This window comes from Pinus tabuliformis, chromosome 1_2 (genome assembly GCF_031772625.1).
Source record: "Pinus tabuliformis cultivar Carrire ecotype Pingquan chromosome 1_2, CPIR1, whole genome shotgun sequence".
Classification (NCBI taxonomy): domain Eukaryota; kingdom Viridiplantae; phylum Streptophyta; class Pinopsida; order Pinales; family Pinaceae; genus Pinus; species Pinus tabuliformis.
In genome coordinates this window covers 300,276,936-300,349,024 of record NC_142298.1, presented here as the reverse complement: position 1 = coordinate 300,349,024, position 72,089 = coordinate 300,276,936, and the positions used below count along the sequence as shown (strand labels likewise).

Genomic DNA, 72,089 nt, shown 5'->3' with positions numbered 1-72,089 from the left:
GCGCTTCACCTCTAACTCTCACACCTTGTGTTGAGATCAAGTGCGAAGTGCGATGGTGAAAATGCCATCCTCCATCGTATGTTTATATGCTTGTGTGCGTGGAGGTCGCGACCTCGGCCGACCTTTCCACCTATCTGTCCAACCGCCGCATCCAAGCCATCGTTCAATGTCTTTGGAGGTCGGCCCGCCCATGGCGCGGGACCACCCCTCAATCCATCCGTTGTTTGCCATTGCTCTCGGTCGGCTCATGGTGTGACGAGTTCCCCAACTCGCCCTATGAAACATGGTATGCCAACATCGCCTATATAACCTATATTTCGTCCTTGGTCGCTCCACGCTCAGTTTTCATGACTTAGTCGCATCGCGTAGCGGGTGGAGCGCATGCCCGGTCGCCTGTCGACTGCAGGGCGTTACATCCTCCCCCACTCGAAATCATTGTCGCCCTCGACAATCCCGACTGCCTCAGTATCTTTCGTTCATACTTCACAATCTTCTTCTTCCATTTCCAAAGCGAGTCCTCCGATTCCCAGCTTTCTTCCTCCGGTGCATTCTTCCATCTGACAAGATACTCTCGTTTCATGTGATAACCAATCCCTGTAGTTCTGTAGCTCAAAATCTTATCCAACTCCAGTCCTGGCTTGTCCACAATCCCGGCTGGTCCTCTCGGTGGTTCAGCTCTCTCTGGATGATCAGCATCAAGTCTACATCTCTTCAACTGACTCATGTGAAAAACTGGATGCTTCATGTGCATATGATGCAGAAGCTCCAACTCATAAGCAACTTCCCCCACTCTCTTCTTCACTCGGAATGGTCCCTCATATTGTTGTGTCAGTTTGCTCGCAGTCCCCTTGGCTGGCTGAAACTGCTCCCCAGTAATCCTGAGAAACACCATATCTCCCACACTGAAGTGTGCATCTCGTCTTCCTCGATCAACCCATTTCTTCATTCTCCTTGCAGCTTCGTGCAAGCGCAACCGTGCCAACTCCAAGGTCTCATCCCAAGCCTTCATGAACTTCTTCGCATGAGGACTCCTCAAAAAACCTCCTGTCACTACAGTATGCGGTGCAACCGGCATCTGCCCATTCACCAACTCAAATGGACTGTACCCTGTCGCAGAACTCTTTTGAATATTGTAACTGAACTGAGCAATATCCAAGAGTTCAGGCCAATTCTTCTGATCAGCCGTCACATAATGTCTCAAGTAATCCTCCAGCAATGCGTTGATCCTCTCGGTCTGCCCATCTGTCTATGGATGGTAACTCGAACTCATCAACAACTCTGTCCCGACTAACTTGAACAATGTGGTCCAAAATCTGCCTGTAAAACGTGAATCTCTATCTGACACGATGCTTAATGGCATCCCCCAATACTTCACTATGTTCTTAAAGAACAACTCCGTAATCCGCTCGGCTCCACAAGGCATCTTTGTAGGAACAAAGACAACATACTTGGAAAAACGATCAACCATGACCATAATCCCATTATACCCCTAAACCTGTGGCAACTGAGTAATGAAGTCCATCGAGACACTCATCCATGGCCTCTCAAGAATCGGTAAAGGCTGCAACAGTCCTCCTTGTCTCTAATTATCCGATTTGTCCTGCTGACAAATGATGCACGTATGTACATACTCCTCCAAATCCTCTCGCATCTTCTCCCAAAAGAATCCTCTCTCCAACAATGCCAAAGAACGATGCATCCCTAGGTGGCTACCCCATGGTGAGTCGTGGCACTCCTTCAAAAGGTGCCTCCTGAACCCAGATTACTTTGGAACATAGAGTCGGTTTCCAAAGAACAAGAACCCATATCGTAGAAAGAACTTTTGTGTCTTCCCCTCCTTTATCTGCTTCACTATATTCTGTGCCAAAGTATCAGTTTCAACACTTTCCTTGATCTTATTCTGCATCTCTTCTGACATCTGAACTCGACTCCTACTCCTAGCTGCCTGGTCTTCCCCTTCCAATGCTGCGAGTTGTCCCTTCCTGCTAAGGGCATCTGCTACCGCATTGTGCCTTCTCGGTCTATACTTGATAGTCATGTCGAATTCTGCCAAGAAGTCCTGCCAACGAGCTTGCTTCGCAGAAAGCTTCGGTTGTGATGCAAAAGAACTTGCTGCAATGTTGTCAGTCTTGACAACAAACGGCTTCCCAATTAGGTAATGCCTCCACACATGAAGACAGTGAATGATTGCAGTCATCTCCTTCTCATGGACCAGATAGCTTCGTTCTGTATCCTGCAACTTCTGACTCTCGTACACCACAGGATGCCCATCCTATATAAGAACCCCTCTTATGGCAAAATCCAAAGCATTAGTGTGTACTTCAAACGGTCGCTCGAAGTCTAGCAACTTCAGTATCGGTGCTGTAACCATCCTCTTCTTCAAGTCATCAAATGCCGCTTGACATTTGTCCATCCAACTCCATCTCTTGTCTCTCTTCAATAGGTCTGTCAGTGATGATGTTACCTTGGAGTACCCCTCTACAAACTTCCGTTGGTAGTTGGTCATGCCCAAAAACAACTTCATCTCATGGACATTCTTCGGTTCAACCCAGTCCTCGATTTCCTTCACCCTGCTCGGCTCCACCCGTATGTACCCTTGACCAACAATATGCCCAAGGAACGGAATCTCGGTTTGAGCGAACACACACTTAGACTTCTTCAAGAACAACTAATTTGGTCTCAGTGCCTTGAACACCATCGCTAGTTGCTTCTTATGATCCTCCATGTTGTCATTGTACACCACTATATCGTCCAAGTATACTACTACGAACGAATCCAAATATGGTCGTAGAACATCATTCATCAAAGTGTAAAACATAGCAGGAGCATTACACAACCCGAATGGCATAACAAGGAACTCAAAGTTACCATACCTTGTTACTATCGCGGTCTTCTTCTCGTCTCCTTCAGCTATCTGCACCTGATAATACCCATGCCTCAAGTCCAACTTGGAAAACACTCGGGCTTTCGCAAGCTTGTCAAAGTAATCAGCAGCGAATGGCAAAGGATACATGTTCCTTACCGTCTGCTTGTTCAGTGCATGGTAATCACAACACATCTGTATCTCATTCGAATCCTTCTTCCACTCGAACAATACCGAAGCTCCATAAGGGGACCTTGAAGGTCTGATGAAACCTGCATTAGCTAACTCCTTTAGCTATCGTTTCAATTCCTCCAACTCAGGTCCTGACAACCGATAAGGTGCTTTAGCCGGGGGTTGCTTTCCTGGCTCAAGCTCAATGCTATGGTCTACTGCACGCCTTGGTGGAAGCTTCTTTGGTAGCTCATCAGGCATAAAATCTGCATATTTGGTCAGCACCTCAGAAATCTCAACTGGAACAGGCGTCCCCACTCCATCACCTTCGACATCCTTGAACATCACCGCATATGTCTCCATATCTGACTCCTTCATAGCCTTCTCCAAACTCAGTGTCGAAACAAGCTGCACCTTGGCTTCCCTCCTTTGCCTATGAGTGGACAAAGTCCAAGTTTGTGATTGTCTAACCAGCACCACCTCATCACAGAAGGGGACAACAATAGCCCTATTGCCCTTCAAGAAATCCTCTCCGAGTATCATATCAAAGTCGTTCATCTCCATCGCTGTGAAGTCCAACTGACCCTTCCAGTCTTTTATCTGCACAGGCACTTCGTGTGCCAAACCCGCCACTTTAGCTCTAGAGTTCACTGCGTTGACTTCCACATTCGATGGGAAGATCATCAGTGCAACCTCTTTTTCCAACCGTGTCATCATGAAGTTATGAGTGGCCCCTGTGTCCACCAGAGCTTGAATGGTCTTGCCATGAACCATCAAGTCCATGAAACCCAGACTGTTAATCCACGATTTCTCCATAACTTTTCCCTACATACATGTTTGTTCTCTGCATTCGTCAAGCAACGACTTCACCACCTGTGAACCGGCTCCGATACCACCTGTCACGCCCCCAATTCTTTTTTCGTTAAATTGGTCGGGTGCAGCACCGCCTAAATAATTAACATTCACCATTGTTACATTATTTTACGAACTACGTCTTAACATTCATCATCAAGCATGAATAACATATTAATGTTCGGAAACCATTAATATAATAACACCATAGAAGGAGAACAACATCACATGTATAATAATCTTTTATTATATGAGAAAATTTTGTACAATGACCAGGAGTATAACTCGACCGACGTTATACCCAAGTTGGGCGCCCACCCGTGCAAGAGCGCACGGTGGTCTCACCACAACTTAACCAAAATACAATACAAGTCTTCTTTGCCGAGTTGGGCGGGTGCGCCTGTGCACGACCCACCACCCAAACAAAACCCAAAACTCGCCTTAACACTTTGGCAGGCGGGCGCCTTAGAACACCCTCCACCTGCGCCTTCGTCTACCCAACGTTTATGCCGAAGTCATCGTGCAGCCGTGCCTGGCGGGCGGGCACATAGCTCATACCTATACCGCGCTGCACCTCTAACTCTTGCACCTTGTGTTGAGATCAAGTGCGAAGTGCGATGGTGAAAGTGCCATCCTCCATCATATGTTTATATGCTTGAGTGCGTGGAGGTCACGCCCTCGGCCGACCTTTCCACCTATTTGTCCAACCGCCGCGTCCAAGCCATCGTTCAATGTCTTTGGAGGTCGGCCCGCCCATGGCGCGGGACCACCCCTCAATCCATCCGTCGTTTGCCATCGCTCTCGGTCGGCTCATGGTGTGACGAGTTCCCCAACTCGCCCTATGAAACATGGAACGCCAACATCGCCTATATAACCTATATTTCGTCCTTGGTCACTCCACGCTCGGTTTTCATGACTTAGTCGCATCGCGGAGCGGGTGGAGCGCACGCCCGGTCACTTGTCAACCGTAGGGCGTTACACATTCGGTCGAGGAGGGTCTTAGTATTGATAGAGTCTGTATTACTTCCGCATCGAACAAATATAGCACCAAAGTGTTATAGCTCTATTACTAGAAAAAAGTTCACTTGCCTCTTTAAGGGAGAACTTCCAATAGAGCAAATCCCCAACTACAAGTAACTTCACAATCCTTATTTTACATTTCTTCCTCATCCTTAGAGAGAGAAATTTCTAATTTAAATTGGTAAGATTTGCTATAAATATTAAATTTAAATTGCTTGAAACTCTCATAACTTTAGTGATAAATTAAAATTTATTAAAATATAAATTTTAAGTTATATTAAATCTAAATTAATTATAAAAAATTTTGACTTAAGTTTTTTAAATTTAACAATATATTGAATTTTATAAACCAATATAGAATTCTATAAACAATTATAGTTTCAACCATATTAAACTTTGCAATTTATAAAAATATCTTTGAATTTTTTTTAAAGTAAGTTGTTTTGCATGTAATTTCATATATAAAATTTTGGTATGAGTTCACCAATATATAATCTATAATAAATATCATTTCACAAAAATAAACATTATGATGATAACCATCTAACAAACATAAACATCATCTAAAATACACTTTCAAATTCACTAACATCATCTAATTATATACACCTCTAGCACATATAAACATCATTAGCTAGCACACAAATCTAACAAGTCATTATCATCGTGATCACATACAATAAGACAAAAGCATTGTAATCTAACATCATCACCAAACACATCCTCAAATATACATCTCATGTCAAATACTTGCTATCACATACACATTTATGTGCAAGCACATTAAATGAACATATCTAACATGACCTAACAATATACACATCAATACCAACATATAAATTAAGTACATTAAACTGAACAATATATATATATATACAAGTCAAATATCTGATACAACAGTAGTAGTGGTAGCCTAGTCTATAGTAGAAGACAATGGATGGTCAACTGCCTCAACAATCGAACTATGATGTGGAGGAGAAGGCGGATGGTCTTCTCTCCGAGGATAAACAAGAGGAAGTGGGTGATCATGAGGTGAATGATGAGGAGGTGGAGTACTACCAGAAGGACCACCTGCACCCTGATCATGATCTGAAAGGGTAGTACGTCTGAGTGAAGACTATGTATCTGGAAGATCACCACCCTGATCACCGAAAGGATAACCATGATGATCATCATGATTCAATGGGGTAGTGTTGGGTGAATACTCATGTGTATCTACTACATACCCATCCCTCCTCACTGCCATTAGCCTGGTAGGTTTGACGATGTGATGCATAAGACTCATCATATCACACGGACAATCCCTCAAGAGCTCGAGGAGCCCAGGATCTGCCCTGATGTCTCGAATTGTTGCAGGGTAGACTCCCTTCTCAACCAAAGGTCTAGAGATTTGGTCACAATACTCCATCCTAAAGTTGACAGTAGCCCTACGTGGGTGCATGCCCACGCCCATCTACATCTAAGGATCTGCCTCACTCGCCATGACCTTAGCCGTCTCTGCATTTGCATCCAGTGGTGGAGGAGGCATGTTCCCAAAGAATGTGTCAATATCTACAAAATATATAGTACATAACAATAATTAGAAAATTTCATTAAACAATTTAATAAAACAAGTTAAATAACGTGTTAGAATAAATTGTATTCTAATTAATTAATACAATAAAATGAAACTAGATTAATATAAAGAAAACACTAATATTACCTTTATCATCTACATGCTAATCCAGTTTGAAGAGGATGTTTGGACATTGTCGCCAATCCATCCTTGCGTAAAGACACGACATTAAGACAAACATGTGGTCAACCTCATTGGCCAGTAGCCCCAATGCCTCAGCGGGAATCCTGGTCGGATACTCTGGTTGGTCCCTCTTGGGCATCATCTTGCCCCACATGTGCATCTGCACCTTAGTCATCAGCCTAGGAGGGTGATGTTTAAAAGTAGGCCTCATCTTCGAAAACCTCTCAAAAAATAAACAAAAAAGCTTTGAAGAAAAAGGGAAGTTCGACCTCCCATGTATCATAACATGACATATATCTAAAGGCATACAAAACTACTGCAAAAAAATGGTAGACCATCTGATACATCGTGGCCTCTACACTAAAGAATCGACACAAAATAAAAGAGGGAAACTAATGTGTTTCCCATCACTAGTATAGTGTGCAATGGTACTCACTAATAGTGAGAGGCACCTAACCTCCTCTACACCAAAAGAAGCGATCCGTAGCTATCCACCAGACACTTGAAAATCTGTTGGATACACTACATGATCCCCAACATATCTTTGAGAGTAGGCAAGATGACTCTTTGTTGCAACACCATGTGGGACATCAGGGAACTGGGGAAAATACTCTGTTCTCCTGGATAAGCCAGTGATAAAATAAATGTCCTCCTCAGTGGGTTGATACCACTGATTAAGACTGACATGGAAAGCATATTGGTGGAATTACTACCGATGGATCAGTTGTTCCAACAACCCAGAGTGCCCCTGGTAGGGATGTAGCCTCCTCATAGTAATTAAGGAGGCCTACATTCCTCAAGAGGCCTTGGATCAATGTGGTAATAGGGTGAGGGTATAAATATCTCTCCCTCTCTTGTGCCTCCCACGGTTGGACCATATTGTATTGGTCCACCCTTTTCTCCTACTGTTGTTACTCCTCCCTTTGTTGATATCTCTAGATGATTGACATATAAAATACATAACCCTCATCATGAACATAATTTTTTTATTAAATGAAAAATGTGTTTATAAGTATGGACATATAGCTTTCAATTAAAAATAAAAATAAATCATCCTTGGTGCGCCAAAAAAAAAGAATGCACCAGATATAGTACGCCAAAAAAACACGAAAGCATCACCCACAATGCATACATTGACTTGATGCACTAGTTTCAGTACACATACATACAAACACATTTGTTATTTTTATTTTTCAACGTGGTGCGTCGACATAACATGTCACATCGGTGCGCATCGATAACAGAATGTTCAAGTTAATGAACGCACCAATCTATAATTTTTTAATATTATGCAATTAGTGCGTTTGGTAAAAATAAACACAATGGGAAGTAACTTTTACCAGATGCACCGCCTTAAAAATTATAACTTTTCCTTGTGTGTTTCAATTTACCAAACACACCAACAAAACTACGGTGTGTTAACCGAATGCAACGATTTGCGGTGCACCTTGTAAATTTACAGGCTGCATCGTAACCAATGTGAGCCTAACCTGTTGAACACACTGCACAGGAATTAAAAAAAAAATGGATTTTTTTACCTAATTTTCAATTCTACTCTGCTAAAAAATTAAATTAGAGAGAAACATATACATTTCCTAGACATTTTTTCAGCAGGGAGGCCTGATTGCGACATAAATGAAGAAAACGAATTTGACCACCATTTGAGAAAATTTGAAAGCCACGATGTGAACAACGGATGAAAGAATGGAAAGCAAGGGTAGCACAGGAACAATGAAATTCACAAAGGAAAGAGTAGCACCAGTGCTTGAGAGATCGACAACACTGAAAATGGTAAAAATGAATTTTATGGCTGGCACAGTTTTTGTATTTAACCCTATTCCGATGTGCTCGAGTAACTACACTGGGGAGTACGATTTCCTAAGCGCATCACTATTTTTTAAATTAAAAACCCTATAGCGGTGCACCTTGTTCTTTATGCATCAGGGAATTTCGATACAAGAATAACACCAGTGCTTTGTGGGAGTATAACACCAAAATGATGAAAATGAATTTTACGATCGACATTTTTTAAATTTAACCTTTGACTAGTGTTATTGATTAGTATATTCGCCAGTACTTCGGTTTCACCTAGCGCATCGCTATTTTTTAAATTTGAAACCTTATAGCGGTGCACCTTGTTCTTTACGCACTAGGGCATTTCAATATAGGAATAACACCAGTGCTTCATGGGAGTATAACACCGAAATGGTGAAAATGAATTTTACGTCCAACATTTTTTAAATTTAACCTTTGTCCGGTGCTATCGAGTAGTATACGCATTAGTGCACCTGATATAGGTAGCACACTATTGTTTTTATATTTTATAAAAAAAAACCCTACAACAATGCACCACTTTCTATTAAGCACCGAGGCATTTAGTTTAACGAATGACTCCGGTGTGTATAATATGATAAGCGCACCACTATTTTTAAGTTAAAAACCCCACAACGGTGTGTCATATTGTTTATGCGCCGACGTGTTCGTACACGGGTTTAACACCGGGCTTTGTTAGAGAATAGTACCAGATTGGGCAAAATGAATTTTACGATTGACATTTTTTTAAATTTAACCCTTTTCCGGTGCTATCAAGTAATATACGCACCAGTGTGCATTGTGTACTTATCGCACTGTTATGTTTTTATTTTTATAAAAAATTAACTCTGTCATGGTGCACCATATGCTATTAAGCATGGGTGCGTATAATTGCATAATGCACCTGTGCATTAGTGTATTATAGACACACCATTAAAAAAATCCACTAAAACATCCACCCACCCAACTCTGGTAGTGACCTCCACTACAAACAGATTTTTGGACTATTTTTATAGCGTCTTCTACAAAAACCTCTGCTAAAGGGTCTTTTCCTTGTAGTGATAGCATGTTGCTACAATAAAGAAGAAACCATTGAGAATGGTGTTATTCCAATGCAAAGGGGATTGTAACATCCCCAATCTTTACCCCCATAATAAATTTTAATGAATTATGCTAATATTTTTTTTTATTATCAACACGAATATTTAATTATAGTGTTGAGATGATCTAGAAATATTAATACTGTAAACATTACTATCCATCAACTAATAAGAAAATTCCAGCAACTAACTTAGATAGGATCACTTATAGGGACCATGATACCATGAGTGAAAAATAGTGATGGGGATAAAAAGGGGCTAACCTAAGGAACCATAGCGACCATTGCCAAATATTTTGTTACCCTAATAAAATTGTGAGAGTTATCCTTCATTTCCCTCGACTAACTTGACAAACCAATCATTTAGGTGGAAGGGCTACCTTTCAAAATTGTGGGAGAATGGGTTGAGTACTTTAAAAAAGATTGAGTGGGTAAAATCACCCCTCTAGTAGTTTCAACCTTTACTTGGGGGGAAAGCACCTTAGGAATTGTGCCCATGAAATGGAAGGTCAAGTGTATGGATGAAAGAGATCACCATTTCAATAGAAAGAGAGATAATGGTGCATGAGTGGGAAAAATAGAATGAGTGTGTGCATGCAAAGAAAAAACCATCCTTTTTGTGAGCTAACCATTTCTCGTGAAACCAAGTTAGTAAGCCCCAAATCAAGGCCCTAAATTTTCATAAGGGAGTCATTGAAGTTGTTGCATGAGGGGTTTACAATTTTGTTGCAAAGCTCAACACCCAGAAGAAGCATGAGGGAGGGGAGTAGCTCAGGAGCAACAAATGCATTCAAACATGACAAAGGAACAAGAAATTTTAGAACATGTGGAGACAAATGATTTAGGACAAGTGAAAATTGGCTCATTTGCCAAAGCTGGGAAGTGAGTATGGGTCAATGCCAAACAATATCGGGGCATTTTAAAATGAAGAATAACCCATCTAAAATGGGAGAAAACAAGAAAGAAACGGTCTAAAAAGAAAAGTATTTGAGCCCTTCGCAAAAAGCACTCAAACAAGTTTCCTCTACAAGCACATGGCAACAAGAAGTCTAGAGGAAAAGTCATTGATGATTTTGCCTTATATAGTCCCACATCCACACCTCTCACCTGGTCATCTGATCTTTATGTGAAAGAATTGTTAAGTGCAAAACAAAGGTTAGAGGTTTTAGAAGCTAAAGGGTGGGAAAGAGATCATAAAATTCATATAATAACAACTAAGAACAAGGCTTTAGCAAAAAGCAATAAAGTTTTAAAAGAACAAGTGGCATTGCTACAGGAAGCTCTCCTGATAGGGAAGACAGAATGGCAACGCATCAAGGTGGATGTGCAAAACATAAAGAAATCTGTAGTGGAAAGTACAGAGGTAGTGAATGTGAAATCATCCCAGGATAAAGGGAAAATGATTGCCCAAATAAACGATCATGAAGAGAACGCAAGAGAAGAAACGAAAGGAGATTCCACCAAAGTTTCCAAAACTTGGGATCAAGTTATTAGCAATTATTCTAATAAGGAAGGAGAAACAAATATTCAAGTTGACAACATGCAAGATAGTGAAGGCAAGGAAAGACAAAATAGGGCAACAAACATAATTATTAAAGGGGTGAAAGACTATGGGAAAAATGAATGTACTCTTGACCTTGCAAGAGACTTCTTGAAAGACAAGTTGCTATGGCAAGGAAAAATATGCCAAGCATGGAGGGTGGGTAAGTTTAACGGGGAGAGAACCAGGCCCATAAAAGTCATTATGCCTAGCTTGCGTGATAAATATATCATTCTAAGCAAGAAACATCTCTTGAGGGGTTCTCGTTTTTTCCTAGAAGAAGATTTAACTGTAAAACAACAAGAGGAAAGTAGGGAGGAAATTTTAAAGGTTAGGGCAACAGGAGATGAAGGCAAGAGAGCATGGATTTATAAAGGCAAAGTTGTGATAGCACAATTTGGACCTCCTTCCAAAAGCAAAGCAACAAGATGGTAATAAAGAAGAGGCAACAAACTCTTCAACAGGAAATCAGAAAGTAAGGTCAGTATGGGAAAGCAAGGAACAATACTCAAATGTGAGTCTTGCATGTCAAAATAAATAGCAATCAAGTCATACCCAGGTTTCCTTAAGATTAGTTTGTTGGAACTGCAGAGGTTACCCATGGAGACGAGGAACTGGGTTAGGGCCTATTGCGGAAGATAGAGCCATAATTTTCCTCATAGAAACACATGAGCATGAAGGGTGCAAGGCACCTCTGTTTGAAGGATACTGGAAGATGGCAGTGTGGAACAAGGCAGCAGGGAATGGCAAAGGGAACAGGGGTATCATTGTTTTAGTAAGGGAGAAAGAAGGTCGTCTCATTCAGTTAGAAAAAGAAGACTCAAATAACCAAATCATTTGGTTTAAAATATCAGAAAATGGAAACCACATCAGAATTGCAGCGTGCTATTTTGTGTCTCAGGTTTCAAAAATCTACAAAGGTAGAGGGCTTGACCACAAAAATCCATTTTCAGCCTTAAAAGCGGATATTGCAACATATTCGCAGCTAGGTGAAGTCCTTATAGTGGGTGATTTCAATGCTAGGACTGCAAGTGAGCAAACTAGCATTCTTTGTTGTAAAGATGATTGTGACCCTATTTGGCTTACAGAAGAAAGTAATCATCAGTGGGAAATAATTTCAGAGGACAAGGGTTGCAATCTCTTTGGTGAACAATTGCTTACTCTATGTAGGGCCTTTGATTTAGTCACTTGTAATGGCTTGAATAGATGGGCAAAGTCCGGTAATTTAACTGGCAATACTTACAATGGGGCAAGTGTGGTAGATTATGTAATTTTCTTGCATGGTTCGTGTGAGAAATGGGAGGAAGTTTTGATTGAATATTGGCTGTGGGACTTGAAATCAGATCACAAACCAATGTATTTATGTTTCTCTTGGATTGGAAAGAAACAATTAGAGTAAAAAATTCAGCATGTCCAACAAAATCTCCCACAGGGAAGAATTCTTTTGACCCCAGAAAATTGTAATACCATCAAAATAACGCTAGAGAGGCTCTTCGAGAACGAGAAAATTACAATTCACAGCCTTCATAGTCATGAATTAACACATTTAATTCAATGCGCACTTGCAAAGTGCAAAAGAGAAAAAATTAAGAAGTCTAAAACAAATTGCTTTCCGGTTAATGCTTGGTTTGACGAGGAATGCAAAAAGGCAAGGAGAATGTGGAAAGAGTCAAACAAGGATAACATAAAGATGAAAGCTTACAAGCAGTTATTAAGCAAGAAAAAGGCCGATTTCATGGTTTCAAGGAGGGAAGAACTAATCTTCCTTGGGAAAAATAATCCCAAATTATTTTGGAAGGAGCTCCAACTGAAAAAGATACAAATTGGAAATAATATTACAACTTCTAAATGTTTTGACTATGCAAGACAACTCTATGAGTAGGTTCCCAAAGTTGACCCTCCCCCCTTGGTCAACACTGATACTGATCTCTTCACGGTACAAGAGGTAGAGATGGGTATCAAGAAGTTGGGTGTTGGAAAAGAAAAAGACTTAGCTGAACTCCAAGCAGAATATCTAAAGTGGGGCTCAAAGATTCTTGCACCTCACATTACAAAAACATTCAACAACATCATACAACAAGGGCTCCCCACACATTGGACAACTAGTTTGGCAATACCTCTTTTCAAGAGCGGTCACGTCAATAATCCCTCCAATTATAGGACCATCATGATAAAACCTTTGTTTGCAAAGCTATTTGGAAGCATGTTGGAAAACAAAATTAGCAAGTGGGTAGAAGAAAGAGATAAACGTGCTAAAGGACAAGCAGGTTTTAGACCTAAACATTCCACAGTTGATCATTGTATAACTTTAAGGCACATCATTGAAAAAGTTTGGGAGAAAAAGGAAGAAGTCTTTTGTTGCTTTGTTGACTTCAGAAAAGAATTTGACTTGGTTCCTAGGGATAAGCTTTGGCACGGAATGGAGGAACTTGGGGTTCCTAAAAATTTGAGTGCAGTGGTGCATAGGCTGTATGAAGAGGTGAAAGTCAAAATTAGAACTTTAGCAAGCATTTCTGAAAGTTTTAGAAGCGATATCGGGGTCAAGCAAGGTTGCCCACTGTCTCCTACCCTTTTTGGTTTATATATTGACAAGCTTGAGGAGTGGTTAAATTTGCAAGGGGGTGATGGTATCTATTTGGGCAAGTTTGTTATAAGGCTTCTTTTGTATGCAGATGACCTTATTCTGATTGCTAAATCGACACTTGGTTTGCAAGAGCACTTACTATCCCTTGAAATTTTTTGTAGAAGTGTGGGGATGCAAGTCAATATCAGCGAAACGAAAGTAGTGGTCTTCTCTAAGAAAAGAAAACATAACCAACGTAAGTTCTACTTTCAAGGAAACATTCTGGAAGAAGTTGCGGATTACAAATACCTCGAAATTGACTTCAACAAAAATCTAAGTTGGAATGGTTGTATAAAGAAAAGAACTTTGGGGGGTTGGAAAGAATTTTATGCTTTTCAAAATAGGTGTAGAGAGGCAGAGTTATGGGATTGGAAAACCACTCAAACTCTTTTTGGGCTTCTAGTGATTCCGGTGATTCTGTATGGTTGTGAGCTATGGGCCAGTAGTACATCCGACATGCAGTGGAGACAAATTGAGAAAATTCAGAAGCGTTTGATTACAAATAAATTTAAGATTAAAAGTACAATTCCTTATGATATCTTGTTAAGTGAAACAGGGATTGCTCCTGTTGAAGCAATTGCTATGGTACGAGTCATAAGGTATTTAAAAAAAATTGAGCAAATGGAAGAGGATAGATGGCCTATGGTTGTATTTAATGATATATTGTGCAAGAGAATAAAAACTTGGATGCAACAAAATAACAAATGGTTTAGTAAATGTGGTATTGGCTTGAATGCCTGTCCCATAAACAACAAAGAGATAAAAGCTTTTGTTATGGAAAAGTTCCACAAGCGTACTTGGGATAAGGAGCTAGGAAGAAAGAAAAATTACTATATTGAAGTGTTTAATCCCACTCATAGTCATCAACCAAACGCATACATAGAGGCCAATATCTCCTGGAGAGCCAAAATTCTTATTTCTCAGTTAAGGACTAATTCTCATCAACTCCGTTGTGAAACAGGGCGTTGGAAAAGGCCAAAGGAAGTGTGGCAGGAAAGAGTATGCATTTTTTGTTCTTCCGGAAAAGTGGAAACAGAAAAACATTTCATTTTAGAATGTGAGGCCTTCAAAGACAACATGGAAAGTTATGCAGATATGCTGACAGCTAGCTCTTGGGATAATCTATTTAGCGAGGGGTTTGTCGAGAAGCCGACAACATTTATTTTGAAGCTTCACAGAAAAAGGGCCGAATACATCAAGCAGCTGAAGAAGCAATCTGTCCAATAGGTTATCTTTAGCCTCGTGGACATTAAAATAATTTCTTTCTTTCTTTCTATATCATAGTGAAGGGACTCACTCTAGTGCTATGCAAGCTATCAACATAACATTGTAGATACCCTACACTTAGTGAGGAAGGAACCCTTGTTGAACTCATACCTATGAGATGGTTTTCCATTTGACCATAAGTGTTTGAGTGCTACTGAATTCACCCTAGACACTATTAGGGTCTGGATAGGGGTCGGCTAGTTGTAGAAAGAACCGGTGCAATTGAGTCTACAATTAGGTGGAAAAGTTCTCATCCTTAACCAATTTGTTCGGAAGCTTCCCATGTTTAGATTATTTTTCTTGACTTGTTCAACCTTTTTAAAATTCCATTTAATTTAAGAAATTATATATGAAATTGGATGTATTAAGATGTGATTGTGTTGAAATATATGATGAATAAAATGCATGTAAGTCATATGCAATTATCTTTCTACAAAAGCAATGGAAATTTGTTTTCGTTCTTAGGATCTTAGTGATGTTTTCTGTGCATGTTGTCCATGACTTTAATTTTCATGTAGATCCCTCTATAAGCCCCTATTTATGGATCTTATGCTTAAAATTTGATATGATTTACCCTTAGGTGTAGCAACCCTTAGGAATTTTCAAGCTATAGCTGTCAAGTAACTTCACTCTAAAGAACAACCGTGTTATTAGACTTGAACTTACTTAAAAAGGGAACTTGTGCATGTGAATGTGTTATCTACATTTATTGGTTTATTGTATTCTTGAATTCCATGCCTATAGCCCCATAGTATGTTCATCTTAGATGGCAGTGATACCTTGCCTTTCTTTCTATTCAAAAACTATGAAAATTAGATGTGTAATGGATCTAGAATGGATCAATTAGATGGCTAAGATCATGATTTGAACCCATGAATAAAATACTTTGTGATTGTAATCTTAGAAGGGGTAGACCTAGGGGTGGTATTACATATGAGTTGTAGCATGAAGGTTACAACTCTATATAGGAATTGGTTGAAGTAGTAAAATATGTGTATTTGAAGGAGAAGTTTCTAGGGTCTTTAGATCTTGGTTAATTATCCCAATCTCCACAAAATATCTAAATGGACAAATAATTATATTCCTTTATGAGTATATACATCTAATCCTACAAATTTGGGATTCTATGTCTGAAATATTGAGGAAATACAACCACTTATTTTGAGTACGAGGCTCATAGGTTGGCCTAAAGTATTATTTCTAATATCGATTGCAGTTAATTGGATTGATAAAGTGTGATTGGGTATTAATTATAAATATGTTTCTAAGGATAACAAAGACTTGCTATTTATGCTATATTATGAGAATGTCATTTTCCCTATAATCCCTATGAATAAAATGAATTCTTGTAGACTGAGATTTTATCTTGGGAAGCATTGTATGGGTTAAATGGCATCGGGAATCCTTCTCATCATGATAGATTTTATAAAATTTGTATGCTTACCTAATGATATTTTATGTTCAAAATTCATATGGATGTATTTATGAGGTTGTTGCCAAGCCCTTCATAATTTAAATGGGTATGTTGGATGGTACATATTACTTAGTTGAGAATACATGTAAACATAACTAGATGGTCATGCCTTTTTCCATGATAAATGATTAATTATTGCTGGGTATAAGAGGACTTATAAATCCTTTGAAGCTGGAGGGTCAAATTGTAATATTAATTAGAGTGACTTGTTAATCAAATATAATACTTAAGATGGAGTTCTTGGATCTTGGAATCCCTAACATCCTAGACTAGTTTTAGAAGGGTGCACTTATATTTATTGATGCTCAAAATCCTTGGATGCATAGCCAACCTTCTTGAGAAAAAAATGGTATGAGCTTAGCCTCTTACTAGTAGTCCATTACTCTTGATCAATTTTAAGTTTAAGGATTTATATTTCTCTTGATTCTTTGTAAGAAGTCAAGGGGAGTGTTAAAGAAGCGCATTTCCACTATGGAGAACACTTAGAAAAAAATATAAGAGTTTGTAAGAGTTTTGGAGGCATTAGAGGCAATTTTGTGCATATTGCATGACATTTGTTTTCATGTGATACTACCTATAGTATATGAAAATAAACTTCATGTGATATAGTGTAAGTTGCAACAAAGTTAGAGGGAATGTGACAAGGTTTGGTTGGAGGTCGCAATGGAGAAAAGTGTGAGTTGTGTGATGTATCACACCTCAAAATTTTGTGGTCCAATACATCTCACCCACAAACTATTATGCACACATGACGTGAGGCCATGGCTAAAGGAAAAGTAACATCATGGTGGAAAAGGTTAGACAAATGAATGATTTATTGCAAGAAGAAACTTTTTGGCAATGCAACGTATCTCATCCACAAAAAAATTGGATGTGATATATCATGTTGGAGAAAGAGTCTAGGGACATAATAAAAAGAAAATGGACATGTTGTATGGACAAGTAGTTTGAGGATGTGACACATCACATCCATAAAATGCTTGGATGCGATATGTTGCATCATCAAACTTTTCGAGGATGTTATAAGGGGAAGGGGAAGAACATAGTAGAAAAAGGAGAGGAAGGATGAAGATGAGAAGAGATGGAGAAAGGTAAGGAAGAGAAAAAGGGATGGATATATATAGGAGAATGAAATGGACAAGGAGAAGAGAAGAGCTAAAAGTTGGAAAAAGGAAAAGAAAAAACATGCAATATGAGATATCACACATTGAAAATCTTCTCGTGATATGTTGCATGATTCAAAGTTTTATAAGTGCAATAGGGAGAGAAGAATTTGTTGTTGAATAGGAAAAGATGTTTCCACCTTTGATATGATAAAATCATTTGGCATTATTATAAAAAGTTTGCAAGGGCACTAGACAACACATTGAAAAGTTTTCCCTTGTGCAATAAGCCAAAAGGAAGATATTTTTTCCTAGGTAAATGTGAAGTTAACGGGTGACCATACAAGGTATGATGTGGAACTTTACAAATGACAAACAATTTCTCCTCTACATATGATGAAATGGTTGAGATAAAACTCTGGAAATTTTTTTAGAAAAGGATAATTTCATATTCAAAACTCAAAATTGAGCAAAAATACAATTATTGAAAAGTCCAAGTTCAAAATTAATTAAAAATATAATAGTTAGAATGTTTACCAAAAAATTAACCCACCGCCTTAATAACAGTTATTAAAGATTAAATATATTAAAGATATAACACCAACCATACAAATATAACACTTCTTTTTAATTTTGAGAAATATCCAAATTCCTCTCATACTCCTAACAAATCGGGGGCTAAAGACTTGCCTTAATGGTGCTCTAATATCCGTAGCAACACTAATAACAATTAATTATTCATAACACAATTTATATAAAAATCTTCAACCATCATTATCCACAATACAATTTATATATAAATACATATAATATCAGTACAAAACCATCATTATCCACAATACAGTTTATATATAAATAGATATAATATCAGTACAAAACGATCCGATGCGATCGGATCTGAACGAGTCTGCTAGGAAATGACAGGAAAAGTAAAAAAGAGAGAACGCTGTCCAATGCACAGAGACTCAAATGTGGAGAACAAGACGGTATGTCTACGGCCAATAACGTGACATCATATGTGAAGATTTTAAAAAATGTTAAAAGCTATAAATTTTTAATTTTTTAATTTTTAAAAAGTAAATCTCGATCTCATCTAGATTGGCATGCTCAGAGATATAAGGTTATGTTGTATATTATGATTTTCTCTTATTTAAATTTTTCATAATTTTATTAATAAAAACAAAATTAGAATATAAAAAAATTGAATTTTAAAAAATATTTATATCTAATGTTTACATGTCTATCTATACTAGGTTGTCTCGCAATGAGAAAGTATTGCCAAAAACTTTGCAGGTTATCATAAAAAAAAATATGATTAATTGAATTTCCATACTATGACAAAAGAGTAAAACAAATATCTCTCCTTTTTTGCATTATTCTTTGATTTTTGTTGATTTCTTTTTCTAGTTTCCATTTTAGTTTTTTCCTATTTCTTCAACTTTATTAACATAGTAATAATGATAGTAATAATAAATTATCTATTGTAGTTTTCTAGTTCAACTATCCATCTATATTCATGATGAACCACAATGCGTTGACATAAAAATCTTTATGTGATTTCGTCCCAATTTTTTGTTATAAATAAAAAACAATTAATTGAATTTAAGAATGAAAAATATTGACCCTTTTCTATTTTTGGCCTAATAAAACTCTCTTAAAATTATGAAAACAATTTTATCAAAAAAAGAGTCACTCGATTTTCTCCCACCTCTTCAAAGAAACACTAATATATTAAAACATCAATTAATAATTTTTATTTAAAAAAGGGAAGGACCAAATTAGATATATAAGGGACACAAAAATAAAACAACACCAAAGAATGGGGTATTCCCAACTCCATAATGCTAGGTTAATCTTCTCACTACTATGTATCTTTTGTTCTCATATTTTCTTTCATGAACATGAATGCAATAGTAAATAAGAACAAAATTGCAAGGATCCAAGAGACCACTAACAAAATTGCGAGAATCCTAAGGAAGCATAAAGTTCTTTCAACATTTAGACCTTTGAATACCATTCGGAGCTCCCTAAGATTTGCAAAAGACCCGGCGGATCCTAAAAATATGAAAAGTGTTTATGTTATCCCTTGCTCATGCGGGACTCCCTACATAGGTGAGACATGTCGCTCAATTAATCAAAGGATTCATGAGCATGCCACCGACATCAAGCATGGCAAGACCCGCTTCTCTGCTTTGGCAGAACATGCAAAGACAACCAAGCATCCCATCTGCATTGAGGAGGCCCAAGTCATTGCCAAAATCAGTCATTTCCATCATCGAAAATTCAGGGAGGCCCTAGAAATCGAAAAAAGGCCCTCCAATTTGAATAGAGACAATGGTTGGAATATTAGCAGAGGTTGGGTCCCGATCCTGTCTTCCTTTTAGTTTTTAAGTTTCTTTTTGACTTTTATAGGTATTTGATTTTTTTTCTTTTGTGGATCTCTCTTAGCTCTTGTAATTTTCTTTATTATCTTGTTCTTAGACCTTTTAAGTATTTATTTTATGTTAGATTTTGGCTATTTTTCTTGGCACCTTCAATTGTTTGTATGCCCTTAACCCCTCTCTTTGATTATTTTTGGTTGAATGGGCTTAGCCCCCCCTCCCTTTGATTATTTTTTGTTGAATTTTACTTATTTATGATTTTCTTTTAATTTATTTTTATTTATTAATATGGTCTTGACTCCATTTTTATTGATAGGATAGTGACCCCTTTGGTTATTTTTCACTGCGCTCCTTGGTTGATGGTTGAATTTGATTATTCTTTTTATTCCATATTTTGAAACTTATTCTATTTCTTGATCTTATTAATTAAATAATATTTTTTAGTTAGCCGTTTATTTTGATTATTTTTTTTTTTGACTTCAAGCTTTGTTTGAGGTTTGACTTTGTATGTTTGATTATTTTTCTTTGAATTTTTCATTCCCTAACCTATTCCTTGATTTAATTAATATAGTCGTTACTTAATAATATTTGTTTTTAATAAATTAATGTCATAATTTAAATATTATTTTTCAAAAACTAGTCGTTTAATATAGTCGTTACTTAAATTAATAAATTGATATCATAATTTAAATATTATTGTTCAAAAATAATTGTTACTTGAAATTATGGTCTCTACATTGCTCTCTATTTAAGAGTTTGCCATGGTCTGCCTCTTCATCTGGTCCTGATGATGAACCATACTTGTTGGTTTGAAATGCGTCGGCCAAAAAATTCTCTTATGTGATTTCTACTAAAAGACTTTTCTTAATAAATAATTGGTTCCTATTAATTAATGTTATAAATTAAATAATATTATTAGTAAACTAGTCGTTATATCGACTAAGTGTCTCTACATTGATCCCTATTTAAGTTGTTGCCATGATCTGCCTCTTCATCTTGTCTTGGAGTTGAACCACACTAGATGGTTCAAAACGCGTTGGCAAAAATTCTCCTATGTGATTTCTACCGAAAAACTTTGCTCTTAAATATTTAAAACATGTTTGATTTTTGTTTATTGGCATCATTAGAGAGGTGGTAAAGTTAAGTTTTTCTTCTTGATTAATCTTGCTCATTCCTCTTTTGAGTCTTGAATAAATGTTATTAAATCCTTAAGTCCCAAGCTTCTCTATTCCAATGATCCTCATCTGGTAGGTTAAGCATTGATCCTTGGCACTTTTATTCTACTTCTATCTCCTCTATGTCATCCCCCCAAAAACTAAGGGTTTGATACAAGAGGGTATGCCATCTAAAGTGAAATTGCCATAAGTAGAGAAGAATTCTTCACTAGCTAAGGGAATTTTTACATTATAGAAATTTCTTTCTCAATAGGATGCATAGTTAGATTAGACCTTGGTTGGGTGTCCTAGGTGATTGAATTGGGTTCCTTATTTGTTGATGCTCTTCTTTTGCTCCATCCGACCATGTGGATTTTCTTGGAGCTTTTTGAGGTTAGACACTTAAAATTGTTAGGACATTAAGCTACAATGTATAATATTTCATAACATTAAATGTAATGGAAGAAACATTATTCAAAATCCTATTTTTTAGCCCATGAGTAGTCTTTGCTTATACAATTAACTTATATTGGAAACCATTTACTAAAATCCATATCTACACAAATACACACATAAGTGATGATTTGTCCTTCATCCCTTCACTTTGAAAGGGGATTTTACCTATAACATTACTAATATCACTAAGAGGGTCATATCCTTAAAAAATGATTTGTCAACTACCATGTATATTCCACTAAAAAAAATCATTGCAATTGATCTTAAAATCTTCCAAAATCTCTTATTATGTAGTGTATTACTTTAGATTTCATATTTAATGTAACTAGTTTAAAGCATGAAATAATGGAATAAATTAAAATTGAAGTAAATTATACACCATCCATACAACGAACACATGATATACCTTTGGAAAACCCAATAAGCGAAAAACCTAGATAAAAGTTGATGCCTATGTTGTGCTCTTTTACTCTCAACTATGAAATGAAAATACAAAGAAATAGACACTTAGTATGGATTTTCCATGGACAATGTGGCCAATATGGTAGCTACATGATCTTGTACTTCCTTTTTTCTACTTCAATATCCCACTCCTAGATGCTCTACTCAACTATGGAATAATAAACAATATTGTTAGAAAGTAACCCATTTTGTATCTTAGTAGCTTAATATTGGAGATGGATTGATAGCTATGTAGGGTTAGGTTTATGGTTTTTTCCTACCTCAACCCTCAACTAATGATAGGTTTCTGGATCCTTTAGAATCCTCTTAAAGTTCACATGTAACTAGATCCATCTGTGAGTAATGGAAGTTGGTGTGGCATCCACTCAATATCATGTTGTTGAACAAGATAGATCAAATACACGAGGCATTCCATTCACATATGAAATTTGATTGAGGCGATTTTTGTATCATTAAAAAGATCACAATGTGTAGAACAACATCAAGATGTTGATAACCTTGTTCATAAAGTATTGACCCTAAAAATCACTATTTAAGGCCCCAAATGGGCTTCACAAGGTTTTGGACCCCAAATCACTAAAGTGGGACTTGCCCCTAAAATGGGCCTACAAGCGAGCTCCAACTTTTCCCACCCATAAAGTACCAAAATAGATGACAAGTGTTATCATGCTCCTTTTTGGATTAAAAAATGAAGAGGAAGATCAAGGGGCCAAACATGGATTAGGGCTATGGAAAGGGAATTGGTAGTTGGATCAAAGGAAAGAGTCTAAACCTTCATGCAAAACCTAGTGTTGCCCCAAAACTAGGTACTTGAGTTGATGATTTAATCATGGTATTTAGGTAAATAAAAATACAAATTAAAGAATCCTTTAGTAGAGAAGTAAACAAAGGCTTCCTCTATAATTTTATATTTCCAAGCACACTAAACCCATTGATGCAAATCTACTAGCCTCGGCCAAAGGTCATTAAATTTTCAAGTAAGTTTGTTAGTTTTGTAAAATGAAACCTCGTCTCCAATGTCTTGTACTATTGTGTGGTCAATGTTGGGGTCTCTTGGCCCATAAATCAAGAATAAGGAAATGCTCCACTTAGGAGGTCATTTTGCACTAACCTCTTTGAAAGAAACAATAGTAGAACCAAGGGGATGGCTTGAGCTTGCTCTAGAAGGAATACCATCTAGCATGGAGGATTTTCTAGGGATACCTCATGCATAGTGAAGAGGAACAACTACCACCATAGTAGAGGGGGGATTTGGCTAACTAAAAATCATCCAAGATAATAAATCTATGTTGAAGGGGGAGAGGAGGAAGAAATAAGACTCGTGGAAAGAGCTAAGGGTTATATAGACAGGCGAAGAAAACTTAAAGTATCGAGGAAAATACCCTAGCCACCATGCACCGGGATTATAATAATACTATGAATTTCCTCCTGAAGTTACTCGAAGAAAATATAATTATGCTCCTTCTCAAAGCTCTACTATTTATATAAAACAATGTTAACAATATTAATAATAATTCACAATTTAATAACATTATTCATTCACAAATCATTCTCTAGTCCTCAGAAAGAATAATAATATATTATATTAGATTGAGTCATACTAATTGTTGAGTACTAAACTCATCTCCCTTAAAGTGATCAAATATGTAATGAGTATTAAAGCTATAATAGTTTGAAAGAATATAAATGTAATCGTGTCTTCATTGCTTCTCTATTTATAAATCATATTCTTGTACCCATGTTATAATCTGATATAATTTTAGGTTATCTTTGCATTATAGTTTATTTTGTATTTTGATATGAGATATTATTTATTTGTCTTAAAATTGATCTAATACATCACACTTGTGTTGATATTAATTATGAGAGTGATTGTATACTTATCCATGTTGTTTAGATATGAGTTTTGAAGAGTCAAAGGCTACCCTCATCAATCTCTTCATTTATTGAAGTTTTGATTAGTAAATCTATCCTCATCAAACTCTTCATTTATTGAAGTTTTGATTAGTAAATCTATCCTCATCAAACTCTTCATTTATTGAAGTTTTGATTAGTAATATTTTTTATTTCCTTTATTTGCATGGTTGGTAAGTTATGTAAAATTATATTGAAAGATTCTTCATCTAGTACTAAAGATTAGGCTACATGGCTATGATTTATAGGATTCATTCAATTTAATCACTATTGAGTTTATTCATCCTCCATATTTAAGGATTTACTTTTACCTTCACATGGAGAGTATTTATCCCAAAGAAAAAATACCAATCTATATTCAACATTATCAAGGAGTGCAAACAAATGCTTATGACAAAATGTGTTCAAAGGGTGAAGATAGATTCTTAAAAAAAATAATAATTTCAAAATTCAATGTTCCGTAGGAATCTAATCCATAAAAAATGTTTTCATACAATCCATATTCATATTTTATGTTAGTAAAGATAATATTCCATAATAATGTTGCTTGATGTTTAATGAGGTAATTAAAATCAAATTCTAACATAAAAAATAAATATTGTATATTCTTAAATTGAATAGATCTATCCTATATAAGATTGCATTTCATAATGCAAATGCTATAGTTAGTAAACACAAGAAATAATTCTAATATATACTACCACTAAACCAAACTATAAAATCCTTATAATAAATAAATAAAAATTATTGGAAAAGCATACACGTTGAAGCCCAATAATTGATGAATTAGTTTCAAAGGGCATACAAGCCCGAGCCCAACAATAGAAGAATTAGTTTCAAAGGGCATAAAAACTCAAGGCCAATAAATGAAGAAAATACCTATGACCATAACATTATTACATGACAAATTCTTCCTTCCTTTTCAAATCTCAAAGAATTTAACAAATGTTAAATAAATCACAAGCATGTTATTGTTATAAACATTTCTTGACAAATTTTAGGCCTATCAGGACACCTATAACAACCTCTACTTAAGGATACCCTTTAATATGTGATACATTGCTCATTAGGAAGAACCATTAAACAATGCAAATAGTTTATACCTTAATATATTGTTATATCTGTGAGAAATTGCCTTTTACCAAGTGCCATTCAATAGTAGGTTACATAGAAGACAATCATTAGGAAAACTGTCTAGACTACTGAGAAACATATGACTATATGTTACATTAGTATGTTTCTAGTTTCTTTGGTGCAAAGGCTAGCCTATGATATTGGAGAGCTATAATTGTCTTCAATAGGAGCATTTGTACACAAATTCAATTAAAAAAACAAATTATCGATAAAAATATATATTCATAAATAAACTCAAAATTATTTTCCTGATTAAATTATTTTTTCATTAGCATTTTCAAATATTGTTTGGATTACCTTATATTAATTTAAATCTTATTTTCATAAAGGTTTCTCCAAATCAAATCTTAGAGACCCATTACACTATCAAACTAAAAATAGAGAGCTCACCAAGAGCTAGATGTGTCTCCTATATCAGAGAACAAGCGCTTAAGCATCAAATGATTCCTAGTATGAGTCAGGCATATGAATACAAAGTTCAAATATAAGTCAAATATAGAAACAAGGAAGTGGTCAACTATTTGCGAGCATTGTTTCTATTTTATCTTATTAATTTTGAAGGGTACTCATATATAAAACTAGAGATTGAAATTTTATTAATTTATACAATTAAAGGAAAACATTCAAATAATAATGTTAAATCAATGAGGGATGGAGAGAAAGATGCCACAACAATATATTGGCAATGAATTAAGATTAACCCTAACCATTTTTATGCCATAGAATCCTCCTAAGCACATGATGGGTGAGAAAATAAATAATACACAATAGTATAATGCCTTAAACTTTATAGGCTCGTCTTAGCCATTTATGAGGTAACGAAGGTGGTACATTAAGGACTTACTATCCAATGGTTTTCAAAGTAGCATAATTTTTGTTTCTTGTTTTTAGATTTTTCTAATTATATATACTAAGTTTCTTATTTTTGTGTTTTAATTAATGATTATTAAATAAGTAATTCAATATATACACTAGATAGGTAATCTAACTTACATGTTAAACAAAAATAAGATTTGCAAACTTTGGTTTGGCATAGGAAAAAACAATTATATTCACTTATATTCTTTTTACATTTTGAATTCAACCTGCAAAATCCTCATTTGTAGTTGTTGTCCATGATGCTTTCAAATTCCTCATGCACGTATGGAACTTCACAAAAATTGATTAATTCCCCATTTCCTTAACTTCTAACAATGAATTTTAGGTGTAAAAGTCTAAATAATTAAAGATGAAAAGGAAGAATATTGCAAACTCAATCATATGTGACAACTTTGTGCAACATCCCAACCTGGTACAACACCACCGTTGATATACATGATTTTCTTTTAACTTAATTGTATATTCATTCAAATAACATATTAAAACAAAAAATACCTGTAACGTAGTCTCTATCGACTAAGTTTGAATATAAATGTATGTTAATTTAGACAAAGACTAATAACAAATACATTATTGAAAATAAAATATAGTAAATTTTAATATTAATATCAATTATTACTTAAATATACACCATTTTATACAACAAGTACTAATGCTACTATAGTTCCAAGTATTTAATGCATAAGCTACACAACATCACAACAAAGCACTATCTTTATTGGAAAAATGTTCAATAAATTAAAATATATAGCATAAAACAAGCAAAAAAGTTGTCCTTGTTTCTAGCATTGATGCATATCTTTAAAACTAAAAACATGGCATGGTGTTTGAACCTTTGACTCTACCTCATGGATTGTTCAAGCTTATTCCAATATATTATTGAATAAAAAACCACTCTAAAACTAATAAAATTTTGATATTGCTTTAAAGTCTATGTCAAGGTAATCTAAAAACCTAAAACAATCCCTACTAGCATATAGATCAAGTTCAAAAAAAATTATTGTGTGTAAATTACAAGCACTGACAATGGTAGGAATTTGGAAGAATGCAAAACTACTATGCAATATTTAGTTTTAACTTTTCAGTAATAAGCCAATGGTTTGCCTGCACTAGCTAAGAAACTAGGTTACAATCCTCCGCCTTTAGTAATTCCCTCCATTTTGACTTTGTTACCCCAATTTTCGCTACCTCCTTGCGTTTAGTTGCTCTTTGCTGCTCACCACCCTCATCGCCCTTAGGTGACACAGTGCGGAGCTTGATGGCCCGCTTCAAACCCTCGAGTCTGGTATTAGGATTGGCACGTGAAGTAGTCTTCAAACCAATTTCGGCACGTGAAATAATTGGCATCGACCATCCAGAGTTTATGGTCGAAACCTAAGGATTGGACTCCCGAAAACTGCCAGTCGCTGTCTTTTCTGTTTCATCATTAATTTCGTTCTCCATAACCCCAAACTCTATCTGCATTTCACCAACAGAATTCTGGCTATCTAGAAAATTTGAAACACCAGGGTCTGCACGTGAAGCAATTTCCAACCCTTGTTCGCTTAAAGGCAAATACCATTCAGACACTGTGGCATGAACCCTTGCACTGGACTCCCCATAAACAATAGTTGTCCTCCTCATTCTGAGAGCCTCATCATTAATTTCAACCTCCATACAGAGTTTCGCTAATTCTCCACAATTTGAATTCAAAATCCCAATTTTTTATGGGGTTTTAATCTTAGGCTTCTGCTCTCTTTTCTTCTTCTTACCACCCTTATTACAGTCATGTAGCACAACTTGGGACTTCCGGCGTCCTTCCCCTCTTCTCACCCTGGTCTCTAGTGCTCCCAGTAGCCCTGAACACCATTGGCTAGTTGGGGCACTGCAATTGTTTAGGATACCAGAGGTCGCCCGAATCCTTATCAGTCTCTGATGCCCCTATTTGCCCTGGCCAGTTTCGAAATAAAAATTAGCAATATGACCAACCAACACCTCTAACGAATTTGCAAAATTCTCTTCACCCATTTTTCACAAGGTCGCCTAAATCAAAAGGTTACTTTTGTTATAAGATTTGTTTTTTGATCGTTGGGTTCAAGTTCAAAGGCAAAATATTTTAACTTCAAAAATGCTATATCAAAGCTCATTATAAATACTGCAAAAGTGAAAAGGTGCCATTATGACATTTCACTTTTATGAAGAGATGCCACCATTGTTTCTATTTTTAAAGGGTGATGCTTTTTTATTTTAAACATAGTTAGTTAAGAATTAAAAATAACAATGATATATGGCTTAATTTATATAGATAAAATATAAAACAACCAGCGCTTTTTATTTTAAGCATGGTCCGTTAACCATTAGTTTTTAACCATTAAAAAACTTAAAAAATAAATTTCTATAAATAAAATAGTTAGTAAATTAATATATAAAAAAATTTCAATTTGAAAAACAAAATAATTTATAGTTTTTTTTTTCTATATATGAAAATTTACATATAACTTTGTTATTAAAAATTTTGAATTATATATAAATTTAATTTATTATTTTAAGTGTCTATTAGTATAGGTCAACTTACACATTAGTTTGAAGGACACGTCAACACATCATCATAGATCATGAATTAAAACTCAAAAAATCAAATTTAATGTGCAAATACTAAAATCAGAAAGATTAAAAAGGAAAAAATTGAATTGTTTATTGAAAAACTATTGTAGTAGTTGTTATTTTCATCGAACCAATTTGTGGAGCTCAAATACTTGCTAATGTACAAGTTATTTTGAGAAATAGTTAGCTTTTAATTTTTAATTAGTAAAACTGAAAACTCAAAAGTAACTCTATGTTTAATAGTGTCCCACATTCTCAATTTGACACTGGGTTCAATCATCATGGTTTATCTGCTTATGACTTCACCCACAATAGTCACATGACCTGTCACAAAAATAATCAACATTAAGTGTGATTGTCTATCACTGTTTCAATAAATTAAAATATATAGCATAAAACAAGCAAAAAAATTGTCCTTGTTTCTAGCATCTGATGCATGTCTTTAAAACTAAAAACAGGGCATGGGGTTTGCACCTTTGACTCTACCTTATGGATTGTTCAAGTTTATTACAATATATTATTGAATAAAAAACCACTCTAAACCTAATAAAATTTGGATATTGCTTTAAAGTCTATGTCAAGGTAATCTAAAAACCTAAAACAATCCCTACTAGCATATAGATCAAGTTCAAAAAAATTTACTGTGTGTAAATTACAAGCACTGACAATGGTAAGAATTTGGAAGAATGCAAAACTACTATGCAATATTTAGTTTTAACCTTTCGGTAATAAGCCAATGGTTTGCTTGCACTAGCTAAGAAACTAAGTTACAATCCTCCGCCTTCAGTGATTCCCTCCATTTTGACTTTGTTACCCCAATTTTTCGCTACCTCCTTGCGTTTAGGTGCTCTCTGCTCCTCACCACCCTCATCGCCCTTAGGTGACACAGTGCAGAGCTTGATGGCCCGCTTCAAACCCTCAAGTCTGGTATTAGGATTGGCACGTGAAGTAGTCTTCAAACCAGTTTTGGCATGCGAAATAATTGGCATTGACCATCCATAGTTTATGGTCGAAACCTGAGGACTGGACTCCCGAAAACCATCAGTCGCTATCTTTTGTGTTTCATCATTAATTTCGTTCTCCATAACCCCAAACTCCATCTGCATTTCACCAACATAATTCTGGTTATGCAGAAAATTCGAAACACCAGGGTCTGCACGCGAAGCAATTTCCAACCCTCGTTCGCTTAAAGCAAAAGACCATTCAGACATTGTGGCCTGAACCCTTGCACTGGACTCCCCAAAAACAGTGGTTGTCCTCCTCATTCTGAGATCCTCATCATTAATTTCAACCTCCATACAGAGTTTCGCTAATTCTCCACAATTTGAATTCAAAATCCCAATTTTTTATGGGGTTTTAATCTTAAGCTTCCGCTCTCTTTTCTTCTTCTTACCACCCTCATTACAGTCATGTAACACAACTTGGGACTTCCGACTTCCTTCCCCTCTTCTTACCCTGGTCTCTAGTGCTCCTAGTAGCCATGAACACCATTGGCTAGTTAGGGCACTGCAACTGTTTAGGATACCAGAGGTCGCCTGAATCCTTATCAGTCTCTAATGCCCCTATTTGCCCTGGCCAGTTTCAAAATAAAAATTAGCAATCTGACCAACCAACACCTCTAACAAATTTGCAGAATTCTCTTTACCCATTTTTCACAAGGTTGCCTAAATCAAAAGGCTACTTTTGTTATAAGAACTGTGTTGTGATTGTCGAGTTCAAGCTCAAAGCAAAATATTTTAACTTCAAAAATGCTATATCAAAGCTCATTATAAAAATTGCGATAATGAATGGGTGCCATTATGACATTTCCCTTTTATGAGGAGATGCCACCATTGTTTCTATTTCTAAAGGGTAATGCTTTTTTATTTTAAACATCTTTAGTTAAGAATTAAAAATAACAATGGTATGTGGCTTAATTTATATAAATAAAATATAAAATAGCCAACCATTTTTATTTTTGAACACGATCCGTTAATCATTAGTTTTTAACCATTAAAAAACTAAAAAGATAGATTTTTAGGATAAGTTTCTATAAATACAATATTTTAAATTAATATATAAACCAATTTAGTTTTTTCAATTTGAAAAAAAAAAAAAAACTATAGTTTTTTTATATATATATGAAGATTTACCTATAACTTTGTTATTAAATATTTTGAATTATATATAAATTTAGTTTAAGATTTTGAATTATATATAAATTTAATTTATTATTTAAAATCTCTATCATCCATATAGGTTTAAGTGTCTATCATCAATATAGGTTTAATATTATTAAAAGTAACTCTATGTTTAATAGTGTGCCACATTCTCAATTTGACACTGAGTTCAGTCATCATGGTTTATCTGCTTACGACTTCACCCACAGCAGTCTCAGTGACCTGACACAAAAATAATCAGCATTCAGTGTGACTGTCTATCACTCGCAGTGATCTGACACAAAAATAATCAGCATTCAGTGTGACTGTCTATCACTGTTTCGAATGAGACGATCCTTCAGTTTTCACATAACTCTCAAAAGAACCCTAGAGAATTACGCCAATACTAAACTTTGGTTGCACTTGTAATTGCAGGTCACTTATTTAGTAAAACTTGTTCCACAATTATCATCAATGGGCACAGCCATCTTGTTTTGCACTTTAAGGAATGTTCTTTATCATTAAAACAAACACCCACGAGAGTATGAATGCCTGCCTACAATAAGTGCAAACATAAAATGCAAGTAGCTTTGCCAGAATATACACAAATTCGGCACGGTGAACATCAGTCCCTTAAGATCAAGTAACCATTAGAAAGGAGGAAATCGGTCGAGAGTGCTTGCTCAGAGTGTCTTACAAAGCGCACGGGAAACTCAAATCTGTTTGTAGAAGCTGGGAGGCTATGCTGACTAGCCCCCGGTTCTATGCGGAAAGGAAGATTACTGGGACGAGCGAGCAGTTGATATGCCTTGTTCAGGCTAATTCTGAGGGGAAGTCGGCAGAGGGTAAACGGTTGGGAGCACCTGCTAATGGGCTATAACTCTATTTGACCCTCTGCAGGGCGTCTGGGACGGGCTGCCTCTAATTCCCCAGTATTCCGATGGGATTCCCCTGTTTTGTCACTGCGTTTGGGTGGATCAGAAACATGTTGTAATTGGAGGATGGCATCCCTCTCACTGGGAGGCAACGAATTCTGTTTTTATCTATGATTTCAAGTCCAGTACATGGCGCAGGGGAGCCGATATGCCCAGGGTTCGATCCTTCTTCGCTTGCTCTGTTCCCCTTATCGGCTTATCTATGTTGCCGGAGGACATGATTAGAATAAAAACGCTCTGTTGGCTGCAGAGGCTTACGATGTGGAAGAAGACAAGTGGGAAATTCTGCCTCCCATGAGCCGAGAGCGAGACAAATGCCGGGGAGTCTTTATGGATGGGAATTTCACTGTGATAAGTGGATATGCCACAGAGTCGCAGGGTCGATTCGAGAGGAGTGCGGAAGTATACAATCCATTATCCCAGTACAGGCGTTTGGAGCAGAGTGGAGAACATGTGGAGTATTGGGGGATGCCCCAGGTCGTGTGTTGTTGCGTTTGGGAATTTGTATTTCTTCCATAGGCAACAAGTGATGTCTTATAATAGTAAAGAGAATGTTTGGGAAGTGGTGGCATCTCTTCCTGGAGATATGAATATTGTTAATTGCGCAACAGTGTGGTCTGACCAGATATTTGTAAGCGGTTCTGCTTGCAGTGATGGCGATCAGGTAACTAACTCTGAGCAAGGGCTTTGACCACCTCTTGTTTTTTAATATCAAAAGGCTACGTCTCAATACAAGTCCAAATGTTCTTAGATTATTTCGGCCAAAACATCAGTTGCCATAAATAAATACTCTTATTTACGGATGAAGAATCCAATTATGCCAAGAAAAGAGAATAATAACCTGTTAGGCTGTTAAAAACAATGTGCTAACAAAAATGTGCAAACTGCACATTTCACAAGTCAAGCACGTAACTGGGGATAAACATGAAACTCAAATCTCTCTAAATTAGTCCCAAAGTTAGTAGAAACTAGACAAGCTTTTACAATCCATTAATGAAACCACAACTTTAAATTCACTCAGAATATCCAACCATATCAAAATACAAAACATTGGTTGATCATATAACTACGCTCCATGAAATAAAATTTTGAAGATTAATTATTTGAATTCTTTCGGACAGCTCGAGAGATTCTGTGTCAATGTACAATGTAATATACAAAAGATGGACCAAACTGATGGAACTCTAGGTTTTTAGGTAAACCATAGCCTCCTCTGAAGTCAATGGCCAGAATAACCTAAGAACAAGTTGTTAACTTCCCAACATATATACGCGTGGTAAGGAGGAAAACATTCATACACCAGAAATGGTGAAAATATATTCCTAGACTTGAATCTACATTTCATGAACAGACGTGTCTCAAGACATGTTAACAAGGGACTATAATACAAAATGACAAAAGAAAAGGTTCTTCACATACTGACAAGTTGGGCTTCAAATGTCTAAAGGGGTACCCTTTAAGATCACAGGAAAACATGCAAATAAGCCAATTCTCCTGTCAATGCAATTTACTACTGGCTGGTCTAGATTAACCTGGCTCTGATGTTGTTCATCTTTTTAATAAATGCATGTGCCTGCACAACAGCTCTGAATAATACTAGCAACAAGTTAGCTGGATGGCGAAGGTTCTCAAAGATTCAAACTGAGACTATCGTTAGATTAAGGTTGCACCACCCTTGTTGTCGATTGCCCATGCAATCCAGGTGGAGTGCTAGTTGCAGGGCTAATAGGTCCTGCGGCTAATGGGATTGAAGGCTGGTGGATAGAAATTGGACGCATTTGACCAGAATGAACAGCAGTTGAACTCACAGAAGTTGATTTTGCATGTTGATTGCATTTACTGTGGATGTCAATCCACTGTTCTGAGTTCTAACACCAGAGGATAGTGCCATAGAAAGGTTTAGTCCACCTGGACCGCTCATCCCTTCTGCCATATCACCTCCTGAATTTTTCAGGCTTCCTGAAGACAGGATGATAGAAGATGCCTGAGGAGAAGAAGCATTGAAAGGGTTTCTGTTCTGAACAGATGTACATAAATCAGCAGGATTTTGTAACATTTGAACTCTATTTATCTGGTCTTGATTCAAGACATCTGCTCAAAAGTAGTCAAATAATCAGTAGCTGATCAGAGAAACACCTATATGCGACACACGCTTGGAAAGGTTTATGTCAATAGATTGCTAAATCACTAAATGAGGATTACTAAAAGATGTTTGTGGGAAATTTGATCCCTGCATTTGCTGTTTCTGATGGAGTCCCATGCTTGATGACCAGATTGAGGTGAAAACTAGGATTGTAGTACTGCTTGTTGCTGCAGATACAAACTATGGGTAGAGAGCAATTTCCGTGGATTGATATGATATGGCTAGCTCTTTAATCCAACTAGCTGTCCAGATGCCACTTACGCAGTAAGTTCTGTTCTGCAGCACTCAAGTTTATGAACGGAAAATTTCCATTCCATTCGAAGTTCCTCCACCAAAAACGCACACACTGGTAAAAAACAACAGTTTACAACTCATCAACCTTCGCATTGTGTTCCCTATAAACATAGTGGAAGAGCATCTACTGTTACCACATTTTTTCCATTTGCGACACTTCAACATAAGTTTTCGAGCATGCAGCTCTGCCTAATTATTGCTATTAAAACCTAAGTGCTCCTTGAAAGAGCATCTCAAAGTCGGAGAAATAAACAGAATATCACCCATGCCACATAGACTCAGATTCCTTTGACTTACCCCAGGGATAAGATTGATCTGTCTCCAGGATTCCAATATTTCATGTTCGCTTTGTGCTAGGCATGTGCTTAAGTCCATATATAAATATGATTTTATAAAATACTTCCAGTGGGAGTAAGTCATGTTCTCAAAGAGAATATGATTCCTTGTGATCCACAATGCCCAGCAAAAAGTACTTTGCAGTGCTCTATGATGAAGCAATAAGGATTCCTCCATCCACTTTTGAAAGCTTTCTGTAAGGTAGGATTCTTCCAAGAGGCCCAGGTACCTGTTAAGGAGGAGGCCTCCTTCCAAACTTCCTTGGCAAATATACAATCAAAGAGAGTACGCTGAAGAGATTCCTCCCATGATTTACAAAGTAAACTGAACCCAAATAAGCTTTCTTTTGTAATATAACCCAAGTGGGAGCTTTGTTTCTAAGAGCTAACCAGAAGAATAACCTGGCCTTCAAAGGAGTGGATTTTCCACAATGGTATTCAGTACCAACACTCTTCTCGAGGCTCTGCTATGGGCATGGCTTTGTAACTAGTGCACACTGTATAAACCTTGTAGGGGTTTGAGGCCAGACAAGTTCATCTTCTTGCAACCTTAATTTTATAGAACAAATAGATAACTATTCATCTTTGAGTCTCATTACTCTGTCAAATGTCCTTCAAGATCCAATTCTCTTGCCTGCATCCAACCCTGGTTCCAGAAAACAGCGCCGGAAGTTCAGGACCCGAAAAACTGCTAAAAATAGTAAATTGTGCTACAAATAAGGAAATTGAAAAAGCTTAAAGAAACAATGGTGGGGTCCAAGTGGACTTGGCAGGTGGCCACTAATATCCACTTGGATCAGCTATATTCCCACAAAATGCCTCCTTATTTATTTTAGTATCCATTTGTTCAATGTACTTAGAAATGCATAAAAGATCAATAAAGCTTTAGTGGATCTTAGCTATTAAATCCTCATTTTTTGGTGCAATTAATATGATGTTACCTTCTTTCATACCACTTCTGTTGGGCCATCTGAAACACTAATGGGAAGTTAATGCTCATGGTCGCTCTCAACATGAGATGATGGGGAGTAATTTATGTAGTACGATATTAATCATTTGATTCACACGATACCATATCAAGTGCTTCCTTTACCTTGAGGATTAGGCTTCCATCAATGAGCTTTCAATTAACCTTGAAATGAGGAAATGGTGGATTTACGTGAAGAATGAAGTAAAGTTGGTGAGGTGGCCTCTTGACGTGTCACATACAGAAAATTGTCATGCATAGGAATCAATGTATGCAGAAGGAATGGGTGTGTGGTTCCAATGCATGGAAGACAAGGATGCATGGATCAAAAGATGTTCATAGGTCTAATTGTGCAGGGGAACATATAGACAAAGTTCTTCCAAACACTCAAAATTGGCTAAGTATTGAGAGTGCAGAGAATATGTGTGTGGAGTGAGAATTTATTAATGGAAGTAAAGAGGGTGTCATATAATTATGATACAAATCTTCAAAATTGTTGTTATACAATAGGAGATTTAATTCACTATTTAAGTATTTTAAGAAAATATTAACTTTATTTTCGTCACACTCGTTGTAGTTTAAAAGATGAAATTTTACTACTTGGTTGTATATGGGGATATTTGAAATCACATAATCTATGACACTACTACCCAACACATGGATACAACCCAATTCATTATACTTTGCAATTTAGCATACTAGATAAAATCTTGGTAAAATCTTCAAAATTTCTTTTATAATTATTAGCATGAAGATAGTACCTTCATTTTTCAGGATGTAAATGTTTTTATTTTCATTATTATTTAAAAAGATAAGAATAATTAATTATAACTAATTATTATTTCAATTTTTTATAATTATATAAATAAAAAATAAAAAATTTATCTGTAAATATACTAAAATTTATTAAAAGATAATTATTATTTTAATATTATAAAATTTAACGTTAAAATAAAAAATATATAAAAATAATGCTAACTTTTAAATTTGCCCCAAGGGTTAGCTCAATTGGTCGAATTCTCGTTGCTAAGTACCTTTCCACTTGGGAGGTCACGGAGTTAAATCTCCTCAACGCCCTTGTGAGGTCACGGAGTTAAATCTCCTCAACGCCCTTGTGGTTAGGCCTCACCAGATAAGCCGATGAGTAGATCCCTTCGGGTGGATCTGCCCAGATAATTACCCGTGCATGTAACAACCACTTAGTGACCGTGAACCACAATTGAGAAAAAGGAATGCTAACTTTTTTTTTTTTTTTCTAGTTAAGACTAAATCTATTAAGTGAAAATATTGTACAAGAGGGTACATCTCAAAGAAGCAAGAACCGGCAACCGGAAATGACAGACCTGTCAACCTCGGTTCCGGAGAAGGAGCTATGCAAACAAGGAGCTACAACAAGACATATGAAACTGAGAGAAACAAAGAGAACTACCCTGCAAGGGTAGTGGTTCCAACACGAGGTTTTTTCCCTTTTCGATTCTTGACTGCAACCCAACCATTTTGAGGTGGATGAGCGATTACAACTTGAAGATTGGGATCTCCCACCGGCGTTCCTTTCTTGGGGAAACTCTCCTTTTCTGAATCTGAGGAGGAAGACAGATGGACACGTTTCTGAGCAATGGCCGAGTCAGAGGAAGGCGCCACACCATCGGTAGCGGGGGCCACGGGCGATGGGACCTGTTCCAATTCTTCATCGCTGCCTTCATCTTCTGAGGTGGAGGAACCAGGATCCACCACTGGAGGAGGAGAGCAGGGAGTCCAGCGCTTGGGCTTGGGCTTGGAAGCATTGGCTTTGCTCTTTTTTGCCGGTCGAGATGGACAAGTGTTCTGCAGATGCCCAGATTGATGGCAATGGCGGCACCGAAAAGCTGTATTCTCGTAGTCCAGAGTCTGGGTCCAGACAAGGTCGTTTATCTTAAGGTTGATTTGTTCTGGAAGACCTTTGCTCAGGTCTAACTCCGCACATAATCTTGCATATGAGTAGAGTCCTTTAGATTCTCGCCATAAGTCTCCACTGAGGAAGCTGCCCAAGGTGTCTCCTATAACTCTGAAGACACGAGTATTCCATAAGTGGGCAGGAAAGTTTGGAAGCCGAATCCATACCGGAGTCTTGGTGATGGTTGCAGTGTCTGGATCGAAGTCTGGGAACCAAGGGGTCAAGAATAACCCTGCATTTCCCATGAACCAAGGGCCCTCTTCTAAGGCATTTTCATAGTGCTCACTATCTTTGAATAAAACAATGAAATAGCCTTTCGAACAGAAAAATACCTTACAATTATGTGTCCAGTTTGCATGTATCCATGCGTAGAGATCCTGAGAACGCGGCCACAAACCATTAAATCTGCAGATGATGGCTCTTTCAGCGAATTCTTGTTGCTGCGAAGCCAGTTCTTCATGCATGAATTCAACAAAGGGAACCTCTTCGATCTTGTCCACCAGGAAGACCTTAGATTTAGGGGCTTCTGGTGGTTTGGGGTTCTCAGAGTGTACTGCATCCTTGTATGAGAAAGGCTTGGAGGAGGAAGTTTGCCCCCCTGCACCTCCTCTTAAACGAAGGTTCGCCACCACCACGCTGTTCCTAGAAATGCTGTAAGCAGAAAGAGGAAGATGGTCTTCAAGTTGTTTACCTTGAGAGAGAAGTCGCAGAAGGCTGGATGGAATCCCCAATCTGCATTCAAGCTGCAACTTGAGCTCCTGCACCAGATCTGAAGGACTCACCCATTGCATGCTGGTTCTGCCTGAAGGCTGAGAAATAAAAATCTGAAAGGGGTCAGATATAGGCTTGGACCCCATGTCAAAATGATTACAGATCTCTGGATCTGGCCAGAGCATGGCTTGCTGTGCCTGCTGGGTGGTTTGATCTGGCCCATCGCTATCAGATCTGAGACTGCGTATGCCTTTCTGAAAGTGGATGTTCGCCCCAGAACCAAATGGAGACCAGGCGAGTGAGGTCCACTGCACTGGTTCATGGCAGAAACCCTCAGTTATTTGACAGACCGAGATCCGGATGGCCAGAGCACATCTTCCGTGAAGGCTTGGGGAACTCGGCCTGTGCTTTCTGCCGCCGTCCTGAGGTCTGGGCTTCTTAGCTTGAAGAATAGCTGTAATAGCCCGCGCTGCCGTTGATGGAGAAGGAAGCCCCCGAATGAGCTTGGGCAGAGCAAGATCTTCCTCGCCAGCGGCAGAGGACCAAAGCAAGACAGAGTCCGTGGGCGTTGGGACGACGGCAGCTGACGAGTGCAACTTCAAGAGCCGTGATCTCTGTAATGGTTTCACTTTGTTGTTTGCTGCAGGGCGGAGCCTGGGCCGGGTAGCATCCGGAGCAGGGGAGGCGGCCACAACTTGGCTAGGGTTCATCGTCGGCCCGCAGAGATCCATAACTTTTAAACAATAAAAAGAATAAAATAAAAAATACGTAAATTTGGTATTTTCACAGTCATGTTCAAATCTAAATTTAAGTTCAAGTTAATTTTATAATATGTGTTTTCCACATGGTTCTAATGTTAAGACTTGCAAACAATATGGAGATTAAAAAATACATATTCTCTACAAATTATTTTAACATTTATAAATATTTGATCAGGTAAGAGTAGGCCCTTCTATTAAGCTTAGCCAAAAATACATAATTTACAAGTAGCCGCACCCGCTCTGTGAGAGTTCAACAGTCAGCAGGGCAGGCCGAACCAAAGCATTCACCCAAAACCAAGAGAAACTTAAATAGGAAAATCGGAGAGAACCGCCAGACAGTTAAGGCACAAGGCCATCTGGTAGTGCTGTCGTGCAACAAATGAACCTAGAATTCCTTAGAGAGCTAGTCCATCGAACCGGAGGTCACAAAAGGCCACAAATGACTCACCGTGGGTCCACAAGAGGTCCCACCACAAGCCAAGCTTAAAACTATCAAACGGACTCGATGAAAATTAAAAGCATAACACTCTAATCTTTTTTCGGGTCCGACCAACTAGCACAAACAAATCGCCGCCGTTGATCAACTGACTAAGATCCAACGGTCTTCGTGAATATCGGGAGGACGAGAAGCGCGAGAGTTAACCGCCCGATGAGGGCGGTTTTCTCTCACCTCGCCCCGCCACGCGTCGCATGAAGAGTGGAATCGGAGCCAATCTCAAAAAAACCAGAAACCATTTGGACCCCGCCCAATATACCACTTGTGGTTTTGGAACGGTTTTGGAACGGTTGTTGCACGGAAAAACAAACACGTCCTTTCACCACGTGTTGTCCTTCAATTCCGTCCAGCAGCCACATCTTGAGCCAATCCCATCCACCTAGATTCTCTATCAAACACCAACTAAGCAATATGAAAATGGACACCTCATCCTGTGGTGCTATCCGAGTCAATCCTTTCATCATTCAATCAAAAGAATTCTAGACTATGGAAAACAACCAAACCAAGGTGGGTTAGACTGCCTGGGGTTCTCCATCCACCCACCAGTCTTCTAAGTCCCCTTGATCTATCCTGTTAGTCCATAGTTCCATATCCTGGGTTGCTAGACAGAGATAGTCCTCCCACAATTTGCCTGGAGGTAACGAATCCCAAGCATACCTAGAATCCCTGTCCCTATTGGTGACTCCTTCATTCGCCAATCGATCTGCTAACATATTAGCTTTCCTTTTCACATGAACAAATCTGATAGTTTTAAGGGTTCGTAGGTGAGAGTAGATGCGGTAAAAAACCTGCAGAAGCTTCTAGTGCTTCGACACTTTATTTGGAGAGGTTCCATTACTAATTTTCTTAGTCGCTCTAATAATTAATTCTGAATCCGCTTCAATTATAACATTGTGTGAACTTGAATCCACCAGGATTTCCAAGCATTGCTCTAATGCCATGAGCTCAGCCATGTTATTAGTGGCCTTCCCCAAGTGGCCATGGAAGATTTTCTGTATTTGTCCCTGATCATCTCTTATGGCACCCCCAAAGCCCACTAATCCTGGGTTGCCCTTAGCTGCTCCATCAATATTAACCTTTAAGAAACCATAAGGAGGGGGCTTCCAAATGTTAACACCTTTATTTATTAGGCTCACTTCCTTTATTATTCCCAGAGGACTGATAGACTGGAGACCCAAGTGAAGTATAATTCTCTCCTCTTGGGGCAGAGGAGGATCTTTAGGAAGGGTCCTCAACAAGCTTCTTATTGTGTCTTTGAGCTGCCTTAGAATTTGATCAATTATGTGTTGGGGCATGCTTGTTTTTTTTTTTGAAGATCCAACTATTGCGCTCTTTCCAAACATTCTAGATGACAAAGCCTGGAACCAGAATCCAGGCTTTATTAACAATCTCATTCCCTGAGAAGTTTTTCCTCCAGTTCTTCAGAGTGTTGGATATGCTGAGACTATCCCTATCAGTTTGTCTAAAAATGGAGGCCACCCAGTCCCACACCTTTGAAGTGAAAGGACAGAGGTTGAGAAGGTGTTCAATCGTCTCCTCATGAGCGCCACATAGGTAACATTTGGAAGGCCCAATGAAGCCTTTCTTAAGGAGATTCTCCCAAGTTAAGATCTTCCTTTGATGCACTAGCCAGATGAATAACTTTATTTTCATCCAATGTGGACTTTGCCAAAGTTTCTTCCAGCCTTGATCAGGATTCACAAAGTTAAATCCTGTGACTTCCTGTTTAGCCTCTTTGAGGTTAAAGTTACCTTCGGTATTCTTTCCCCATCTTAATTGATCTGATGAGGAAGATATCAGAATCCTTCTATGCTCTAGATCCTGGGTGAGAGCTTCTGCCTTGGTCTTCAGCGGGTTTTCATCACTGTATCCTAGATCCTTCCACTTCCTCCATTTTCCATTATTCCTTCCCTGGTCCCAGAAGTCTTTTACCAAAACCATACCTTTGCTATCTGTGTCACTTTTGAGAGCTGCAAGTTCATCCCTATAGAGGTTGGGTTCCTGTTGCCAGTTGTCTTTCCAAAATCAAGCAAGGTCCCCTACTCGAATTTCCCAAAAGCAATGTTGCTGAACAATATTTTTATTATCCTAGGTAAGGTTCCAAATATGGGAGCACCTGATTTGCCCTGACATTCTAATGTGATCCTTCTCTTGCCAGTACTTGGCATACTTTTGTTTCCAAAGCTTAGCCCAGGGGGCATTCGGTTCCTTAATCCATCTCCACCAAAGCTTGGCTCCTGAAACTTTGCTAAGGGTCTCAGGATCATGAAGCCCCAATCCACCATGGCTCTTGGGCTTATAGAGCTTGTCCTAGGCTACTAAAGCCCACTTCTTTTTCTCTTCCCCTCTGCCCCACAGAAAGTCCCTTTGTATGCTTCTTATTTGCTGCTTAATACCTTGAGGAGCAGGAAGAGCTGAAAACATGAAAATGGGAATGGCCTACAAGACCGCCTGTGTGAGCACAAGGCGCCCTGCCAAATTTAGTGACCTGCATGTCCATTTTTTGACCTTGTCCTGAAGTTTATTTAATATTGGCTCCCACACTTTCTTGCTTAGAGGTTTGTCAGTAAGAGGAATGCCCAGATATTTGGAAGGTAGTTGTTCCCTTTGAAATCCAAGAATTCTGGTAATGTTTCTCTGAATAGCAATATTAGTGTTAAAGAAAAAAACTTTGGACTTGTTGAGGCTTACCTCTGTGCCTGCTACCATAACAAAGTCATTTAAGATGTTTTTGATTGCTCTAGCTTCCCTGACTGTGGGTATGCCCTGCAACATTGTATCATCCACAAATTGTTGATGAGTGTTTTCCTCTCCATCCGCGGTAAGTTTGATACCCTAAATTTGTCCTTCAGCATTTGCCATTTTGATTGCTCTACCTAGTCCTTCCATCATGAGGACGAAGAGGAACGATGAGAGCGGATCGCGTTGTCTGAGTCCTCTGGAGGGTGTGAAGGTCCTTGATGGAGCTCCATTAAGCAGTATGGAAAAACTAGTCGTGGTAACTAATGCCATCACCCACCTTATCCAATTCTGGTCAAAACCATAGGCTTTTAGAATTGCTCTTATGTAAGACCAGCTTAATTTGTCATAGGCTTTCACTAGGTCCAATTGAATGATCATACCAGCTTGTTTGTTGCTTTTGAGAGAGTGTACCACCTCATGAGCTTGGATGATATTGTTGAGGATTTGTCTTCCCTCCACATAGCCTGTTTGCTCCTCTGAGATGAGAAAGGGTAGAAGTGGCTTGAGTCGATTGGCTATTACTTTGGAAATAATTTTATACACCACATTACATAAGGGTATGGGCCGAAAACCCTCCAATGTCTTGTACTATTGTGTGGTCAATGTTGGGGTCTCTTGGCCCATAAATTAAGAATAAGGAAATGCTCCACTTAGGAGGTCATTTTGCACTAACCTCTTTGAAAGAAACAATAGTAGAACCAAGGGGATGGCTTGAGCTTGCTCTAGAAGGAATACCATCTAGCATGGAGGATTTTCTAGGGATACCTCATGCATAGTGAAGAGGAACAACTACCACCATAGTAGAGGGGGGATTTGGCTAACTAAAAATCATCCAAGATAATAAATCTATGTTGAAGGGGGAGAGGAGGAAGAAATAAGACTCGTGGAAAGAGCTAAGGGTTATATAGACAGGTGAAGAAAACTTAAAGTATCGAGGAAAATACCCTAGCCACCATGCACCGGGATTATAATAATACTATGAATTTACTCCTGAAGTTACTCGAAGAAAATATAATTATGCTCCTTCTCAAAGCTCTACCATTTATATAAAACAATGTTAACAATATTAATAATAATTCACAATTTAATAACATTATACATTCACAAATCATTCTCTAGTCCTCAGAAAGAATAATAATATATTATATTAGATTGAGTCATACTAATTGTTGAGTACTAAACTCATCTCCCTTAAAGTGATCAAATTTGTAATGAGTATTAAAGCTATAATAGTTTGAAAGAATATAAATGTAATCGTGTCTTCATTGCTTCTCTATTTATAAATCATATTCTTGTACCCATGTTATAATCTGATATAATTTTAGGTTATCTTTGCATTATAGTTTATTTTGTATTTTGATATGAGATATTATTTATTTGTCTTAAAATTGATCTAATACATCACACTTGTGTTGATATTAATTATGAGAGTGATTGTATACTTATCCATGTTGTTTAGATATGAGTTTTGAAGAGTCAAAGGCTACCCTCATCAATCTCTTCATTTATTGAAGTTTTGATTAGTAAATCTATCCTCATCAAACTCTTCATTTATTGAAGTTTTGATTAGTAATATTTTTTATTTCCTTTATTTGCATGGTTGGTAAGTTATGTAAAATTATATTGAAAGATTCTTCATCTAGTACTAAAGATTAGGCTACATGGCTATGATTTATAGGATTCATTCAATTTAATCACTATTGAGTTTATTCATCCTCCATATTTAAGGATTTACTTTTACCTTCACATGGAGAGTATTTATCCCAAAGAAAAAATACCAATCTATATTCAACATTATCAAGGAGTGCAAACAAATGCTTATGACAAAATGTGTTCAAAGGGTGAAGATAGATTCTTAAAAAAAAAAAATTCAAAATTCAATGTTCCGTAGGAATCTAATCCATAAAAAATGTTTTCATACAATCCATATTCATATTTTATGTTAGTAAAGATAATATTCCATAATAATGTTGCTTGATGTTTAATGAGGTAATTAAAATCAAATTCTAACATAAAAAATAAATATTGTATATTCTTAAATTGAATAGATCTATCCTATATAAGATTGCATTTCATAATGCAAATGCTATAGTTAGTAAACACAAGAAATAATTCTAATATATACTACCACTAAACCAAACTATAAAATCCTTATAATAAATAAATAAAAATTATTGGAAAAGCAAACACGTTGAAGCCCAATAATTGATGAATTAGTTTCAAAGGGCATACAAGCCCGAGCCCAACAATAGAAGAATTAGTTTACCTATGACCATAACATTGTTACATGACACATTCTTCCTTCCTTTTCAAATCTCAAAGAATTTAACAAATGTTAAATAAATCACAAGCATGTTATTGTTATAAACATTTCTTGACAAATTTTAGGCCTATCAGGACACCTATAACAACCTCTACTTAAGGATACCCTTTAATATGTGATACATTGCTCATTAGGAAGAACCATTAAACAATGCAAATAGTTTATACCTTAATATATTGTTATATCTGTGAGAAATTGCCTTTTACCAAGTGCCATTCAATAGTAGGTTACATAGAAGACAATCATTAGGAAAATTGTCTAGACTACTGAGAAACATATGACTATATGTTACATTAGTATGTTTCTAGTTTCTTTGGTGCAAAGGCTAGCCTATGATATTGGAGAGCTATAATTGTCTTCAATAGGAGCATTTGTACACAAATTCAATTAAAAAAACAAATTATCGATAAAAATATATATTCATAAATAAACTCAAAATTATTTTCCTGATTAAATTATTTTTTCATTAGCATTTTCAAATATTGTTTGGATTACCTTATGTTAATTTAAATCTTATTTTCATAAAGGTTTCTCCAAATCAAATCTTAGAGACCCATTACACTATCAAACTAAGAATAGAGAGCTCACCAAGAGCTAGATGTGTCTCCTATATCAGAGAACAAGCGCTTAAGCATCAAATGATTCCTCGTATGAGTCAGGCATATGAATACAAAGTTCAAATATAAGTCAAATATAGAAACAAGGAAGTGGTCAACTATTTGCGAGCATTGTTTCTATTTTATTAATTTATACAATTAAAGGAAAACATTCAAATAATAATGTTAAATCAATGAGGGATGGAGAGAAAGATGCCACAACAATATATTGGCAATGAATTAAGATTAACCCTAACCATTTTTATGCCATAGAATCCTCCTAAGCACATGATGGCTGAGAAAATAAATAATACACAATAGTATAATGCCTTAAACTTTATAGGCTCGTCTTAGCCATTCATGAGGTAATGAAGGTGGTACATTAAGGACTTACTATCCAATGGTTTTCAAAGTAGCATAATTTTTGTTTCTTGTTTTTAGATTTTTCTAATTATATATACTAAGTTTCTTATTTTTGTGTTTTAATTAATGATTATTAAATAAGTAATTCAATATATACACTAGATAGGTAATCTAACTTACATGTTAAACAAAAATAAGATTTGCAAACTTTGGTTTGGCATAGGAAAAAACAATTATATTCACTTATATTCTTTTTACATTTTGAATTCAACCTGCAAAATCCTCATTTGTAGTTGTTGTCCATGATGCTTTCAAATTCCTCATGCAGTTATTGAACTTCACAAAAATTGATTAATTCCCCATTTCCTTAACTTCTAACAATGAATTTTAGGTGTAAAAGTCTAAATAATTAAAGATGGAAAGGAAGAATATTGCAAACTCAATCATATGTGACAACTTTGTGCAACATCCCAACCTGGTACAACACCACCGTTGATATACATGATTTTCTTTTGACTTAATTGTATATTCATTCAAATAACATATTAAAACAAAAAATGCCTGTAAAGTAGTCTCTATCGACTAAGTTTGAATATAAATGTATGTTAATTTAGACAAAGACTAATAACAAATACATTATTGAAAATAAAATATAGTAAATTTTAATATTAATATCAATTATTACTTAAATATACACCATTTTATACAACAAGTACTAATGCTATTATAGTTCCAAGTATTTAATGCATAAGCTACACAACATCACAACAAAGCACTATTTTTATTGGAAAAAAGTTCAATAAATTAAAATATATAGCATAAAACAAGCAAAAAAGTTGTCCTTGTTTCTAGCATCTGATGCATATCTTTAAAACTAAAAACATGGCATGGTGTTTGAACCTTTGACTCTACCTCATGGATTGTTCAAGCTTATTAATAAAAAACCACTCTAAACCTAATAAAATTTTGATATTGCTTTAAAGTCTATGTCAAGGTAATCTAAAAACCTAAAACAATCCCTACTAGCATATAGATCAAGTTCAAAAAAATTTACTATGTGTAAATTACAAGCACTGACAATGGTAGGAATTTGGAAGAATGCAAAACTACTATGCAATATTTAGTTTTAACTTTTTAGTAATAAGCCAATGGTTTGCCTGCACTAGCTAAGAAACTAGGTTACAATCCTCTGCCTTTAGTAATTCCCTCCATTTTGACTTTGTTACCCCAATTTTCGCTACCTCCTTGCGTTTAGTTGCTCTCTGCTGCTCACCACCCTCATCGCCCTTAGGTGACACAGTGTAGAGCTTGATGGCCCGCTTCAAACCCTCGAGTCTGGTATTAGGATTGGCACGTGAAGTAGTCTTCAAACCAATTTCGGCACATGAAATAATTGGCATCGACCATCCAGAGTTTATGGTCGAAACCTAAGGATTGGACTCCCGAAAACTGCTAGTCGCTGTCTTTTCTGTTTCATCATTAATTTCGTTCTCCATAACCCCAAACTCTATCTGCATTTCACCAACAGAATTCTGGCTATCTAGAAAAATTTGAAACACCAGGGTCTGCACGTGAAGCAATTTCCAACCCTTGTTCGCTTAAAGGAAAATACCATTCAGAAACTGTGGCATGAACCCTTGCACTGGACTCCCCAAAAACAATAGTTGTCCTCCTCATTCTGAGAGCCTCATCATTAATTTCAACCTCCATACATAGTTTCGCTAATTCTCCACAATTTGAATTCAAAATCCCAATTTTTTATGGGGTTTTAATCTTAGGTTTCTGCTCTCTTTTCTTCTTCTTACCACCCTTATTACAGTCATGTAGCACAACTTGGGACTTCCGGCGTCCTTCCCCTCTTCTTACCCTGGTCTCTAGTGCTCCCAGTAGCCCTGAACACCATTGGCTAGTTGGGGCACTGCAACTATTTAGGATACCAGAGGTCGCCCGAATCCTTATCAGTCTCTGATGCCTCTATTTTCCCTGGCCAGTTTTGAAATAAAAATTAGCAATATGACCAACCAACACCTCTAACGAATTTGCAAAATTCTCTTCACCCATTTTTCACAAGGTCACCTAAATCAAAAAGTTACATTTGTTATAAGATTTGTTTTGTGATCGTTGGGTTCAAGTTCAAAGGCAAAATATTTTAACTTCAAAAATGCTATATCAAAGCTCATTATAAATACTGCAAAAATGAAAAGGTGCCATTATGACATTTCACTTTTATGAAGAGATGCCACCATTGTTTCTATTTTTAAAAGGTGATGCTTTTTTATTTTAAACATAGTTAGTTAAGAATTAAAAATAACAATGATATATGGCTTAATTTATATAGATAAAATATAAAACAACCAGCCTTTTTTATTTTAAGCATGGTCTGTTAACCATTAGTTTTTAACCATTAAAAAAACTTAAAAAATAAATTTCTATAAATAAAATAGTTAGTAAGTTAATATATAAACAATTTTCAATTTGAAAAACAAAATAAATTATAGTTTTTTTTCTATATATGAAAATTTACCTATAACTTTGTTATTAAAAATTTTGAATTATATATAAATTTAATTTATTATTTTAAGTGTCTATTAGTATAGGCCAGCTTACACATTAGTTTGAAGGACACGTCAACACATCATCATGAATTAAAACTCAAAAAATCAAATTTAATGTGCAAAAACTAAAATCATAAAGATTAAAAAGGAAAAAATTGAATTGTTTATTGAAAAACTATTGTGTTAGTTGTTATTTTCATCGAACCAATTTGTGGAGCTCAAATACTTGCTTATGTACAAGTTATTTTGAAAAATAATTAGCTTTTAATTTTTAATTAGTAAAACTGAAAACTCAAATGTAACTCTATGTTTAATAGTGTCCTATATTCTCAATTTGACACTGGGTTTAATCATCATGGTTTATCTGCTTATGACTTCACCCACAGTAGTCACATGACTTGTCACAAAAATAATCAACATTAAGTGTGATTGTCTATCACTGTTTCAATAAATTAAAATATATAGCATAAAACAAGCAAAAAAATTGTCCTTGTTTCTAGCATTTGATGCATGTCTTTAAAACTAAAAACAGGGCATGGGGTTTGCACCTTTGACTCTACCTTATGGATTGTTCAAGTTTATTCCAATATATGATTGAATAAAAAACCACTCTAAACCTAATAAAATTTGGATATTGCTTTAAAGTCTATGTCAAGGTAATCTAAAAACCTAAGACAATCCCTACTAGCATATAGATCAAGTTCAAAAAAATTTATTGTGTGTAAATTACAAGCACTGACAATGGTAAGAATTTGGAAGAATGCAAAACTACTATGCAATATTTAGTTTTAACCTTTCGGTAATAAGCCAATGGTTTGCTTGCACTAGCTAAGAAACTAAGTTACAATCCTCCGCCTTCAGTGATTCCCTCCATTTTGACTTTGTTACCCCAATTTTCGCTACCTCTTTGCGTTTAGGTGCTCTCCGCTCCTCACCACCCTCATCGCCCTTAGGTGACACAGTGCAAAGCTTGATGGCTCGCTTCAAACCCTCAAGTCTGGTATTAGGATTGGCACGTGAAGTAGTCTTCAAACCAGTTTCGGCATGCGAAATAATTGGCATCGACCATCCATAGTTTATGGTCAAAACCTGAGGACTGGACTCCCGAAAACCGTCAGTCGCTATCTTTTCTGTTTCATCATTAATTTCGTTCTCCATAACCCCAAACTCCATCTGCATTTCACCAACATAATTCTGGTTATCCAGAAAATTCGAAACACCAGGGTCTGCATGCGAAGCAATTTCCAACCCTCGTTCGCTTAAAGCAAAAGACCATTCAGACATTGTGGCCTGAACCCTTGCACTGGACTCCCCAAAAACAGTGGTTGTCCTCCTCATTCTGAGATCCTCATCATTAATTTCAACCTCCATACAGAGTTTCGCTAATTCTCCACAATTTGAATTCAAAATCCCAATTTTTTATGGGGTTTTAATCTTAAGCTTCCGCTCTCTTTTCTTCTTCTTACCACCCTCATTACAATCATGTAACACAACTTGGGACTTCCGACTTCCTACCCCTCTTCTTACCCTGGTCTCTAGTGCTCCTAGTAGCCATGAACACTATTGGCTAGTTGGGGCACTGCAACTGTTTAGGATACCAGAGGTCGCCTGAATCCTTATCAGTCTCTAATGCCCCTATTTGCCCTGGCCAGTTTCAAAATAAAAATTAGCAATCTGACCAACCAACACCTCTAACGAATTTGCAGAATTCTCTTCACCCATTTTTCACAAGGTTGCCTAAATCAAAAGGCTACTTTTGTTATAAGAACTGTGTTGTGATTGTCGAGTTCAAGCTCAAAGGCAAAATATTTTAACTTCAAAAATGCTATATCAAAGCTCATTATAAAAACTGTGATAATGAATGGGTGCCATTATGACATTTCCCTTTTATGAGGAGATGCCACCATTGTTTCTATTTCTAAAGGGTAATGCTTTTTTATTTTAAACATCTTTAGTTAAGAATTAAAAATAACAATGATATGTGGCTTAATTTATATAAATAAAATATAAAATAGCCAACCATTTTTATTTTTAAATATGGTTCGTTAATCCTTAGTTTTTAACTATTAAAAAATTAAAAAGATAGATTTTTAGGATAAATTTCTATAAATAAAATATTTTAAATTAATATATAAACAAATTTAGTTTTTTCAATTTGAAAAACAAAATAAATTATAGTTTTTTCTTATATCTGAAAATTTATCTATAACTTTGTTATTAAATATTTTGAATTATATATAAATTTAGTTTAAGATTTTGAATTATATATAAATTTAATTTATTATTTAAAATCTCTATCATCGATATAGGTTTAAGTGTCTATCATCAATATAGGTTTAATATTATTAAAAGTAACTCTATGTTTAATAGTGTCCCACATTCTCGATTTGACACTGAGTTCAGTCATAATGGTTTATCTGCTTATGACTTCACCCACAGCAGTCGCAGTGACCTGACACAAAAATAATCGGCATTCAGTGTGACTGTCTATCACTGTTTCGAATGAGACGATCCTTCAGTATTAACCATAAAAAAAACCTAGAAAATTACGCCATTACTAAACTTTTATTGCACGACTTGTAATTGCAGGTCACTTATTTCGTAAAACTTGTTCCACAATTATCATCAATGGGCACAGCCATCTTGTTTTGCACTTTAAGGAATGTTCTTTACCATTAAAACAAACACCCACGAGAGTATGAATGCCTGCCTACAATAAGTGCGAGCATAAAATGCAAGTAGCTTGCCAGAATCTGCATTATGTGAGCCATGAAATATCTAAAAATGATGACTTAGATATACACAAATTCGCCACGGTGAACATCAGTCGCTCAAGATCAAGTAACCATTAAAAAGGAGGAAATCGGTCGAGAGTGCTTGCTCAGAGTGTCTTACAAAGCGCACGGGAAGCTCAAATCTGTGTGTAGAAGCTGGGAGGCTATGCTGACTAGCCCCCGGTTCTATGCGGAAAGGAAGATTACTGCGACGAGCGAGCAGTTGATATGCCTTGTTCAGGCTAATTCTCAGGGGAAGTCGGCAGAGGGTAAACGGCTGGGAGCACCTGCTAATGGGCTAACTCTATTTGACCCTCTGCAGGGCGTCTGGGACAGGCTGCCTCTAATTCCCCAATTTTCCGATGGGATTCCCCTGTTTTGTCACTGCGTTTGGGTGGATCAGAAACATGTTGTAATTGGAGGATGGCATCCCTCTCACTGGGAGACAACGAATTCTGTTTTTATCTATGATTTCAAGTCCAGTACATGGCGCAGGGGAGCCGATATGCCCAGGGTTCGATCCTTCTTCGCTTACTCTGTTTCCCCTTATCGGCTTATCTATGTTGCCGGAGGACATGATGAGAATAAAAACGCTCTGTTGGCTGCAGAGGCTTACGATGTGGAAGAAGACAAGTGGGAAATTCTGCCTCCCATGAGCCAAGAGCGAGACGAATGCCAGGGAGTCTTTATGGATGGGAAATTCACTGTGATAAGTGGATATGCCACAGAGTCGCAGGGTCGATTCGAGAGGAGTGCGGAAGTATACAATCCCAGTACAGGCGTTTGGAGCAGAGTGGAGAACATGTGGAGTATTGGGAGATGCCCCAGGTCGTGTGTTGTTGCGTTTGGGAATTTGTATTTCTTCCATAGGCAACAAGTGATGTCTTATAATAGTAAAGAGAATGTTTGGGAAGTGGTGGCATCTCTTCCTGGAGATATGAATATCGTTACTTGCGCAACAGTGTGGTCTGACCAGATATTTGTAAGCGGTTCTGCTTGCAGTGATGGCGATCAGGTAACTAACTCTGAGCAAGGGCTTTACACCTCTTGTTTTTTAATATCAAAAGGCTACGTCTCAATACAAGTCCAAATGTTCTTAGATTATTTCGGCCAAAGCATCAGTTGCCATAAATAAATACTCTTATTTACGGATGAAGAATCCAATTATGCCAAGAAAAGAGAATAATAACCTGTTAGGCTGTTAAAAACAATGTGCTAACAACAATGTGCAAACTGCACATTTCACAAGTCAAGCACATAACTGGGGAACATGAAACTCAAATCTCTCTAAATTAGTCCAAAAGTTAGTAGAAACTAGACAAGCTCTTACAATCCATTAATGAAACCACAACTTTAACTTCACTCAGAATATCCAACCATATCAAAATACAAAACATTGGTTGATCATATAACTACACTCCATGAAATAAAATTTTGAAGATTAATTATTTGAATTCTTTCGGACAGCTCGAGAGATTCTGTGTCAATGTACAATGTAATATACAAAAGCTGGACCAAACTTATGGAACTCTAGGTTTTTAGGTAAACCATAGCCTCCTCTGAAGTCAATGGCCAGAATAACCTAAGAGCCAGTTGTTAACTTCCCAACATATATACGCGTGGTAAGGAGGAAAGCATTCATACACCAGAAATGGTGAAAATATATTCCTAGACTTGAATCTACATTTCATGAACAGACGTGTCTCAAGACATGTTAACAGGGGACTATAATACAAAATGACAAAAGAAAAGGTTCTTCACATACTGACAAGTTGGGCTTCAACTGTCTAATGGGGCACCCTTTAAGATCACAAGAAAACATGCAAATAAGCCAATTCTCCTGTCAATGCAATTTACTACTGGCTGGTCTAGATTAACCTGGCTCTGATGTTGTTCATCTTTTTAATAAATTCATGTGCCTGCACAACAGCTCTGAATACTACTAGCAACAAGTTAGCTGGATGGCGAAGGTTCTCAAAGATTCAAACTGAGACTATCGTTAGATTAAGGTTGCACCACCCTTGTTGTCGATTGCCCATGCAATCCGGGTGGAGGGCTAGTTGCAGGGCTAATAGGTCCTGCGGCTAATGGGATTGAAGGCTGGTGGATAGAAATTGGACGCATTTGACCAGAATGAACAGCAGTTGAACTCACAGAAGTTGATTTTGCATGTTGATTGCATTTACAGTGGATGCCAATCCACTGTTCTGAGTTCTACCACCAGAGGATAGTGCCATAGACAGGTTTAGTCCACCTGGACCGCTCATCCCTTCTGCCATATCGCCTCTTGAATTTTTCAGGCTTCCTGAAGACAGGATGATAGAAGATGCCTGAGGAGAAGAAGCATTGAAAGGGATTCTGTTCTGAACAGATGTACATAAATCAGCAGGATTTTGTAACATTTGAACTCTATTTATCTGATCTTGATTCAAGACATCTGCCCAAAAGTAGTCAAATAATCAATAGCTGATCAGAGAAACACCTATATACGACACACGCTTGGAAAGGTTTATGTCAATAGATTGCTAAATCACTAAATGAGGATTACTAAAAGATGTTTGTGGGGAATTTGATCCCCGCATTTGCTGTTTCTGATAGAGTCCCGATGCTTGATGAGCAGATTGAGGTGAAAACTAGGATTGTTGTACTGCTTGTTGCTGCAGATACAAACTATGGGTAGAGAGCAATTTCCGTGGATTGATATGATATGGCTAGCTCTTTAATCCAACTAGCTGTCCAGATGCCACTTAGGCAGTAAGTTCTGTTCTGCAGCACTCAAGTTTATGGACGGAAAATTTCCATTCCATTCTAAGTTCCTCCACCAGAAACGCACACACTGGTAAAAAAACAACAGTTTACAACTCATCAACCTTCGCATTGTGTTCCCTATAAACATAGTGGAAGAGCATCTCCTGTTACCACATTTTTTCCATTTGCGACACTTCAACATAAGTTTTCGAGCATGCAGCTCTACCTAATTATTGCTATTAAAACCTAAGTGCTCCTTGAAAGAGCATCTCAAAGTCGGAGAAATAAACAGAATATCACCCATGCCACATAGACTCAGATTCCTTTGACTTACCCCAGGGATAAGATTGATCTGTCTCCAGGATTCCAATATCTCATGTTGGCTTTGTGCTAGGCATGTGCTTAAGTCCATATATAAATATGATTTATAAAATACTTCCAGTGGGAGTAAGTCATGTTCTCAAAGAGAATATGATTCCTTGTGATCCACAATGCCCAGCAAAAAGTACTTTGCAGTGCTCTATGATGAAGCAATAAGGATTCCTCCATCCACTTTTGAAAGCTTTCTGTAAGGTAGGATTCTTCCAAGAGGCCCAGGTACCTGTTAAGGAGGAGGCCTCCTTCCAAACTTCCTTGGCAAATATACAATCAAAGAGAGTACGCTGAAGAGATTCCTCCCATGATTTAAAAAGTAACCTGAGCCCAAATAAGCTTTCTTTTGTAATATAACCCAAGTGGGAGCTTTGTTTCTAAGAGCTAACCAGAAGAATAACCTGGCCTTCAAAGGAGTGGATTTTCCACAATGGTATTCAGTACCAACACTCTTCTCGATGCTCTGCTATGAGCATGGCTTCGTAACTAGTGCACACTGTATAAACCTTATAGGGTTTTGAGGCCAGACAAGTTCATCTTCTTGCAACCTTAATTTTATAGAACAAATAGACAACTATTCATCTTTGAGTCTCATTACTCTGCCAAATGTCCTTCAAGATCCAATTCTCTTGCCTGCATCCAACCCTGGTTCCAGAAATTTGCATTACCTTCAGCTGAAGCATCTGCTAAAGGCACAATGCCTTTGAATCTGAGGATACCAATTAGATCATTCGACAACCTATGTTCTCCTTTTTCTGGCCAGATTATCAGGGAAAAGCAAGAGTAAGAGCTTTCTAAATTATAGAAGCTCCTTCTACTGACTTTGTTCTGGCTCTGATCCGATCTTCAAAGGAAAGGGGATGGATATACTTTGATTTAATTACATCTTGCAATAACCGTGGACAGTGTATGACCTTCCAAAGGCTCACAACTGCCTTTGTATAGGCTAACACTAGGAATATTTGAATATTTTCTCAGCTAACCTCCATTTGTTCCTATACAAAATTATGGGCGAGGGGGGCATGCTCTTTGGATATTAGAAACTATAACATAAGCCGAGGACATAATTTTAACAGCTAACAATACTAAGATTGTAAATATTGACCGAATATTTATCCCTAAGACTAATGCACGGGTATAAACTGCAAATTTAAAGTTAAGATAGTAGAAGATTGTATTGTCGTTTATGTATGAAAAAATAAACAACTGTAATTGATTTTTTATCTTGACGAACTTAATAATCGTGTTGAAATTTCATTTGAACTCAAGTACAGGTTTTAAATCCATCAAAATTTTCATATTCACCAGTGCTTTAACAATCGCATTCAAGTTTCATTCAAGCTCAAGTCCAAGTTTCTCATCCAAGAATATCTTTTGCTGGAAATCTTTGAGTTGATAGTAAGAGAAGATGAAGAGTGCGAGACTGCCCAATACGATTCCGTTGTAATGGCCAACATATTTCTCAATTCATCAATATAAATTACAATATGTTCTCTGATATAAAAACATTTTGTCATGGTAGCATTGCTAGTTTTTACCTAGAAAGCAATGAACAAGTGCTCCAGACAACTCTCTTTTACAAAAAAAATAAATTCAAGACGAGAAGAAACATCAATTTTATTTCTCACACTTTAATATTTGCCACAGGTACCTTGAACCAATACCTTGCACATAGAAGCCAACTTTTGTAGGTCCATAGAGTGGTTCATTACTTGACAACTTTTATCATGGAAGCCTCGACGAGCCAAGTATGTCAATATTGTTGATCTTACAAGTTTGTCAACGATGGTAGGAGACAGTTGTACTTTAAATGAGTCAAGTGGGATGCTCAAAGATTGTGGTGGAGAAAGAGCTTGGTTCGTGAGATTTCAGAGTGAATAGAATTGCCAATAATGTTAATTTTGTAATGTAAGTGTTAAGGGAAGGACTTAGAAATAACACTTACATTGCAAAATTAATATTACATAAATCACAAATTACGGTTCACATATAAGTCACATTTGTTTGATGTGGTCTTCACTACCACTTCTAGCCACTCTAAAATCTCATGGACCACGCTCTTTCTCCACCACAATCTTCGAGGTTCCCACTTGACTCATTTAAGGTACAATTGTCTCCAACCATCATTGACGAACTTGTAAGATCAACAATATTGACATACTGAGCTTGTCGGGGCTTCTGTGATAAAAGCTATCAAGTAATGAACCACTCTATGGACCTACCACCATATGTTAGATATTTTGCTTTTGGCTATCTGTCAATTTTTAAGACGGTAGTCTCAATACTAAATTTGTTTAGACGTTGATCATACAACTCGATCGGTCCAACACACAAGGATCTCATACTCTAACCAGTAGTCATTGTTCAAGGGTTTCCAAGCACCAAGAACAACAAACTGTAACACTATGTAAACACAATCAAATCAATGATATGTTCAAGGGTTTTCGAGCACCAAGAACCACTCATTTGAATTATGCAGCACTAGTTCTGCACCTTCAGTTTTACAATACAAAATAAATATGGCGCAAAACAAAATCGCTAAATTCTATAGAAACATCCACATTTTCTGCACCTATGCATGATACTCTACAATGAATCCAAACACAACTTGATCACAGTCTTAAAATCGTGGCTTCACTTTGGTAGGACAAAATACGAAGGCTCAATGACATGTAGAAAACTGTAAATCTCCCGTTGACAAAACGACTGGGGCTGATATCCGAGAGCCATTGCCGAATTCGACCACTACATGTTAATCGTGAACAATGATCTAAAACACATTACAATAATTGTCCAGGATTCAACCCCTTGCTTCAGATTTGGGGATAACCTCGCATGAAGATGGCGGAACCACATTTCTCTGTAAAGCAAACATGATTGTTATCGGAACAATGGCCTCCACCGAGGGCCATGGGGATTACTGTATCTTTGTTTTAAGACAATGAGCTCTCTTGTGCCACCTTGCAACTATCTATGACAAGCAGGCTTGACCTTGAATCATTACTAAAGCAATTCACTATACAATTAATCTATGTACCTACTCCGGCAAGAACTAACGGGCCTGTCATTGGGCATTAAATGCCCGGCTACATGCGCCCCCATAGCTTTTTAACACACACACTATTATTTTTTATTTATCTATCACCGCGTGCGTGTTATAAAAAGCTATCGGGGCGCATGTAGCCGGCATTTAATGCCCAATGGCAGACCCGTTAGCTCTTGCCCTCCAACAATTACGAAATATAGCCTCGTGGAAGAAATGCCCCGTCCCCATTATATCGCAATTGGCCAACAGTTTGCATCACCACGTCCTTTCCGTCGCATCTGCTATATTGAATATTCCTATATCAATGTTTATGATCTCACCGCCTGCAATTTATACACAGCAACAACTCGTTTCTCTACAGATTTGATCGACAAACAGACACATCAAATCATAACTCCTTACTCTCCGTGAGCACTATAGCCCTGATGACCCTGGCCCCTCCAGTACGGAATTTAAACGCAAAAGGGCTCTGATACCAATAAAAAACTCAGAGATGCGGACACAATTAATTTTTCTATTACTCATCAAACTAGGGTTTATGAGATTCAATAGATTCCAAACAAGAAAAAGATCCAATAGATTCCAAACAAGGAAATTGTTTGTTGAAAAAATATCTCAACAACCCAAGCAACCAACAAAGAAATTGTTTGTTGAAAAAATATCTCAACAACCCAAGCAACCAACAAACCAAATCTACCTGTATAAGCCTTATTTTAAATTCCCCATTATATAGTTGAGGGTATCTTTTGTAATCGGATATACAACAACTAGATAAAATAGGATAGTGAAGATCACAACCCATAAAACAGCAACCCAACCAGTGATTAAGCCGAAACTACAGAGGCTAAAAGGACCTTTCACAAAAGTTTTGCGTGCAAGAGTGATACAGGACATAATAGGCAGAGCATATGCAATGTACAAACCACTTTTTGCAACTTGCAATTGAGACCATAGGCCGGAATGCAACAATACTGCCCAGCAATTCTGCCTCATCTGTTGCACCTTTAGTTACTGTTCCTTTCCTTAATGTTAGATAAAGTATTTAAAAAATAATTTAAATATATGTTCTACTGTTGCAATTAAAAACTCTTGCAGGTTTTGCGTCTATAAGCAAGTCCTAAGACTCTTATTTTTTATTCTACCATCTAAATCACTATAGTCTCAAAAGAGAATAATTATTGCTTACGTGATTTATTTTTGTTCCAGGTGGTCTGAGGGATCACTGTCTTAGTTCTCAAAGCCTTTTTATTGTTACTTCATGTTCTCATCTTGTTTTGGTAACAATTTTCCTTTCAGTTTTAAATCTTTTATTTCAAAAAACCCGAACCAATTCTGCATTATTAGCAGCTTCTTCTGATACTGTTCCTTTTTTGGGTTTACATAATTTGGGAGTGGTTCCTCTGTTGCATCTTTGACAAGAGGTCCATTCTCTCGTGGACATTACTTGATTTGTTGTTCTGCCTGATTGTCTTTGTCTGAGGGTTTTCGTCTCTTCCCACCGGTTGTCTTGTTTCAGGATAGAGGAACCAGACCAATTTTACTGACTGAGAGATAGGGTTGTTATCTATGTTCCCTTTGTTTCCCTCCATTTACCTACAAGAAGGATTCCCCACAGGACCCTGAGCTGCACTGTTTCTTAACCTGCAACATTAGCATCCACGTCCCCATTTGGGCACACTATCTAGCTGTCCAAAGAACGACCCACACCCATGTTTTGAGGATTCTCCCTAGCGTTCTTGAACAGATTGTTGGTAATTGACAACAAGTAAATGTAAATTTGGGTAAATTGTATTAGTTATAGACAAGTCAGTTTCATACCGAATCAGCAGTTATGTAACTGAGGAGGCTCATATAAAACTAATGAATGCCCGAACTATTGTAACGGAGAATCATTTATTGATTGAATAGATTCCAATCCCTTGCCCCGTGGATGTTTCCTTGACACTCTGTCAGGGTTTTACCATGTAAATCCTGAGTTATTACTTGTGTGTTTGTTGTCGGTTTCATTTCTTTCTTGTTTAGATAACCTCCATTAACTACACAAATGTGTACGAGAGCTTGACAGATTTCTTCGTGTTGTTGTTTTATTAGAGTCTACGAGTAATTCAACCTTCTCAGCTCCATATCCACCAAGCTCCTGGATGACAAAATCTTCAACTGTTTATCTTCTAAGGTCCAGAATGGGAGTGCCACTTATTTTTTCTTGATGCATTCAGTAGCAGATTGAATGTAACCTCCTGCTCTCTTGTTTCTGTTGTTTTGAGACCAACTATCCTGTGTTTTTTGAGGAATAAAACTTTTTCTTATGAAGATCTCTGAACCAATTCTCTAGCATCTGTTGCTCCTTAGCCACTGTTCCTTTCCTTTGTTTCTAATATAGGACCTAAAATATAATTTAGATCTATGTTCCAATGTTACAGCAAAACCTATTGCAGCTTTTTCTTGTATAAACAATTCCAAGACTTTTCTGTTTCTTAAGAGACCCATTATTACTTATGTGATGTGGTTTTTGTTCCTGAAGGTTTGACAAACACTCATTTTTATTTTGTGTTTCATTTACGGCTGCTCTTGTGGAAGCTTGTTAGTCATACCATCTAGCAGTCAGCCATAAAGCCAAAGCAAGTGATGAAATAACCGAGGAAGTACGCCGTGAAATATTTGTCATTTAATTTTACAGACCGGAGTTTTTGTTCTATGCACACTGGTTCGGACACATTACTAGTGCATGGACCAAACCCTGCCTACAGTGAATCGAATCAGCTGAATACATTACAGTCCGCTTACCCGCCACAAAATAAATCTTCCTTGGTCTGGGAGAAAACCGCGGTCGGACTAAATCGCATTGGCTTGACATAACTCCAACTTTAATCGATCACCCAGTAGACAGTCTTTAGCTATGGGTCTTATTTATTGTAACAGACCCATTTGGACAATATGCAATAATTCTGAACTTAGACCCAAAGTTACTATAAACCAGGCAAGCGTTGGGGATCCATTAATGCAACCGCAAATTTAACTTCACTCAGAACATCCAACCATATCAAACTACAAAACATTGGTTGATCATATAACTACACTCCATGAAATATAATTTCAAAGATTAAATATTTGAATTCTTTCAGACAGCTTGACAGATTCCTTATCAATGTAATATACAAAAGCTGGACCCAACTCATGGAACTCCAGGTTTTTAAGGTAAACCCTGGCCTCCTCTGAAGTCAATGGCTAGAATAACCCAATGGTCAGTTGTTAACTGAACAACATATATATCTGTTGTAAGAAGAAATAAATCATTCATACATCATAAATGATGAAAATATATTCCTGGACATGAATCTACATTTCATGAATAGGCCTGGCCTGTCTCAATAAATGTTAACAGGAGATTATAATATAAAATGGCAAAAGAAAAGGTTGAGAGAGTGTATATTTCCACAGTTAATAGAAAATTTCAGATAAAACTGTGTGGAGGATGTTTAATCCTGTCCAACACAGTTTCATCCGAAAAATTCTATCAAAAAAGAAAGGTTCTCGACATACTAGTGATTGGGCTTCAAATGTCTAATGGAGCACCTTTTAACATCACAAGAAAACATGTAAATAAGCCAATTCTCCTGTGCTATGCAATTTATTGCTGGTTGGTCTAGATTAACTTGGATCTCATGGTGTTCATCCCTTTTCATAAATGCGTGTGCGTGCACAGCAGCTCTGAATACTGCTAGCAGCAAGTTAGCTGGATGGCGAAGGTTCTCAAAGATTCAAACCAGAGACTATTGTTGGATTAAGGTTGCACCACACTTGTTGCAGCTTGCCCATGCAATCCAGGTGGAGTGCTAGTTGCAGGTCTAATAGGTCCTGCCGCTAATGGGACTGAAGGCTGGTGAATTGGAGGCATTTGACTAGAATGCCAATGCACAACAGTTGAACTCATAGAAGTGGATTTTGCATGTTTCATTGCATTTACACTGGATGCCAATCCACTGTTGTGAGTTCTAACACCAGAGTATACAACTGTTTTGCTCTGCAGAAATTTCAGATGCATTTCTAAATGTTTTCGTATCTTGAGAAGGTACAACTGCATGTGGGCTATCTGATTGATGTTTGACACTATACTGTACATGTAATTCACTCCAAGAGATCCACCACGATTAATCTTTGTTGGGCCACCACCCAACGTTAATGTTGGAGAGGCAAGCGACAATGTCCCGGAATTGGATGATGTTGATGAACCTGGCTGCATTTGTTGCTCTTCCTGCTGTTGACGCAGATGAGGATTACTGAAAGATGTTTGTGGGGAATTTGATCTTTGCATTTGCTGTTTCTGATGGAATCCCTATACTTGATGAGCAGATTGAGGTGAAAACTGGGATTGTTGTACTGCTAGCTGCTGCAGATACGGACTATGGGTAAAAAACAATTGCTGTGGATTGATATGATATGGCTGGCTCTTTAATCCAACTGGCTGTCCAGATGCCACTAGAGAGACTGAGTGCTGTGGTTGTTGCTGGTTTGGAGCTGCTTGTTGCCTTTGATTGTAATCAAGATCCGCAAATTCATTAAAAATCTAAATATCGATCAGTAGTTCGTTTATCTTAGAAGGATAAGAGTTAAATTTAGATTGAAATGTAGAGGAGAACTGACCCAATTGGTACAGGCGACGAAGAAACGGTCCCTCCCTGTCTTGTTTCAATAAGGATTGCGTAGGCTGTATTGTTTGGATTACAATTAGCAATTGACTATCAATTGGCCAAAACAATGTAAAAAGAGGTTTATAAGATTGTTGAATTGGAAAAGTTGTATTTTGGTTTGAAATAATAATTGTTGTAACAATGTAAAAAGAGGTTTATAAGATTGTTGAATTGGAAAAGTTGTATTTTGGTTTGAAATAATAATTGTTGTATTAAATTTAGGTTGTTTAGTATGTTTGTGTTAAATTGGTAATACACAATTAAGATAATATTTGAAATATTGAGATGATGAAAGTTCTATAATTTGTTTATACATATCAAACATGCGGTGGTGTCATATGCACATTTTTCTTAACAATGAGAAATGAGATCTTCTTGTCACCTACAATATAAGATGTGGCAACTATTCAAAGGATAATTCTACATCACCTAATGGACTGGCAGATACATGGAGCTTTTGTATGAACTCTCTAGTATGGTATTCACCTAATGTTTTACACTACCAACAAAATAATTTGTCACTTCAAAGGTAAGTGAAACATATTTCCACTCATAAGCAAAGACACCCTTATTGTTTACAATTATGGATAGGCAACACTTTTGGACATCATTTCGAAATCATTTACCTAAGTTTTATCTTTTCATCATTATTTTATAGTAAACCAAAAACATAGACCATGACAGAAAAAACAAATTAAATATTTTTAGTATTCAACCAAAAAAAGTCCACAACCCATTTTTTTAATCTAAATTAAATACTTTTGAAAAATCCTTACCACAAATCAAAGAGTGTTTTTTATTGGAGTTGGGATTTGAAAAACATTTAGCAATGCATGGAGCTTTTGTATGAACTCTCTAGTATGGTGTTCACCCAATTTTTTACATTACCAACAAATTAATTTGTCACTTCAAAGGTAAATGGAACATATTTCGACTCACAAGCAAAAACACTCTTATTGTTTACAATTATGGATAAGCAACGCTGATAGACATCATTTGGAAATCATTTATTTGGACTTTATCTTTTCACCATTATTTAATAGTAAAACAAAAAACATAACCCATGACATAAAAACAAAAAAAAACAAATTAAATATTGATATCAGTCTTTCGGATTAATCACATCGCTAGGATTTGGTCGACGTTTCGAACCAACTAATGTGGTTCATCCTCAGGACAAGGTTCGAACCTTGCCCTGAGGATGAACCACATTAGTTGGTTCGAAACGTCGACCAAATCCTAGCGATGTGATTAATCCGAAAGATTGATATCAACATTATGGATCACAAAAGTCTTAGATCTAAAATTAAATATTTTTAGTATTCAACCAAAAAAACAAAACAAAACAATTAAATATGTTGGCCAAATTTGGATTCATTCTTATGTAAGATCCTCAAATCCAGGTTCCATTTCACGCCCGGATTCCATGAGGGAGACAGATAAGACACGAGTATCTCTAACAAATATTGTCTCTACCTTGTGGCCTACAAGTAATGCCATTCAAAACTTGGGGGAAAACTGTGTTGTGATTGGGAGGAATTTCTTATGAAAAATGGGAAGAAAGAAGCAAAAGAATGATCATTAAAAGGAAACGTTGCTAGAGATATGGAGGAGAGGGTATTTAAAATTATATTGTGTTTAGTGTGTTGTCTAATGTTTGGAATATTTAAGTTAATTTCTCGTATAAATTTTACAAATTTACTACTTCAACACCATCTTTATTCCCATATCAATGCTCTTGTTAGCTATTCTTGGAAATTTTACAAATTTACTACTTCAACACCATCTGTATTCCCATATCAATGCTCTTGTTAGCTATTCTTGAAGCATACCTCCGAGTTCACCCAAAATCCCATGAAGAATAGCTTGGATTTTGTAATTTTACAAATTTTCTACTTCAACACCATCTTTATTCCCATATCAATGCTCTTGTTAGTTATTCTTGAAGTAGACTTCAGAGTTCACCCAAAATCCTGTGAAGAATAGCTTGGATTTTGTTCTGATGTGGTACTTACGCTGAAGACTTGCTTGGGTTTTGTTTTGATGTGGTATTGATGCAAAAGATTGAATGAATATGTATTAAGTGAAGAGGTGGTTTTCATAGACTAATACTCAAAATTAAATATCTTAAAAGAATAATTCAATATACAAACTATGAAATTTCTTAGATTACTTGTTGACTTACTTGGGAAACATTGAAAAAGCACTACCACTAATTGGTTCTAGTAACAATTAAAAAATAATATCGATCAATTGTCTTGACTTTACCAGCCATTGCAGTTGCCCAAATTCCTATGCATTGTGACTGTTGCAGTAACTCTTGGGATACTTTTGTTTAAAACTAGCCTTTTAGTATGACATGTTCATGTTTAGTGTTTCTTAGATTACTTGCCGACTTACTTGGGAAACACTGAAAAAGCACTACCACTAACTGGTTTTAGTTACAATTAATCTTAAGAAAATCTTCAACATGTTTACCTCTAAAATAAAAAATAATATCAATCCACTCTCCTGACTTTACCAACTATTTGAGTTGCCCAAATTCCTACGCATTGTAACTATTACAATAATTCTTGGGATACTTTTGCTATGTTCATGTTTCATGTTTAAATTGCTATGTAGCAATGTAGACAAATTATGCTTTTCCTTTAAGCCTGAGAAGTTCCAACTCCAGGCATCAATGGAAACTTCAGCCATGTTAAGAACTTAAATTCCTAACAGGTACATACTTTTGAATTTGCACCCCACTAATGAAAACCTAAAGCCATGACTCTCCTCAATTCCCATTTCTTGTTCAGTTGATTCAAAAGTCTTGCAGGTTTTGTAGAGGCGCTTCGTCTATTCAGACTAATGCACATCATTCAATTTTTATCTGTCTCTGGTCGATGAATCTTCAAAAATGCATCAAAAGAATGTAGAATAGTGGGATCCGATGGTCCCACTCTGTGCGTCATGGCCCCATTTATGCATAAAATTGCCCCCCCACTTAAAACTTCCCCCCAAGAAATTTGTAGCAAAGTGTGCAAAGAAAGTCCCTAAAGTCAAAATCAAAGACATGAAAAATCCAAATTCAAGAAGATATGACGAGTGAGAACATTGGTATGGTAGTTAATATGTACAAGAACAATTAAGAGTTTTTATTGCATAATGAAGGGAACAAAATTGAACTCAGAGAAAATTTTGCACTCACCAATAAGGCATCTCTACTATAAGGCATAGGGAACAAACCAGAAAAATTAGGATATACAACATCGAGTCTTCTTGGCATCCAATATTACTAAAAAAAAATAGAATCAACAAAACACAACATCCTTTTGAAGCTTCTCCATAAATAATTATTAACACAACCTTCTCTACTGTGTTTTTAAGGAGATAATAGAATTTGACCCAAACAAATGCCTATAGACTTCATCATCCAATAATTGTAAGAGGAGATTTGAGAATTTAACCCAGGTAATAAGTACAAAGATAAATAGGTGATTGGGCCATTGTAGAGTTCTATGCCACAAATAGAGATTTCACTCCATCTTGTCTTCGCGAGTTTGTAAAAAACAACCAAAAAAAAACTCCTTAGCACAAAAGCAAAGTCGTATCCCTTTTTACTCATTTATTAAATCACAAAATTAATTTATTATATATATTTGATAAATGATATAATACTAAAAACAAATAAAAAACCCATTTAATTTTAACTTTTCTCCTCATATATGTATAAAACTAAAATATATACCATTTGTATTATATATTATAATACCCAAAAATAAAACATATATCCCACACCATGTATTAACACTAAGAATGTTGTGTATCTCATAAACACTTATTCGCTATAAAACACCATCATATATCCATGTAAGTATGTATTATATCATGTCTAAAGTATAACCTACACGACATAAAGCACATAATCGTTTTATTAACATGGAGAATGTTTAACTCACATTCTTGGACGGCGATAGATAAATGCATTTACGTGGAAGAGGCCAAGAATCAAGATCCTTAACTGCCATATCACATGCAATCCAACTCAAATAACATTTGATTATGTAACGCCAATTGACACCTTAATTCTCGTGTTTTCCACCCATGTAATCATTTCACTTGTTAATGCACAGAGGCAACTATTGTTTCTCTAGACTATCCGCATAAATAAAATTATCAAATAATAAAGATGAGCAATCAGATTGTTTTAGTGCATATCAATCAAGTATTTCTCTAATGTATTTTTCATAATATTTTTCCTTCTTGCAAAAAATCACTAATTTGATTATGCAAATAGATTGATATTCAGAGCTACATAAACGCAAATAACAAATAGTAAATATGTATTATACAATTGTACCTAAATTATATTCTTTGGACAACTAATCACCTAACTTGATCTTGAATAATATAGCTTCTGATAATGTTGTTTTCTTTATGTACAAAGGATGGTTGGGAAGAACTAGTTAGAAGCATGTGGATGTGATGATGCCTCCATTTCATCTGAGATTAATGAACCAATAATGTTTTTCCATGGGAATTCAATTCCATGTTTCTGGTGAGCATTCATTTTCTCGTCCAGTTCCAGAATTATTTTCCATACAAAATTGGGCTTTTCGGACAAATCATGAGACTGGAAGGATGGGAATCCCTTCAAGGAATCCAAAATGGAAATTGCCATGTCTCTAAAACAATTATCCTTGTGCACTTGATAGCTTGATATGATTATGCTTCTTCCTGAATTCCATACTCCCTATACGTTGAAAGGTACACATGGAATATAATCCGATTTAGGTTCAGAGAAGATGCAATAACATCCTTTTCCTATTTTGACCAAAATTTAACCACAAACAAAACTATTTTTTCCTTTTCCTTGGAAGTGGTCTTTGCAGAATGCATGATAGTTTCCAACCATGAACATAATATATTGAAGGAGGTTGGACACCGGAAAAATTGAGTTGTCCTAAATGAGAAAACAATCTTTTCTGATAACCAAACATATACATTTACATCTTATCTCTCCATGGTCTTCTGGAACTTAAAATTTTCTACCTCCACATTGAATTATTTGTTTCCAATTCTACTTTCTGCAATCTTCGGGATCTTCAACACTTTCACAAAAGATACATAAAGTCGCTTATAAGTTGAAGTTGAAATTATAGGTAAAGGTATATCTTCTGTTTCATGTTAGTTTCTTTTGGAAAAAATGAAGAATCTTCCTGGAAATGTTAATATTTAGGCAACAGACAGTGGTGTATGGCACAGAGAAATATCAAGTAAATCAACCATCTAAATACAACCTAACACTTAAGAATAATCTTACTACAAAGCTTATAGATCCAAACTAATTAAAATTCAAGGTTTAAAAAAAGGTGTTTCTTGCCATGTAAAAAGCATTCTAGTATTCTTTGTAATTTACCTGTATAGTTGAACCCTGTAGTCAACCGATCCCCAACAACATTTCTACATAACTGTACCCATTTTGTTTTTCTTTTACTAGACAATTAATGTATAGGAGACATGTTTTCCTTTTTGTTTCAGCGTGTGTACAGAACTAAATACTAAAATTGCTATGTTTCAAAGCTACATTCTTGTGTACATTTGAATTTCCTTTAAATGAAAACTGTAACTACTTTGTATAATTTTAGAATGTAGCACTAGAAGTATATTAAGATATGCAATCACAAGACATTTTTTCAATAGCATTTTCAATACTGACGATATTGAAAGCAGGTGACATGGATTTAAATATAGTACAACATAATGGAAATATTATAGCCTGAACAAGGGTGGGACGAGTTGGTGATGGGACTTGATTTCATATTGCTTATATCCTCCTACACTATGGGCATATGGGTGATGCCTCCAAAGATTTGAACACAGGTGGGACTACTGCAAATTGATTCCAAACACCAAAAATCCAAAGGCCAGAGTTGGTGATGGGACTTGCTTTCATATTGCTTATATCCTCCTTAGATATCTATATTTATAATCATAAAATTGACTTCACCACAATAAAAATGATTCTGTATAAGAGCTTTGTACTGCTTTGCTATCTTCTGCAGTCATATGCTTTCATCAAATCCCATAGAGGGTTACATTTGTAAAAGCAATGCACAATTTACACATTCCCATACCAAAGGACAAAATCTAATTACATAGAAAGTAATGACCTTGCTTTCATTTTTCTGTACATAAAAATAATACGGATGCCGACACCAGAATGACACTGAAATCACCAAATTTCAACTAGAAATTCATGGATCCGCTCGCTGTTAATTTTGAACAACACTAGGAATTGCAAGCCAACTTGCTACCTGTAAAATTGTCACTCTGAAACAATGTGTAGAATTATTGAATATTTTTGGGAAACACCTTATGACACACAAAAGATTTTGAGGTAATGTTATGGAAGTCACAAGAATTACAATGTTATTCATATTTACAACACGTTACTTAGAACTTTATAATCTTTATGTCATGGTGAAGAGTTTGCCCCTCAGAGTTCCTAATCAAGTTAGCAAAAAATCTGAGTGTTGCGCTCTAAGGCTCCCTTGTCTTAGTTCTCATGAGTACTGAAGAAGAGTCAAAACTTGAATATGATAAAATCAAATATTTTTAGTAATGATATCATAACTACAAAATTTCACACACACACACACACACAGATCATGCTAAAATCAAGGCACATAATCTCAAATCTCTACTTTAAACTTTTAAATGCTTATCATTCTAGACTATTTAAATATGTGAAGAACATTAAAGCAAGCCTTAAAAAATATGATATATTGAAAACGTTAGTAGTGAGGAGTTCAATGACCAAAAGAACAATTGTATCATATCATTGCAAATGTGCACATCAAACAAGTACAAATTTCACACAATATGCAACTTATTTGACCAATTTTTTTAGCAATAAAGCATCAACCCTAATTGCATGTCTTATATCATAAGTAATTTTAGACATCCTCTCTTTTTCCAACATAAAAATCCTTCAATACAAGAATGCTTAGACAAAGAGGTGAGGATCATCCAGCGTATTTCTTTCCCACCCACTTGTCTTCATTATCACCGAATGCAAGAGGAAGGCATGAAGCCAGACCATGCCACTTATGTTGCAGTACTATTTTCTTGTAGTCATGCATGCTTAGTGGATGAAGGCTTGCAATACTTTGAATACATGAAACAAGTTTACCATATCACACCTCAGATGGAACACTACGGATGCATGGTTTTCATTCTTTGAGGCACCGAGAAATTATATGAAGTGCAAAATTTCATTAAAAAGTGCATTTAGAACCTGATGCTGGTATATGGGCAGCCTTGCTTAATGCACGTTTAATCCATGACAACTTGGAGCTAGGAGAGTATGTGGCAGTGCAACTCCTTGAAGTAGAGCCCAGAGATGCTGGAAATTATGTTCTATTGTCAAATGTCTATGCTGCAGCTGGCAGGTGGGATGATGCAGTAAAGATGAGAATGATGATGAAAGACATTGGCTTGAAAAGGATGCCAGGATGCAGTTGGATCGAACTCAACAACAAGGTTCATGCATTTCTTGCTGGAGACAGATCAGATACACAATCTCAAAAAATTTATGCCACATTGATGAGTTTGCATCTGCATATGGAAGAGGCAGGTATGAAGCGCAAAATTTCATTAAAAAAATGCATTTAAAACCTGGTGCTGGTATATGGGCAGCCTTGCTTAATGCATGTTTAATCCATGACAACTTGGAGCTAGGAGAGTATGTGGCAGCACGACTCCTTGAAGTAGAGCCCAGAGATGCTAGAAATTATGTTCTATTGTCAAATGTCTATGCTACAGCTGGCAGGTGGATGATGCAGTGAAGATGAGAATAACAATGAAAGACATTATCTTGAAAATGATGCCAGGATGCAGTTGGATTGAACTCAACAACAAGGTTCATGCATTTCTTGCTGGAGACGGATCAGATACTCAATCTCAAAAAAATTATGCCACATTGATGAGTTTGCGTTTGCATATGGAAGAGGCAGGGTATATACGAGGCACAAGCTTTGTAATGCATGTTGTATAGGAGAAAGAAAAGGAATACATCCTGTGTGGCCACAGTGAAAAGTTGGCCGTTTCTTTTGGAATTATTAGTCCCTACCCTCGGACACCTATCTGGATCACCAAAAACCTTCGTGTTTGTGGTGACTGCCATAATGCCACAAAGTTTATCTCCAAGATTGTTGGGCAAAAATAACTGTTAGGGATGCAAACCGTTCCACCATTTTAATGCTGGGATCTGTTCTTGTGGGGAGAGTTTAAGAGATGTTGAGCTGTATTTACTATTTGCTAAAGGATGTGCAAAGCATTGCAATGGATGTTATCGTTATATCTAGTCAAGAATCATAAATGCTTTGGCTGTTCATATGTGGGGTGCTCTTGACAAAGTCTTGAATATAAAACAAGAATAGAGTCTCATTCTCTCTTGAACCACAGTTGCAATAGTTCTTTTGGCCAGCGAAGTCTGCAAAGAAAGCAGGTGGGTAAATGCGCAGAAGTAGTACTTCCAAAACCTATTGATCTTGTTTTCTTTTTGCAGTATGCTTCACATATAATGTCTGATAAGAAGCTTATGTTTGACTGGTTTTGGATGCTGCACAAACTTTTTCATTGATAGCTGCAACCTTAATGTCACTTGCTGAACACATTGGAGCATTTTATGCTCTCTCAAGGTATGTAGGTGCCTCACCTCCCATACATTTGGATTTGAAACTTTATTGGATGGGTTGTTTGTAACTGTATATGAGTCCACATTACCAGTTGGGAATGCTAAACTTATGGGAGTGACATGAGTTGGATGCTCATGTAAATAATGTCAACTCAGGTTGGAGAATCATGTTAATGGAGTTCAGGACAACAACCTTTGATGATCACAAGAATACTCTGAACTTTTATCATTTAAAATCATTAAAAAAGGTGTGAGATTATTTTTTTGACATAAAAGAAAACGACATTTACAGATTTTGCTAATTGTTTGATGACATGGGATGATCTATTTACTTTGTGGGTTTATCATTTTTACAAAAAGAAGAGCTCTGTGCTGAGTGCAATATTTTTTTTAGCTCAAACATTTATTCTTGTGCCATAGAAATTTAAAAAATGATTTTGAACCTTTAATAGAATTTCTTGGGAATAAAAGCTAGAGAAATCCAATAGACATGTATTACATCTAAGACATTGTTTTATCAAAACAAGGAAACCCTATTTTGAAAATTGAAATTTATTGATGGCACCAGCAAGGAGATCCATAATTACATTATTAGAAAGGGTTATGAGGTGGATGTTTTTTTGGGTAGTGCTCTCATAGACATGTATTCAAAATGTGGGAACATAGAATATGCCTAGCATGTGTTTGACCGAATGTATGAATGAAACTCTGTATTATATACATCCATGGTTTTAGGTTATGAGCAGAATGGACAAGCCAATGAGGCCTTGGAGCTATTTCGGAAATCGCAACAACGAGGTTTGAAAATTGTCCTATACATGGTGGTAACCATTCTTCTCATATGCTCCCACTTAGCAGCTCTGCAAATGGGTAAGGAAGCCCATGGTTATTTAATAAGGCACGCCTTCCAATGGGATGTTTATGCAGGGAGTGCTCTAGTAAATCTGTATTCCAACTGTGGAAAAACAGAGATTGCATACCAGATATTTGAGCAAATGCCCGAGAGAAATGTGGATTTGTGGAATGCAATGATCAGAACATGTTTTCATAATGGGTACACTAATGATGCCCTGAAACATTTCCATAAGATGCAATTGGTAGGTGTAAAACCCAACTCAACCACCATCTTGAGAATTCTCCCCACATTTGCTACTTGGCAGCTCTGCAAAAGGGTAAAGAGATCCAAAATTACATACTTAGAAGTGGATTTGATTCCGACATATCTGTTCAGACTGTTGTCATAGACATGTATGCAAAGTGTTAGCATGTCATGTCTTTGATAAGATGTCTCAAGCTAATGTGGTCTCATGGACTGCAATGATTGCAGGCTATGGTATGCATGGGTATGGTGAGGATGCTCTCCAACTTTTTAACCAAATGCAAGAGGAAGGCATGAAGCCAGACCATGCCACTTATGTTGCAATACTATTTTCTTGTAGTCATGCATGCTTAGTGGATGAAGGCTTACAATACTTTGAATACATGAAACAAGTTTACCATATCACACCTCAGATGGAACACTACGGATGCATGGTTTACATTCTTTGATGCACCAGGAAATTATATGAAGTGCAAAATTTCATTAAAAAGTGCATTTAGAACCTGATGCTGGTATATGGGCAGCCTTGCTTAATGCATGTTTAATCCATGACAACTTGGAGCTAGGAGAGTATGTGGCAATGCGACTCCTTGAAGTAGAGCCCAGAGATGCTGGAAATTATGTTGTATTGTCAAATGTCTATGCTGCAGCTGGCAGGTGGGATGATGCAGTAAAGATGAGAATGATGATGAAAAACATTGGCTTGAAAAGGATGCCAGGATGCAGTTGGATCGAACTCAACAACAAGGTTCATGCATTTCTTGCTGGAGACAGATCAGATACACAATCTCAAAAAAATTATGCCACATTGATGAGTTTGCGTCTGCGTATGGAAGAAGTAGGTATAAAGCACAAAATTTCAT

The 72,089-nt window shown here is 36.7% G+C and overlaps 1 protein-coding gene and 1 pseudogene across 1 annotated transcript; both read left to right on the top strand.

Annotated features, from left to right (window-relative positions):
- The first annotated feature begins 30,861 nt into the window (after positions 1 to 30,861).
- Positions 30,862 to 32,413, top strand: LOC149205535 (F-box/kelch-repeat protein At1g80440-like; annotated as a pseudogene).
- A 17,972-nt stretch (positions 32,414 to 50,385) lies between these two features.
- Positions 50,386 to 58,967, top strand: LOC149205534 (F-box/kelch-repeat protein At1g80440-like). Its single transcript, XM_089395099.1, has 2 exons — positions 50,386 to 51,605; positions 58,848 to 58,967. The coding sequence occupies exons 1-2, from the start codon at positions 50,757 to 50,759 to the stop codon at positions 58,899 to 58,901; spliced, it is 903 nt and encodes a 300-aa protein (XP_089251225.1). The 5' UTR covers positions 50,386 to 50,756; the 3' UTR covers positions 58,902 to 58,967.
- Positions 58,968 to 72,089: the final 13,122 nt, after the last annotated feature.

What these genes read in the sequence shown, in the direction of transcription:
- LOC149205534 (XM_089395099.1), top strand. Translation starts at nt 50,757, where the DNA reads ATGCTGACTAGCCCCCGGTTCTATGCGGAAAGGAAGATTACTGCGACG. An exon ending in CTTGCAGTGATGGCGATCAG is followed by an intron (nt 51,606 to 58,847) that starts GTAACTAACTCT and finishes TTGTTTTATTAG; the next exon opens with AGTCTACGAGTAATTCAACC.